The sequence below is a fragment of the Xenopus tropicalis genome, chromosome 10 (genome assembly GCF_000004195.4).
Source record: "Xenopus tropicalis strain Nigerian chromosome 10, UCB_Xtro_10.0, whole genome shotgun sequence".
Taxonomy (NCBI): Eukaryota; Metazoa; Chordata; class Amphibia; order Anura; family Pipidae; genus Xenopus; species Xenopus tropicalis.
The window spans coordinates 39,056,279-39,128,367 of NC_030686.2; the positions used below are offsets into that span (position 1 = coordinate 39,056,279).

Genomic DNA, 72,089 nt, shown 5'->3' on the forward strand with positions numbered 1-72,089 from the left:
CAGTGGTCCTGGTCTATTTTATAACATGGACACCTCTGATTATAGCTTACATTATCTTCTTGATAGCTATGTCCACTATGAATATTTTACTAGTCTTTAAGGTTAGTGCGTTTATGGTTCTCTTGAATAGCATTGCCTATACCAACAGCTGCCTAAACCCCATCATGTACGTGCTGATAGGCAAGCAAGCTCGAGATGTGTTGGCGGCTTCCATAAAGAGTTTAACAAACACCAGTACCCAGGGGAGAATGAGCAAGCGTGCAGAGAATACAGACAAATTAACACTGAGCAGTACTAGGACTAATAAGGGATCACACAATACAGAGTAAATATCATACCAAATCTACAATAAGTTTTCTCACACTCTAACTATTAACCGTCTAACTGCATATCGGTTTAAACTGCACTTTGCTTTGAATGTTTAACACATGTTGCAAAAATGGGCAAAGGTCCAAGCAGTGGTTTATTGATTGTATAGAAATCCATGTATCACATTAATATTTATATATCATTTTTATGAACAGTTGGAAGATAACAGGTTCCTTATTAAAAGACAACAACCTGGGAAGGAGATAAAATATTAAAACATATTAAATATAGTTAAATAAAGTATTTAGCGAACCCATCAGAGTAGAGGGAAGATCCCACTAGTGCAAATAATAAAGCTTCTTACTGCAAAAGTCAAAATCTAAACCCCCGTTAAAGGGATAAGGGATATTCTGAGTCAAAATGGAATTGGTCTTCGTTTTTAATTTTCTGCGGTTTTTCAAATTATTTTGCTTTCTGTTTAGTAGCTCCAGTTTGGAATTTCTGCAGGTATATAGTTGCTAGGGTTCATATTACCGTACCAACCAGGCAGTGGTTTTAATGAGAAATTGGATTACGAATGGGAGAGGGGCTGAATAGAGAGATAAATCATAAAAAGTAGGAATAACAATAAAACTGTAGCCTCACAGAGCAATAGCCCACTGAGAAGCCTCTATATAAACAAACCCCTCCCTTCCCCACGCTACAGCCTATTATATTTTGAAATAAACAACAGCTCATTATACATAGGACATATAATTACACAAAGTTATGGAGAGTCACTGAGGTCCAGGAACACGACCTGATGTTACAGTTTCAAATACTTTAAATCATTTCATTATCCATTTCCCCATGTCCATCCAGCTCCTTGTCTGCCATTCTTTCTTACTGATACTGTACATTTGCCCCAAACAGGAGGTAGTGCTGAAAAGATAAAATGTGACATCATGTAACAGTACAACAATAAAATAAGAATTATACTTATAGATATGACAATGAAGGCACAGAAACTTAGGGGCACCTTTACTAAGCAATTTTGAGATAAAGTCGGATTTTTTCTTATTTCTAGATAATTTTGAGATTTACGAATGGGTTTCCGCCAGAAACTCGATTTTTTCTTTATTGTTCCCCTATCAATTTTTTGAAAATAACTCCCATAATTCGTTCAATTTATTAATGTTTAGTTAACTTTGTTTGTCAAAAAAGTATTGGGCAGGTTTGATCTATCGAGTACCATTGAGTCCTATGGAGGCTTAGAATAGTAGAGGAATAGAATAGTCAGTGACAGCCTGTCCTGGAACTTTCAATGAGAAATTAATCTCCTAATTGTTTTCAGTTTCACCCAGCTTCAAGGGGAAGTTAATCCCATCATTGTTTTCAGTTTCACCCAGTTTCAAGGGGAAGTTAATCCCATCATTGTTTTCAGTTTCACCCATCGTCAAAGGAAGTTAATCCCCTCATTGTTTACTATTTCACACGTTGTCAAGGGGAAATAAATCCCATCATTGTTTTCAGTTTCACCCAGTTTCAAGGGGAAGTTAATCCCATCATTGTTTTCAGTTTCACCCAGTTTCAAGGGGAAGTTAATCCCATCATTGTTTTCAGTTTCACCCATCGTCAAAGGAAATTAATCCCCTCATTGTTTACTATTTCACACGTTGTCAAGGGGAAATAAATCCCATCATTGTTTTCTACTTCACCCAGTTTCAAGTGAAGCTTTAACACAAGAATGAGTGCCAATGCTCCTAAAATGGCTGCTGGAGCAATTCCTGTTTGTGAAAAATAAAGAGGATTCACGGAAACGAACGTCCGTTTAAACTCAAATTTTATAAACACAGCAATGAATGAGTTTAGTTCGAATTTATACCATGTCGAGTTGATTGAGCTGTACAAGTGATGGGTTTAACAGGAAGGGTATGTTACACTCCTCAGATTTACAGGTGTTGAACAATAACAAAACATGGATAGGGAATAAGAGTCTCTTTAGTATCCTTGGGACACTTCATACAGAACGCATACTCCTTTGGGGGTTCTAGTGTTGGGAGACAATATCTGTTTCCTGTAGCCACCAAGGTTTATTGGGCTCTTGGAGCAATCTTCTTATAGAGGGGAATACCTAGTCTGGCCGGTGTGGCGCTGGGTCTGGGTGCAGTCACACTCACTGCCCCTACGGTAGTTACCCCACTGGCTGAAAGGAGAATGTGTACTAACCTCATATGTTTTAATCACAATATCACTGAGCTGGATGTGCTCAATCAAGGGTAGTGGGAATCCATATTTCAGGTAGTCTGGAGGAATAAAAAGTTTGGCTAAATGAGGACCACCGATTAATATTATTTATATAAATATGACAATATTAGGAGTAATCAAGCATTCAATTAAAATGTACAGGCATGAAACCACAGGTCAAGTGCTCTTCTACAGGTCATGGAACTTTGAGGAGACCCATATTTTAAACACTGTTGCTTGCTCAACCAAACTTTTGCATACAACATTGCATCAATGCTTAAAGCATGCTGGGAGCTGTAGTCTTGCAAAATCAGGGCAGCAACCAATAATACGTTTCTCACGGGAACACAATTACATTGGCATTCGGGTTAAAACCCTGCATTGTGGGTAAAAAAAAAAAATAAGGATTCACATCAGAAATTTGCGCTTTGTATACCACACCCATTTATAAATGAGCCCTATTATCTTGCTACGTACCATTAATGTGAGGAAGGATCACTGGGACAAGTAAGTTCATGGCCATATTAATTTCCGAAACCTAGAGAGCAATAGAAACAGATTACATTCTCTACGATACATGCAACATGGTTCCTGCAGGTCTCTGAAATTTATTAGATGCTACTCAAATATAAACATTTGGCCTCTGAAAACAGACAAGTTCATATACAGCAGAAGTCAATGGAAGGTGTACTAGCAAGTTCAGCTCGAGTCGTTGCAAATGATTGGTAAAATGTGAGTCCGCTGCTTTGAGATTTGAGTATAATAATGAAATAAAGCCAAAAATGTATCGAAGTGTCAAATTAAAGCTCAGCAGAGTGAAATTCCGCCATTCTCTATTCATTCCTATGGAATTATAAGAGTGAACTTTAATGGTGAATTCTAACTTTCACCGATTCATAAATATTTTACTATGGTGAGTTCTAATGTCACATTTTGATACATTTGCCCCAAAGTGTATAATTTTTTTAAAAAAGTGTTTTCAAAATAGATTTATTAACCATCAACTACAGTTTTCTGGATTGACTATAGTAGTATAACAGTTTTCCTTTACTTATTGACAAGGCACATTTATACAGTTATAAAGTGCCGAACAGAAGGGCTGATTTGGTTCAACTGTCGCTTCTCTCTGTCAGCTGAAAAGTATGTAAAGATTAGTGAATATATTGATATTGTTGGGCAAATAATTCATGGCCCAGGACTCACTGAAAAAGGTCCAACATCAGAGTGAGACAGAGAAACTTCCACCCTAGAAACAACAGAAATCACATTAATATGTGAGAATATTTTATATAATTCTTATTAAACAAAAATATATATATATAAGATTAGAGGCCTTAGGGGCAATTCATTAAAGTGCGATAAAACGTGCGTTAAAAATTTTATCGCGTCTTAATTTTCGCGACTTTTCGCACGATTCACTATAAACATACTTACGCTATTTCACGCGCGATATTGCATGCGTTATTTAACTCGCGAAGACTATTTTCAAGCGGTATTTGCCGGTACATGCGCTAAATAACGCACGCGTATAGTTACCGGATATAAAGAGTAGCTTATAAATAGTGTATATAAATTGTCGCCGCATATAAATAGTGTAATAAATAGTAGCCACATATAAATGGTAGCATATAAATAGTATATATAAATAGTAGCCACATATAAATGGTAGCATATAAATAGTATATATAAATATTAGCCGTAGCCACATATAAATGGTAGCATTTAAATAGTATATATAAATATTAGCCACATATAAATGGTAGCATATAAATAGTATATATAAATAGTAGCCACATATAAATGGTAGCATATAAATAGTATATATAAATAGTAGCCACATATAAATGGTAGCATATAAATAGTATATATAAATATTAGCCGTAGCCACATATAAATGGTAGCATTTAAATAGTATATATAAATATTAGCCACATATAAATGGTAGCATATAAATAGTATATATAAATAGTAGCCACATATAAATGGTAGCATATAAATAGTATATATAAATAGTAGCCACATATAAATGGTAGCATATAAATAGTATATATAAATATTAGCCACATATAAATGGTAGCATATAATAGTAGATGCTTATAAATAGTAGCCACTATTGATGAGAAATGTGTTCTGGTTATCTTTGGTGAAAAATTAGCAAATCTTTCGAAAGATCCACGAAACGGCAAAAATGTTGTAATTGCAGGCGTCAAAAAATAATAGTCGCGGGCAACAATTTTTTTGCCCACGACTATTATTTTTTGACGCCTGTGTCAATTTTTGGACGTGCGGTGAATTTTTTCATGTGTTTTGCCATTGGCAGATTGTTTTGGAAACGCATGAAAAAATTCGCCGCGGAAAAATTCGCCGCACGTCCAAAAATTTCCTGCGAATCCATGCCTGGCGAAGCATTTCATCACTTGTAGCCGCATATAAATAGTCATGCGAATGAACGCACGCCATGTTATCCATCCACAATACTTGCGGAAAATTACTGTATTAAAAACGACCATTTCGCTGCAAACTGGCGGCTGCGTCACTCTAGGGGAAACACATACTTGAATAAATCCCACTGCAAAGTCCATATTTTATTGCCAAAAGCTCATTTACTGTACTTTTCTATAATTATCGCCTGCTTGAAGTAGGTGTTAATTTTCGCATAGCCTTATGCAATATTTAGCGCGCCTAAGTGATTGTGAATCATGCGATCGTATTCTTTTCATTGCGGAAATTAACGCATGCATTAAAACTAGCGCATGTGGTTGCATGAAAAATAACGCATGTGATATGGCGACTTAACGCACGCGATAATACTATGGTGAATCGCGCGCTAATTATCGTGTCTAATTTAACGCAAAAAAGCGTGCAATAAATTTTATCGCACTTTAGTGAATCAGGCCCATTATCTCTCATAATTGTATGGATTATATTTACATTTTACATTTAAATGTTAATTTTTAAATACTTACTTGCCATTCTCTAGGGTGCCTACTATTTTCCCAGAATTCACTGCCGCCTTTGCAAAGGCATTTGTTTTCTAGAGATGAAAATAAAAGTTCATTATAATCTACAGCTAAAAGGAGAAGGAAAGTCATTTTGGCATTCTACTGCCAATAGATTCGAGGGTATATAGGCAAAGCAAGCAAAACCCAACTCAGTTGTTTAATAAGCAGTAAATGATTGAAGAATCAAGTGCTTGATATCTGCCTAAATCTGTTGCTTACTTGGTAAATAAAAACATTCCAACACATTTTTCCATTTTAGAACAAGCAGAGGACTCACCACTTCAAGGAGAAAAAGTGGAGCCAGGGAGGAGTTGGGCAGAATGGCATAAGCCTGGAAGTTTCCAATTGGCGAAAGAGTCACACCTCCTGGGGTAATATTCAGAGCTGGCGTTGAGGCAGCTGATATCTTTAGCTTCATGGGCATATTGGGGTACATCTTGGAAACCTATAGATTCATATATATCATTTACTTAGGGGCACATTTACTAACCCACGAACGGGCCGAATGCGTCCGATTGCGTTTTTTTCGTAATGATCGGTATTTTGCGATTTTTTTCGGAAATTATCGTGACTTTTTCGTTACCAATACGATTTGTGCGAAAAAACGCGAGTTTTTCGTAGCCATTCCGAAAGTTGCGCAAAATCTGGCGATTTTTTTGTAGGGTTAAAACTTGCGCGAAACGTCGCGCTACGAAAAAGGCGCGACTTTTTCCGCAAGTTTTAACGCTATGAAAAAATCGCAAGATTTTGCGCAACTTTCGGAATGGCTACGAAAAACTCGCGTTTTTTCGCGCAAATTGTATTGGTAACGAAAAAGTCGCGATAATTTCCAAAAAGTCGTAAAGGCGCCGAAAAAATTGCAAAAAATACGAAAAAGTCGCAAAATGTTCGTTTTCCAATCGGAATTTTTCCAATTCGGATTCGAATTCGTGTCTTAGTAAATCAGCCCCTTAGACACCATTTCAAACAGAATAAGGATGACTGCATACAGTACCGCCGGTATTACTCTTTCCAATAAGTTAGTGTTCAGGTGAACGCCGAATTCCTTTGGAATCTGTAGCAACAAAAAGAAAAATATTATTGCATCTTATCGGAACATTTGAGTTAAATAGTTTAGGTGCATTCAAATGTTGATAAATCATGGAATTTACTACTGCCAACGGGTAGGGTGCAAAGTGCAAGAAACGGGCATAATCTGCCGTTTTTTTGGGGGGGGGTTGCATGGAAAAGAATTGATGCAGGTCTTTGAATTCTGTTTCGAAATACAGTGCTTCTGAGCACTGAATGGTTAGGGGAAGGGGGGGTTAGGGGAAGGGGGGGTTATGGGAAGACCCTAACCCCCTCTGGTACTGTTAAAGTGGACCTGTCACCCAGACATGAAAATCTGTCTAATAAAAGTCCTGTTCAAATTAAACAAGAAACCCAAATTAATTTTTACATTAACACATCCAAACCCATTATAAAGGCATTTAAAAATCCCAGCTGTCAATCATATATTGCTTGCCCCGCCTCTATGCCTTAGGCATAGAGGAGGGGCAGACAATAACTTTAGCTTTCCATTCAGCACTTCCTAGATGTCACTGCACATCTAACGTTTCCCCTCCCTCCTCCTCATCTAATTGTGTAGCCAGTGCATGGGCATCTGGTCCCCCATTCTGGTACATAAACAAGATTTTGGGGGGATACAAAGCTTGCCTTAATAACAGTGCCCACAAAATGGTGCCTGCCTGCTTGTTGTGATTGAGTAATTCCAAGACGGAAGGAAACAAGATTTATATTATTTATATAGAGTAAGTAATGTTTATTTTGCCCAACTAACAATATAGAAAATAATTTGGAGTTATTTTCTTAGGTTGACAGGTCCGCTTTAAGGGTTTTGGGGAAACTTGTAGTAAAGCAGAACAAAAGTGTTGAAAGGAACATCCCTTTTGTTTGTATGGGTGTAAAATGCAATGGGAAATTCTTATTCTTTACAATATAGATCTTTTTTAGTGAGTATTATACAAGGAAAAGGGAAAAATTACTAAAGGTAAGAACATTCACTGAAATAAATTATAAAACACAAATCTCACCCATGTGCAAAAACATTAATTAGAATATATTAACAAAAAGGCAGATCTGACAGGTGAATGCTATCTTTTTTACCATCTTATCAGTCAAAGTGAGGACAAGAGCCCTAGCACTCTGATAAGCGAGAAGAGCAGTGTTGAACACATAGTCAGAGACGGCAAAGTAAACCATGTGATCTTGTTCTGGAGGCAGCGACATCGCCGGGGGTGCGAAGGGCGGAGCAGTACGGTGTGACCTATAAAAAAATTCCCCCTTAAAGAGGAGACAATCATTAAAGATATATGTAGGTGGCTACACAATGAAAAAAGCAGGATTAACTTTAGGAATAATGAATAATAAATCTAACTAAACCAGAACCTTCCATATTTATAAAGCATAATTAAGTATACAAATAAGCTCAATGTTACCATATAAGTGTTTTTACCCATTTAGGAATGTCATTTCTTTCAAATTATACCTTTAAAAATACATCAACCCAATTTGCCATGACAGAAGGAGGTCCCATCAGAGAGTAATCAAGGGCAGATATGTGGTCAAGGTTTGTTTCCACTGTCAAACAGAAACATTAAAAACAATAATCAATTTGACTTTAATTAATTATACTATAGAATTTGGTCCCCCCCCCCCCTTTGTGCATAAGTGGTTGATCACCTGGTAGAGTTTGGAGAAGGGATGACAGTTTGGAATTAATAATGTCATTAATCTCTGGGCAGATCTAAAAAGAAAAAGATGAGTGGGTTTAACAGCCTGATTGGTTAAGGCCATTGCAATAACCCATAGCAAGCAATCATTCATCAACTTTGATCACTCTAACTCAGGGGTGGGCAAACTTTTTGGCTCACGGGCCACATTTACTCACCCCCAGGCCGGGCCAGGGCGGGCAGGGCCAGGCCAGCGTTACGCCCCCTTCGTCTCTTTAATTCCGGCACGCCAATGACACCAAGGGGCTGATTTACTAACCCACGAATTTGAATCCGAATTGGAAAAATTCTGATTGGAAAACGAACATTTTGCGACTTTTTCGTATTTTTTCGATTTTTTCGGCGCCTTTACGGAAATTATCGCGACTTTTTCGTTACCAATACGATTTGCGCGAAAAAACGCGAGTTTTTCGTAGCCATTCCGAAAGTTGCGCTTTTTTCGTAGCGTTAAAACTTGCGCGAAAAGTTGCGCTTTTTTCGTAGCGTTAAAACTTAAAAGGCGCGACGTTTTGCGCAAGTTTTAACACTACGAAAAAATCGCAACTTTTTGCGCAAGTTTTAACGCTACGAAAAAATCGCAACTTTCGGAATGGCTACGAAAAACTCGCGTTTTTCCGCAAAAATCGTATTGGTAACGAAAAAGTCGCGATAATTTTCCGAAAAAAATGCAAAATACCGATCATTACGAAAAAAACGCAATCGGACGCATTCGGCCCGTTCGTGAGTAAGTAAATGGGCCCCCAAGTCTCGCGTGATGAGACTTGGCGTCGTCTGCGAGCCGGATTAAAAAGGCCAAGGGGCCAGATGTGGCCCGCGGGCCGTAGTTTGCCCACCCCTGCTCTAACTGCACTAGATACAATCTTATTACTGATCCTATTGGTTTAGGACTTATTGGTTAATGGGCCATATCACACAAAAGCCCCCACCCCCAAAACATTCTTTTCTACTTTACATAAGTAGTCAACTGTAATTACATTGATGCCAATCTGCTTCAAAGGAACATTAACAACAAAATATGAGAGTGATCAAAAAATACTACTATTGTTTATATACATAAGCAGGGGGACAGCCATTCAATCTGTAAAAGGAGTAAAGACAGATAACAGATCAGCTCTATATAATACCATGGGGTATGTTCTTACACAGGAAGATCAAGAACGGTCAAATGCCATTTGCAAATGGTTCTCTACAGGGCTACAGACTGAAAACTCTTTTGTAGCCAAGAAATAGTCTATTTCTAGATGCTGGATTAACAGAAACAAACTTTAGATTTAAATGTAAAGAAAGTCCTCTCTGGGTCCAAGGGTATTCCAGATAAGGGGGCTTTCCGTAATTTGGATCTTCATACCTTAAGTCTACTGAAAAACCAATAAAACATTCATTAAACCCAATAGGATTGTTTTGCATCCAATAAGGGGTAATTATATCTTAGTTGGGATCAAGTACAGGTACTGTTTTATTATTACAGAGAAAAGGGAATCATTTAACCATTAAATAAACCCAATAGGGCTGTTCTGCCCCAATAAGGGGTAATTATATCTTAGTTGGTATCAAGTACAGGTACTGTTTTATTATTACAGAGAAAAGGGAATCATTTAACCATTAAATAAACCCAATAGGGCTGTTCTGCCCCCAATAAGGGGTAATTATATCTTAGTTGGGATCAAGTACAGGTACTGTTTTATTATTACAGAGAAAAGGGAATCATTTAACCATTAAATAAACCCAATAGGGCTGTTCTGCCCCCAATAAGGGGTAATTATATCTTAGTTGGGACCAAGTACAGGTACTGTTTTATTATTACAGAGAAAAGGGAATCATTTAACCATTAAATAAACCCAATAGGGCTGTTCTGCCCCAATAAGGGGTAATTATATCTTAGTTGGGATCAAATACAAGGTACAGTTTTATTTTTACAGAGAAAAAGGAAATCAATTTTAAAACTCTGAATTACTTGAGTAAAATGGAGTCTATGGGAGACAGGCTTTCCATAATTCGGAGCTTTCCGGATAATGGGTTTCCGGATAAGGGATCCGACACCTGTATAGTGGATGTCAGGCCTATGGCCATACTTGGCACTCATGTTCTGCACTCGGCACCCTGCCCTGTCATTAGTTAATGAGCCCTACACTGCTAGTTACAGCCTTGCTAGTTTATTTAAGCTTTGCACAAAAAGGATTGAATTCCAAATTTTGCCGTTTATCCGTTACAGGTACCTTGTCCTCCAATTCTTGTCTTATTTTTGATTCAACTGCGTCATGGAATAGTTTAACCAACCAACTGCAATGTAAGAAAAGATGCTGTTTGTTGACAGATATCACACCCCTTGCTTTATACTTGATGGCTCTCCACAAACACCAGAGTCCTGGGTTCGATGCCAAGGCTTCAAGGAGTTTGTATATTCTCGCTGTGTTTGCAAGGGGTTACTCCCACAACGACAGTAACTGGCTGCTAATTAAACTAACCATAGAGTATGTCAACATAGATGATTTCGATCGTAAGCTCTGCTGGGGCAAGGACTGATCATGTATAATCCTCATAAAGCAATACATTGGCTACATTGGGAGCTATAGATAAAGAATAATCATTTGATATATATGCCTATAACATTGGTTTAAGATAGATACAATCTAATTTAGTCCCTATCCAGTAGAAGTGATGCTGTACTTTAACCTATAATTAACTTACAGTATTAATTGCAATTATCTAACATGCAATTAGCACAGTTATATACTTGTGGAATTTCCCTAACAGATTGGATTCCCTGCCGTTCCCTGTAGTTACTGCTGTCTAACTACTCAGTTTGAACCTTGACAAACTAACAATCAGGAATACAGTTAAGAAAATATTTTAATAACTGTTAATCAGTTTAGTAGGAATCTCTGCAATTTATGACATAAAATGATCTAAATATGTAACACCATGGTTTGAATGGAATCTCAAGCCAAGTTTTACTCAGATCAATATATAAAGTGTATTGACCACCTTAGAAATATGACAGAGACTTACCCTATGGTTCCAGACATGTGCACCTCAACATTGGCAATATGGCAGCTGCAGTCTGCTACGGAAACTGTTGGTTTTCCATGTTCAATATTCCTCAAATTAAGTCCAACAGACATGCCGAGCCCCCCAACTTTGATATTAAAAGTGCCGTTTTCATGTCTGCCAATAAAGAACATGACTGAGAAGTGATCAGAAGTAGCCTGTACAAACCATGCATGAAAGTTTAGGTAGGTGCCCATTTGGTTGTGAGGTGGTCTAGTTTTATCTTATGGCAGGCCTTTATATTGTGTAACACCCCTAGCCTACAAAGACACGACAAAGTCGAATGTCAGATGGACCAAAAACAGTAGGTTATAAAGAGTAGGGACAAGTAAGATCTGTATAGGGTGGCATACACTGTAAGGAATAATAATTGAGGGATCAACAAACTTTTAATAATTTGTCTTTTTATAAACTAACTTCAGTGGTAAATGTCTGTAAGTATACTATAGCTTGGATCTACAGGAGTAATTGTGCTTCTAAATAACATAGGATTGCCCATAGGTGATACAGAACCAATCTCCGTGGTCCCATTCAATGTCAAGCCATATCTTTTTATAGTAGTACAGTTATGTCTTACACAAATGAATGCTGAACATCCCATCGTCCATTAACTTCGAAAAAACCTCCAGACGTCGACAGCTTCAGACCAACATTTGGAATGGGACTGACTTGGAAACCGGGCAACTGGAAATTTCCTAAATTCATGCTGCCAAAAAACAATGTTAAAAGAACAAGTAAGTATTTTCAAATCAGAAATACAAGTCCCTGCATGTAGCAATATGACTATAAACATGTAAGTGCGGCTCTATTCGGTGCTCCTGCTGCCCATAGAAGGAATGTATACCTCCAATAAACCATAATCCTAATGGCACTCACATAAACAGCAATGTGCGGTGGTTTTGACGCTTTTTATTAAGATCTCAGCAGACGTTCTTCAAGAGCACTTGAAAAAGGGGGGTTTCCCCCAAAACGTGAGATCTGAATAAAAAGCATCAATACCACTGCACCTTGCTGTTTATGTGAGTGCCAACTGGGTAATGGTTTATTGAACTAGTAACTAGTAGAGAACAATTCTCACTAAAGCCTGAAATAATGGTGAAGAGCTATGAAACTGGAATGTAAATAGCATTGGCCAATAACGCTAATTTAAAGACAGGATATACTGTGTGCATGGTTTTAATACTTGTAGATTGTAAGCTCTTTTGGGCAGGGCTCTCTTCGCCTCTTGTATCGTTTATTGATTGCTTTATATGTTACTCTGTATGTCCAATGTATGAAACCCACTTACTGTACAGCGCTGCGGAATATGTTGGCGCTTTATAAATAAGTGTTAATAATAATAATACATTGTCAAATCTGTCCAATATGCCCATTGCCCAAAAAGATGTGAAGAAGGAATGGAATGCATTTACTTTTAATTATATACTTGCATTCATGAGTGAATTAAACAGTTGGAGATAGGAAACCCTTCTACCATGTAAATGTTAAACGTAAGCAAGTTATATCTTATCTGACATCATTTCTGTACAACCGAAAGGAAAGTTGTTCCACATGTATTGCTTCTATGCATTGCTGCTTTGCTCTTTGTTGCCTTGGTCAAGCATGGAGTCCTGTTTGTTTTTTCTTACCCATGTAGGCTGGAGCCATTTTCAACTCACCTAAAAATGTTGTAATGCACTTTTCCAACAATCTCATGGTTATGGGTGCCTGGGATATCTTTCAGCTGAATGTGGGATAGTTGCTGCTGCAATGCAATCACACCTTCCTGAAGGGCTGTAGGAGAGATAATGCATTTATGATAATACTGAGCCATTTGTCATTATTCTACTGCTCACTTTACTGTGCAGTGAAATGTTGCCACTTGGTATTTATCTGCAACAATACATTCACATTATACATTCACATTGCTACCCTAAACTAGTGAGGTTACTATCCCAAACATTTTAGTCTAGTTAAACATGAAATGATAGGTTACTAGGCCTCCATATAATTACCCCTATACTCTTAGTTATAAAGCACTTTTAATGTTATAGAATAACTTATTTTAATAGTTTTTGAATTATTTGCCTTCTTCTTGTCTCTTTACAGCTTTCAAATGGGGGACCAGCAGCCAAAATACTATTACTCTGTTAGTCTACATTTTTATTGATAATTTGTATTACTTATCTCTCTCTTCAGCCCCTCTGCTATTCATATATCAGTCACTCTCTCAAATCACTCACTGGTTACTAAGGTAAACTGGACCCTAGCAACAAGATAACTGCTAAAATTCCAAACTGGAGAGCTGCGGAACAAAATGTAAAATAATTAAAAAAAACTGCCTATAATAAAAAATGAAGACCAATTGCAAATTGTTTCAGAATAGTATACTCTACATCATACTAAAAGTAAATTTAAAGGTAAACAACCTCTTTAACAGGCTATGGTAAATAGGAAACAAGAAAAACCATATGCTAAAGTAGGCAATATCCCAACAATGCAGCTCAGATGTGGGTAAGGAGCCTAAAGACCCTGAGGAGCAGCAATCTCTAGAACCAACTGTTCCAAACCAGATGACATAGTTGCTTAAAAAAAGATGGCTGGAAGCTCTATAAAGAAGGTCAAAAAGTCTATTGGGAGGCAACAAAATGAAAATAGAAAAACAGTACATATCGAAATGAAGAATTCCGAATGAGGGCTGAAGTCTATCTCACTCTCTTCTCCCAGAAAGTCAAAACTGTATGTAGAGTCAAATGCATTTTGTAAATGCAGATACAGGCACATTCATGAGGATGATGACCAGTGTTCTAGACCAGTCAACCATAGAAACTCTAGTTGGTATGAGTTACTACTTTGGAGTAAAAATTTACACCCATGTTATCAGCATGAAGGGCTGCTTAGTACTAAACTCCAATGTAAAGGCCTGGGATAGGAGCTAAGTCCTAATTTAAATCCAACCTGGAAGCTATGTTCCCCCCTTGTCTGTGTGGGTTTCCTCTGACCACTGTATCTACAATGAACCAACCATAGGGGTTTGCAGTGATAAAAACAACCAGCATTTAAAGTGAAGTCATAGCATAAGTAAAAGCAAAATAAAGCCTTCCAGACTGAAACACTATATATACCCTAAGTATTTAATAACAAGTCTCTGCATTATGTTGTTTCTATTAGGAGGAATATCAAACCTACCATAGTCCAGTCCTTTCTGTGTGACTCTCACCACCAACCCCGGGTTCTCGGCATCTGCAGTCCCCACAAAGGCAGCTATGGAAAACAATAAGGTTAATCTGTAGGCAAAGTCCATGTCTGCGGCGTGTAAAGCTCCTGGCACTGGAACAAATAAGATGAGTTCTCAGTGTGCCTAGAGCCCATTTTATATAATCAAGGGCAATTTGTAGGCCTAACAAGGAAGTAGAGCCATTCTGGGCTAACTGGTTTTGGTGCAGCTGATCAAGTACAGGTACTGTTTTATTATTAGAGAGAAAAGGGAATCATTTAACCATTAAATAAACTCAATAGGGCTGTTCTGCCCCAATAAGGGGTAATTATATCTTAGTTGGGATCAAGTACAGGTACAGTTTTATTATTACAGAGAAAAGGGAATCATTTAACCATTAAATAAACCCAATAGGGCTGTTCTGCCCCCAATAAGGGGTAATTATATCTTAGTTGGGATCAAGTACAGGTACAGTTTTATTATTACAGAGAAAAGGGAATCATTTAACCATTAAATAAACCCAATAGGGCTGTTCTGCCCCCAATAAGGGGTAATTATATCTTAGTTGGGATCAAGTACAGGTACTGTTTTATTATTACAGAGAAAAGGGAATCATTTAACCATTAAATAAACCCCATAGGGCTGTTCTGCCCCCAATAAGGGGTAATTATATCTTAGTTGGGATCAAGTACAGGTACTGTTTTATTATTACAGAGAAAAGGGAATCATTTAACCATTAAATAAACCCAATAGGGCTGTTCTGCCCCCAATAAGGGGTAATTATATCTTAGTTGGGATCAAGTACAGGTACTGTTTTATTATTACAGAGAAAAGGGAATCATTTAACCATTAAATAAACCCAATAGGGCTGTTCTGCCCCAATAAGGGGTAATTATATCTTAGTTGGGATCAAGTACAGGTACTGTTTTATTATTACAGAGAAAAGGGAATCATTTAACCATTAAATAAACCCAATAGGGCTGTTCTGCCCCCAATAAGGGGTAATTATATCTTAGTTGGGATCTATACAGGTACTGTTTTATTATTACAGAGAAAAAGGAACATTTTTATTTATTTTTTTTTTAAATTAGAATTATTTAAATGTTAAGGCCAATGAGCATGATCCCAATACAGAGCAATGATTCAAAATGATATAAACACTACTGAAAATAGAAGAAGCATTTTGTTCCGGTACCAAATAGACATACCTAATGGGAGTAAATTATACCTGGTCTAGTTACTACTAGCAACTAGAGACAGCTGACTTCTGTTTGATTACCACAACCGGGCTTTCCCTTGCAGGTTTCTAAACAATCTGATTACTTTTTAACACGTTGTTACCCTTTATGGTTTGGGATATTAGATAAATGGTGACTTTAGTCTTTATTCCAAAGATCTGCTACTGGGGAGAATATGGGTTTATGTAGGAGGGACAGAAACAATTTGGCTGCCATCCAAACTACTAAATAAATTAAAGTTGAGATTATGATTGTCTCTTATTCTCATTCCTTAGATGACTTTAAATGCCAAATTAAAGACATAGCATACCTAAGACCTGACCAAACCTCACAATTTACTTATTAGGTACTTATTACCTTTTCATCCACTGCCTACATTAAAAAAAATGGCAGCACAAAGGTACTTTCCAAATAGTGTCTTAAAGAAGATTATGCAAAACAAAATAAGGTCTAAATTAGGCTGATGGCTTAAGGGGCTTATTCTCCACCTGTGTCACAGGTGTTTTTGATTTAGGAAATACTAAAATGTGCATTTCCTGCCTGCAGCCCTCTCATGTGGAACGTTGGAGAATTGGCCATAGTCTCATTTATTACTTTAATGTAACTTCGGTCTGACTTGAACGTATTTCTAAAGACCAACAAGACCCTCGTTGACCAAAATTACACTGGCATTTGCTTCATAGGCTCACACCAACCAAATCCATTGTTTCCTTTGGAAAAATGAAAAATATATTGTCCTCAGTATATTCATTCCCACCTATCACATGGTCAGAATCATTGGCGTTTCCATTAGGCTTTCATTACTAAAAAAAAATGCACTCATCACTAGCCATAACCCATCTGTATCCCTAATATAATTAAGCTTTTATAGTAAAATAATGTTTTGGTGGGAAGCAGACCTAAGGGGTCTATTTCTAAACCTAAAATCTACTTATAATTAGGGGCACATTTACTAATCCACGAATTTGAATCCCGAACGGCAAAAATTCGCATTGGAAACGAAACTTTTTCGTCGCCGTCGCAACTTTTTTCGTATTTTTCACAACTTTTCATCGCCGTCGTGACTTTATCGTATCTTGCGCGACTATTTCGTCGCCGTCGCAAATTTTTCATATTGAATGATCGTAAACACATGATTTTGTAAGCCTCCCTGTAATGGTGTCTGCTGTCCACATGGGCTCGTTCAGTGCACTTGCGCACGAAAGAACGCGAAATCCTAAAATTTCGCTAAGGTGCCGAAAAGTCAGGGAAAATACGAAAAAGTCGCGACGGCGACGAAGAAGTCACGGAAAATACGAAAAAGTTGTGACGGCGACGAAAAAGTCGCAAAAATACCGATCATTATGAAAAAAACGCATTCGTGCATTAGTAAATGTGCCCCTTAGTGTATTAAAGATTCAACCCCCCATATGTAATAAAAGGCACTAAGTTTGCCCAGGTCCAATAACCCATAGCAACCAATAAGGTGATTACGTTTAAACAGGTGAATGTTTCCTGCTGATTGGTTACTGGGCAAACGTAGTACCTCTTATTACATAACCCCTTACATGTGTTGTTTTGTGTAATATTGTATGTAACAGGACCAGAGGCAATTTCATTGAAATTTGAATTTCTTTTGCAGATGTAGATTTTTCTTTACACATGCAGTTCTACCACCTGAGCCAAAATGGAGGTTTTCCCAAAGTTAGGACCATGCCCACACTGCATTAACTAGTGAGTACTTGAAAATCTCGGAGGTTCTGCTTTGGCAGCTGAATTTTTTTTTATCATGTTCTTTAAATAGAAATATGCAAAGCAAGGGGAAAACCCTGCCTGTAATAATGGGGAAATGGAATACTGTAATTAGGGAATACTTTGGATCGCAGCGGGACTAATAATTCAGGTAGGACCGGCATCCAGCCACGACATGTTCTATTGATTTTTAAAATACAGCTCATAACTTTAACTATAAGGTGACTTTACTGCTTACAATCTCCATGTTTGTATCACCCCTCATCACCTGGCTACATACATTCTCTAAAGCTGGCCATACACATGGCGATCTGACGATGTTTCGTGCGACCATCGGTCGCACGAAACATCGTCAGATCCGCCACACACAGTCAGGGCTGAAACAGCAGATAAGGAGGTAGAAACAATAAGATTTCTACCTCCTTCTGCCGATTCAGCCCTGACGGCAGATTTTGGTCAGGCACCTTCTATGGCACCCGATCAAAATTTTCTAACCTGGCCGATCGGCGAGTCGTCCGATATCAGCAGCTTCCTGCAATATCGGTCGACTCGCCGACATGCCATACACGCACCGAATATCGTATGAAACGAGGTTTCGTACGATAGTATCGGTGCGTGTATGGCCAGCTTTACTCGTCTTCCCTGCTCAGTCAGGCTCTCTGATTTGGCTGATCTGATCCCATTGTTCAGAACCTGCCTTTATCTACAAATTAGATTTTGTAAAATATTCTTTTTTATCAGATGAAGTTGACAATCCCCATTGGTAGGGGTACAGTGTTTTTTATTGGACTCTGTAAATCCTATTTATAAATAGGGCGAGGAGAGCTGCACTGTGTACAGATGTACTGATGCTCCTGCATGTATTGTATCAAGGAAATTATTCTCATTAAACATACCCTTTCTGTTTAATGTATCAGTCGTCTCAACAATGGATGTGTGATGGATGTGTTCTTTAGTAATGCTTAAATACAATGCAACATATATTATCATAAAAATAAATAACATAATGATAATAATGCAAGATCTTCTTGTAAAATATATTGTATCTAGACAACTTAAAAGGCAAAGTACAGTCAGAAGCTACACAGCCGGGATTAAATCACAATTTGCTTGATCTAAGGTTGATGGGAGTTGCTACAGGAGGTAAATAACGAGTTTAATACATGGAACCATTATATATTTGAAAATAATTATCATATCCCCTCTTAAGCGCTTCTTCTCCAAGATAAACAGACCCAACGTGGCCAGTCTTTCTTCATTACTGAGTCTTTCTATATCCTTTCCCAGCTTAGTTGAGCTTCTTTAAAATCTCTCTAATTCAATAATAGCCCATTTGAGCACTGGAGACCAAAACTGCATGGCATATTAAAGATTTCCCTCTCTTCCCGTAAACGTATGCCCCTTTTAATACAGAATACAACCTTGTTTGCCCTTGTAGTTGTTTGCACTCCTTGGTGCTCTTGCATTACATCTGGGGCACAAGTGAATGACCCCTAAAAAACATTGCATGCTGGGGGGCTTTTATGGGGAGTAGGGGAATCTCCTTTGGAGCCCAATGTCACTTTCCTTGTAAATGCTGGGATTTAGTTTGTGAGGTCACTGTCTGCCATTGCCAACATCTGCCATAGCATTTCTCTTTAAATGAAATAAGAAGAGATCTGAATTGGTTGAGTTTGTTTGTCTGTGATTGGTTTTGTGTTCTCTAACATTTAAAGGTAACCAAACCATCTACACAAACAGTACAAGGTGTTTTTGTTTTTTAATTTGTTCTCATTACATGAGGAACATAGATAGATATTCAGTGGATGGCTTATACCCTAAGGCTATACACAGAGACAGCACATAGGATCCCTGATAAGAATACCAGTGAACCCCTATACATAGAATCATGGCTGCCATCCGGGGTGGTATAAACATAGGACTCCAGTTAGGGGCCTTTTTAAAGCAGGGGATGCAGAATATAATGAAAGGTGGGGCAGGTATGGATCCAGATTAGAATTTAGGCAGATTGGGGTAAAACAGAGCCAGGAGCATTTATGAGACCCACAATTTCTTACAGGTTCTGCCTTGACAAACCGGTACATTGGCCCCAATGTCACAATAACCATAAATACAAAATTGGAATGACTAATATGTCAGATGATACAGTGCCCCCAGCATAGAATGCCACAGTTCCCTTATACGTAGTGGCCCGGGGTCCGCAGTGATGATTGAAATGATGATTTCTGTCACTAAACTGTCAAGCAGTAAGGCTAAGAGTCTAAGGGGCCGATTCACTAAAGGTCGTTAACGTATAACAAATAGTTTTATGCGTTAAAAAGTGTTCGATAATTAAGTACCGATTCATCAAACTCATTTCACATGTGTTACTACTCATATCGCATGTGCAAAAAATCCAATTATCGCAAGGCGTTATTTCCATCACATTGCGGTAATTAGCTAATAGAAATAATACTAACGCATCATTTACAAACATATATGAAGTAGAGTAGGCGTTACTCAAAAAACATTGTGGTGGGTGAGCGTTTGTGAAGACAAGATGGAGTTTGCAGTCGGATTTTTGTTGGATTGGGAAGAAGAGAATCAAGTTAGTGATCGCCCTAGAGTGATGCAGCCTGGAGTTTTCAGGGAAAAGATCAACTCTAGAGGGATTATCAGAGGGGGAAATAGTGAGGCGCTATAGGTTAAATAGAGCAGCAAACTATAGCCTGTATGGGGTACAGGAGCCTTATCTGCAGCCACTAACACGCAGAAGCCACGCTGTTCCCGGCACTGTCAAACTTCTGTGCTCCCTTCATTTTTTTGCCGCGGGAAGTTTTCAGAAAGTTGGAGGGATCTATGGTTGAGTGTCACAGCCCACATTTTCACGGTGCCTTGGCCAGGTCCTGGATGCCATTCGTTCAGTGTCTGCCAATTATAACAACTTTCCCACCAATAGAAATGAGTGGAACACCGTCAAAAGACAGTTCTATGGTGTGAGTGGCATCCCCAATGTGTTAGGTGCCATAGATTGCACCCATGTGGCATTAAATCCCCCTCTAAACAAGGAGCATATTTCCGCAACAGAAAAAGTTACCATTCCCTAAATATCCAAGTCGTCTGTGACGCTAGCATGAACATCAGGAGCATTGTGTCTCGATTTCCAGGCTCCTGACAAGATGCTTACATCCTGAAGCAGTCCGGACTTTATGCTGATTTTAAAAGCGGACAAATGCCTCGTGGCAATCGAGTACAGGAAGAAATCGTAAACAATTACTTTGCCTGTAAGTACCTACATACGCACACTTATCATTATCTGAGCTACATTAAAGTCTACTAAAAAATCAATAAACCCTTAATTAAACCAAGAGGATTGTTTTGCACCCACGGCCTATTTTGAAGCCCAGTCTGGACCTATCACAAAATGACCCCACTCTGCAATAGTTAATATTCAGATCTTGAAAATCTCTGGATTTCTGTTATATCTTACCAATTAAACCATGGGAATGTAGGTGCTGGATTATGGAGATCCCCTTGTCTCTATAGGTCTTTATGGACATATGTCTCCTTTGTGTCCATATGATCCCATAGACTTATTATGAGATATATCAGGTAGGAGGGTATTATCTGAAGTTAAGTTTAATTTTTATCTTTTGATCAACCCATTAAAGATCATGAAAGAGATAAAGAGTGTGTCAAAGATATATAAGGTTCTCAATTGTAGCCAGCTTAACCTAACAGACACAACCAGGGGGTGAACTATTAAGGAAGAAGCAATGCTATACACATTTATAAACAGTCCCAGACTTATTCCCAGAGTTTAGGGGGGTACAAAGATTCTTACCGTGGGGCCAAGAAACTTGCAGTTGCACTATGGGATAAAGCAGTGCACTGTTATAATATAGGTTTGATTACTTCATATAAGAAACATGGTTGAAATTTACCTTTGGCCATTATTTCTTACATCCAAAGAGCAATTACATGTGACTGGTTTAATCAGGCAATAAATAGACAGACCGGTGTCCTTTACTTGCACACTTTCTGTTATAGAACCTGAAACATCACCAAACGGAGGTTCAAGGCGAAGGAAGTAAAAGGACAATATTGACTGATATATAAATATGACAATTTGATAATGTTCTTTGTTTTTTTCTTTGGGACTATATCTGGTGATGACAGATTTTTAAGCAATATTTTAAACCATGCAATATATTTATGCCTCATTTCGTAGCACGCGAGATTAGCGCACGCTATTACGCACGTAACCATTACTTTCTGAAAACTAATGTTCTAAAGTTACCATTTCCCTGAAAACTGGAGGAAACCTTTAGTGAATCTGCCCCATATTGTTTTATAGTCTCTGTTGTGGTCATTGGATATTTTATCGCATTCTGTGTTATCCTGATCTCCAGTGGAGTCATTGTTTGTCAGGTATGGAGATCTCAGTCAACGAAGACCTCCAAATTATATCGAATCACGGTTTCAGTGGTCCTGGTCTATTTTAAAGCATGGACACCACTGATTATAGCTTACATTATCTTCTTGATAGCTATTTCCACTATGAATATTTTACTAGTCTTTAAGGTGAGTGCGTTTCTGGTTCTCTTGAATAGCATTGCCTATACCAACAGCTGCCTAAACCCCATCATGTACGTGCTGATAGGCAAGCAAGCTCGAGATGTGTTGGCGGCTTCCATAAAGAGTTTAACAAACACCAGTACCCAGGGGAGAATGAGCAAGCATGCAGAGAATACAGACAAATTAACACTGAGCAGTACTAGGACTAATAAGGGATCACACAATACAGAGTAAATATCATACCAAATCTACAATAAGTTTTCTCACACTCTAACTATTAACCGCATATCGGTTTAAACTGCACTTTCCTTTGAATGTTTAACACATTTGCCCAAAAATAGGCAAAGGTCCAAGCAGTGGTTTATTGATTGTTCATAAATCCATGTATCACATTAATATTTATATAGGATTTTTATTTATAGACATTAACAGTTGGAAGATAACAGGTTCCTTATTAAAAGACAACAATCTGGGAGAAGATAAAAAATATTAATTAGCGACCCCATCAGAGTAGAGGAAAGAACCCAAATAGTTTGTACTAGTGCAAATAATAAAGCTTCTTACTGCAAAAGTCAAAATCTAAACCCTCGTTAAAGGGATTGTTCACCTTATTCTGAGACAAATTGCAGTTGGTCTTCGTTTTTAATTTTCTGTGGTTTTTCGAATTATTTTGCTATCTGTTCAGTAGCTCCAGTTTGGAATTTCTGCAGGTATATAGTTGCTAGGGTTCAAATTACCCTACCAACCAGGCAGTGGTTTTAATGAGAAATTGGAATATGAATGGGAGAGGGGCTGAATAGAGATAAATCATAAAAAGTAGAAATAACAATAAAATGGTAGCCTCACAGAGCAGTAGTCTTTGGCTGCTGAGGGTCTGTGACCCCCCCCCCCCCGCCCTTTTTAAAAGCTGGAAACAGACAATGGCAAATAATTCAAAAACTATAGGAAATAAAAATGTAAGACCAAATGAAAAATTGCTAAGAATCGTTTCGTTCTATCATATACTAAAAGTAAACTTACATTTTGAAAACAACAGTAAAGTCCCATTCTACTTCCTGATCCCAAGCAGAAAAGTCAAACAAACCAGAAGCCCACTGAAAAGTCTCTATTTATAAACAAGCCCCTCCCTTCCCCAAGCTACAGCCTATTATATTTTGAGATAAAGAACAGCCCATTATACAGAGGACATATAATTACAAAAAGTTATGGAGAGTCACTGAGGTCCAGGAACACGACCTGATGTTTAAATCATTTCATTATCCATTTCCCCATGTCCATCCAGCTCCTTGACTCCCATTCTTTCTTAATGATAGTGAACATTTGCCCCAAACAGGAGGTAGTGCTGAAAAGATAAAATGTGACGTCATGTAATAGCTGAATAAAAAAATAAGAATTTTAGTTCTTATAGAGATATGAAAGTGAAAGCACAGAACTTAGGGGCACATTTACTAAGCAATTTTGAGATAAAGCCTTACTTTTAGATAATTTCAAGATTTACGAATGGGTTTTAGCCAGAGCGCTATTATTTTTTGTTATTGTTCCCCAAAAAATGAGAGTTTTTCGAAAACAATTCATGATTTATTAATGTTTAGTTAATTAATGTTAAATTAATCCCTTTATGGTAATCCATTTCACCCATCTTCAAGGGGAAGTTAATCCCCTCATTGTTATCCATTTCACCCAGCTTCAAGGGGAAGTTAATCCCCTCATTGTTATCCATTTCACCCAGCTTCAAGGGGAAGTTAATCCCCTCATTGTTATCCATTTCACCCAGCTTCAAGGGGAAGTTAATCCCCTCATTGTTATCCATTTCACCCAGCTTCAAGGGGAAGTTAATCCCCTCATTGTTTTAAGTTTCACCCATCTTCAAAGGATGTTGATTCCTTCATTGTTTTCTATTTCACACATTTTCAAAGGGAAGTTAATCCCATCATTGTTTTCTATTTCACCCAGTTTCAAGTGAAGCTTTAACACAAGAATGAGCGCCAATGCTTCTAGAATATGTTACACTCCTCAAATTTACAGGTGTTGAACAATAACAAAACATGGATAGGAAATAAGAGTCTTTTTAGTATCCTTGGGACACTTCATACAGAACACATACTCCTTAGGGGGTTCTAGTGTTGGGAGACAATATCTGTTTCCTGTAGCCACAAAGGTTTATTGGGTTCTTGGAGCAATCTTCTTGTAGAGGGGAATACCTAGTCTGGCCGGTGTGGCGCTGGGTCTGGGTGCAGTTGCACTCCCTGCCCCCACGGTAGTTACCCCACTGGCTGAAAGGAAAATGTGTACTGACCTCATATGTTTTAATCACAATATCCCCGAGCTGGATGTGCTCAATGAAAGTTAGTGGGAATCCATTCCTCAAGAAGTCTGAAGGAATAAAAAGTTTGGCTACATGAGGACCACCGATATGCTTTTACTAATATTTTATATATTGTCAGCAGTACAAAATGTCAGCTTGGTTGAACTTAGTATTATATGAAAACAATATACAGGTATCGGACCCCTTATCCAGAAACCCATTATCCAGAAAGTTCCGAATTACGGAAATGACATCTCCCGTAGACTCCATTTTATTAAATAATTCACATTTTTAAAAATGGTTTCCTTTTTCTCTGTAATAATAAAACAGTACCTGTACTTGATCCCAACTAAGATATAATTACCCCTTATTGGGGCAGAACAGCCCTATTGGGTTTATTTAATGGTTAAATGATTCCCTTTTCTCTGTAATAATAAAACAGTACCTGTACTTGATCCCAACTAAGATATAATTACCCCTTATTGGGGGCAGAACAGCCCTATTGGGTTTATTTAATGGTTAAATGATTCCCTTTTCTCTGTAATAATAAAACAGTACCTGTACTTGATCCCAACTAAGATATAATTACCCCTTATTGGGGGCAGAACAGCCCTATTGGGTTTATTTAATGGTTAAATGATTCCCTTTTCTCTGTAATAATAAAACAGTACCTGTACTTGATCCCAACTAAGATATAATTACCCCTTATTGGGGGCAGAACAGCCCTATTGGGTTTATTTAATGGTTAAATGATTCCCTTTTCTCTGTAATAATAAAACAGTACCTGTACTTGATCCCAACTAAGAAAGAATTCATCCTTTTTGGAGCCAAGACAATCCTAGTAGTTTAATTACTGTTTAAATAATTTTTTTTAGCAAACTTAAGGTAGGGGATGCGAATTACAGAAAGACCCCTTATCCGGAAAACCCCAGGTCCCGAGCATTCTGGATAACAGGTCCCATACCTGTATATATATATAATTATAATTAGGTTAATAGGAGTAACCAAGTGTTCCATAAAAATATAAAGACATGACACAACAGGTCGAGTGTTCTTCAACTGGTCATTAAACTTCTAATATCCTTATATTTTAAACTATGTTGTAAACACTGCTTGCTCAACCAAACTGTTTCATACAACACTGTATCAATGCTTTAAGCATGCTGGGAGCTGTAGTCTAGCAACATCAGGGCAGTATGCTCAGTGCAATAGAACTTTTCTCAAGGGCCCACAATTATACTGGGGTTCGGGTTAAAACCCTGCATTGTCGGTAAAAAAACATGGGAGTTTGCATTGAAAATTTGTACTTTGTATGCCACACCCATTCATAAATGAGCCCTATTATCTTGCTACGTACCATTAACATGAGGAAGGACCACTGGGACAAGTAAGTTCATGACCGAATTAATTTCCGAAACCTAGAGAGCAATAGAAACAGATTACAGTCTCTAAAATATGTTCCTGTAGGTCTCTTTACAGAGATAGAAATGTCTAGAAATGTCTTTCTCTTTCTTACTAACCTTGTAGTACATGGGGAATTATCTGAGTTCGGTGTTAAGTGTTTGAGGAGTTTATGGGCCTTATAATAAGTATATGGACATTTTGGTCTCAAATGTTTTCTATAGCTAGGCCTAAAGTCATACAGATAACAACTTAAATAAAATGTTTTTTAACAAGTTGATATTTCAATGTTGCACACTTATTGCATAAATATTAAGGGAGAAGGAAAGCTAAAAACTAAGTAAGCTTTATCAGAAAGGTCTATGTTAATACAGCCATAAGCATTCACAGAAACGCTGCACTGAGCCCTCTATCAAAAGAAACACAGGATTTCTTGTTTCCTTTTTTGTAAACATGTTCTTAGGGTATCTGACTTCCTCTCTCAGAAAAATACTTCATTCCAGGGGCCAGAGTCTGTGCAGTTCTCTCCTCTCCTGCTCTCATAAGAATTCATAAAACTCACTCCCCCTCCCTTAGGCATGTGTAATCTAAGCTATAACGGCTAGAGCTGCAGCAGGAAGCTACAAAGACCAAGCTAAGATGGCAGCTGCTGTCTTAAGCAAACAGAGGGGGCTTCTAGGTCCCTTTACTCAGGTATGGTAATGCTTTCTGCTGAATAAATATAGTGTTCTAGGTGGCACTAATGTGGCAAAGCTTTCCTTCTCCTTTAAAGTAATTTTACATATTAAGTATAATTTTGCATCTCCTTGGAAGTGTAGTGGAGAGGAAAAGCAAAGTGTCTTTTGTTTCACATCATAATAACAAACTGAATGGGTCATAGAGCTCAGCACATTAAAATTCCACCATTCTCTATTCATTCCTATAGGATTTTTACAGGCATATATATCAAATGGTGAATTCTAACATTCACCAATTAATAAATATACCTCTAAAAATCCCATAGGAATGAAACGGATTTTACTATGGTGAGTTCTAATGTCAAACTTTGATAAATCTGCCCAAAAGTGTATGGTTTTTTTAAAAAGTGTTTGTGAAATAGAGTTATTAACTACAGTTTAGTGGATTGTCTATAGTAGCAACAGTTTTCCTTTACTTATTGACAAGGCACAATTATACAGTTATAAAGTGCCCAACAGAAGGGCTGATTTGGTTCAACTGTCGCTTCTCTCTGTCAGCTGAAAAGTATGTAAAGATTAGTGAATATGTTGATATTGTTGGGCAAATAATTCATGGTCCAGGACTCACTGAAAAAGGTCCAACGTCAGAGTGAGACAGAGAAACTTCCACGCTAGAAACAACAGAAATCACATTAATGTGAGAACATTTTATATAATACGTATTCTAAATATATATATATTTATGAGATTAAAGACATTATCTATTATAATTGTATAGATTAAATTGCTAATTTTAAAATACTTACTTGCCATGCTCTAGAGAGAGTACTATGTTCCCAGAATTCACTGCCACCTTTGCAAAAGCATTTGTTTTCTAGAGAGGAAACACGGCGGTGTTAGTGAAGGTTTAGAAACAATGAAAGCTTATTACAGGTATCGGACCCCTTATCCGGAAACCCGTTATAAAGAAAGCTCCGAATTACGGAATGCCCGTCTCCCATAGACTCCATTTTAATCAAATAATTCAGAATTTTAAAACTGATTTCCTTTTTCTATGTAGAAATAAAACAGAACCTTGTAATTGATTCCAACTAAGATATAATTAATCCTTATTGGATGGAAAACAATCCTATTGGGTTTAATTAATGTTTTATTGATTTTTTAGTAGACTTAAGGTATTGAGATCCAAATTACGGAAAGACCCCTTATCTGGAATACCCTTGGTCCCGAGCATTCTGGATAATGGGTCCTATACCTGTATTATCTACAGCAGGGGTAGCCACACTTTTCCATTCCGCGGTCAACTGATGACCTCGGAATGCGAAAGTGCAGCGTGAATGCATACGTACGCGACACGGCGTACGTACACATTCACGCAGCACTTCCGCATCTTTGGCTTGATCGCGGCCCACTAGTGATCCCCTGGGGATGGACTGGAGGACCGCGATCGACGTATTGGCCACCCCTGATTTACAGCTTAAGGCTAAGGGAGCACAGAGCCAAACGATTGAATTAGCCCCATCTCGCTTACCCGTAGGTGGGGATATCGGGAGAAGACGCCCTTACTTGGCAACCTCGCCAAACGAGCACATCTTACTGTGTATGGCCTCCTTTAGTGATACCTGCTCTCATTAGGACCCTCTTTATTTTCTGATGTTACTAATTCACTGCTCTATATCAAAATTCATTTGTGAAATTTCATATTTTTTTCTACTTTTTAAAAAACCTGAATGTTAGCTTATTTATTCAAAAATCCAAATAAGAAAAACACAAGCGAATAAAACCATTAAAAAAACAAATCTGAATATCTTGGATTCGTATTTTGCTCATAATTTTTGAAAGAAAGTTAAAAAAAGAGTCAAATTCAATAAGTGTTTTACATTTTGCCTACAACTTCCATTGACTTTGTGACCTCGCAAGCATGCTACATAGATATTCAACTGTTTTAAACCATGATTCAAATTTCTGATTTTTGGTGCAAAATGAAAATGTATAGGGATATTCACCCCAACCATACATCCTCTACAACTAACTAAATATTACTGATCACTGAACTGTTACTAAATCAATTACAGGGTAATACCCAGCCACCAACTGAATGAGCTAAATAGATTATTGTAATACTAGAAGCGTAAGATCTTGAATCTCATTCAAAAGGCACCTCTGAGCCATACCTTTGAAGTGCACCCTGTTTTGCCAACCTATTATATATATTATATAAAGCTTTTTAGTAAAAAATATTTAAGGATTTTCATTAGGAATTAGGTTTTTGTTAACACTTTTATGTTATATAACTAAGACCGAGGGGCTGATTTATCAAAGTACGACAGGTACGAAATACAAAAAATTCGTATTTTTTCATACTGTGCGTATTTTCTTCGACAAAATCGTATTGTCGCGCTGAGTACAAAGGTTTCGGATTCAATCAAGCTTCGGTATTGTGACTTTCCTTGGGCCAGGTTGGAGCTGCAGAGGCTTTCAAAATCATGCACAGGAGGATCAAAGTCGGAAACGTTTTCCCACCGTTTACGATCGTTTGGATATGAAAATTTTGTGACTTTCAGATCACCAATACGATATTATCGTGACTAATACGATTTTAAAACGTAAGTATTTTCGTGATTTTTGCTATCATCAGAAATTGTATCTAATCCGAATTTTACCCATTTTGGGATTGGAACACATGAATGTGCCCCTGAGTGTATAAGAGGCAAAGCAAGCAAAACTTAACTAAATTTACAGGCACATTTACTTAAATTCGTTTTATTTCTCCCAAACAGGAATTGCTCCAGCCGCCATTTTTGGAGCATTGGAGAACAATAATGGGTTTAAATTTCACTTGAAACTGGATGAAACTGAAAACAATCATGGGATTAACTATGCCTTAAAAATGTGTGAAACTGAAAACAATGAGGGGATTAAGTTCCCCTTGAAGCTGGGTGAAACTGAAAACAATGAGGGGATTCATTTGCCCTTGAAAATATGACAGGCTGTCGCTGACTATTTTATTCCTCTACTATTCTAAGCCTCCACAGGACTCAATGGTACTCGAGAGGTCAAACGAGTCAAATTTTTACAAAGTAAACATTAAGCAATCACAAATTATGAGAGTTATTTTCGGGGAAACTTTTTCGAGGGACAATAACGCAAAAACCGAGTTCTGGCAATAACACATTTATAAATCTCGAAATTATCTAGAAGTAAAATTGCTTAGTATAGGTGAGCCCTAGGGTCTATACCTGCCTAACTCTGTTGCTTACTCGGTGTAAAACATTTCAACACATTTTTACATTTTAGAAAGTGCAGACCCACCGCTTGGAGGAGAAAAAGTGGAGCCGGGGAGGAGTTGGGCAGAATGGCATAAGCCTGGATGTTTCCCACTGGCGAAAGGGTCAGACCTCCTGGGTTAATATTCAGAGCTGGCGTTGAGGCAGCTGATATCTTCAGCATCATGGGCATATTGGGGTACATCTTGGAAACCTGTAGATACATATATATCATTTACTTAAGAGTCAGGAAACAGACACCATTTCAAACAGAAAACAGATGACTGCATACAGTACCGACGGTATTACTCTTTCCAATAAGTTCGTGTTCAGGTGAATGCCGAATTCCCTTGGGATCTATAGCAACAAAAAAAAAAATGTAAAAAATGCATTTTAGTTTGTTAGTTTTTTGTCAAACTGTAGACCAAAAGTAATGCTGTTTAATAGAATAATATGATAATATAATTATACAACTTCAAGGAGAAGGAAAGGAAGGAAATGTATTTTGGCATTTTACTGCCAAATTTACTGCCATTTTACTACTACAGATTCGCCACATTAGTGCCACCTAGAACAATATATTTATTATGCAGAAAGCATTACTATACAGAAGTAAAGAGCCCTAGAAGCTTTCTCCATTAGCTTAAGACAGCAACTGCCATTCTAAGTAGCTTCCTGCTGTAGCTCTAGCCATTGTAGCTCAGATCACACATTCCTAAGGGAGGGGGGAGGGAGTTCTTAGCATTCTTATGGGAGGGGGAGCAAGAGAGAGGGGAGAGATGCTTAGTTGAAAGGAACATCCCCTTTATTTGTATGGGTGTAAAATGCAATGGGAAATTCTTATTCTTTACAATATATGTCTATAGTGAGTGCTGTTCAGAGAAGGGAAAAAGTGCTAATGGTAAAAACGATCAGAGACTGAAAACAATCATGGAACACAATACTCACCCATGCACAAAAATATTAATTTAAATATATTTACAAAATGGCAGATTTGAGCTGAATGTTATCTTTTTTTACCATATCATCTCTCAAATCAAAGACAAGAGCCCCAGCCCTCTGATAAGTGAGAAAAGCAGTGTTGAACACATAGTCAGAGACGGCAAAGTAAACCATGTGATCCTGTTCTGGAGGCAGCGACATCACCGGGGGTGCGAAGGGCGGAGCAGTATGCGGGTTTTCACCATTCTTGTAGAATTCCCCCTGGAAGAGGAAACAGTCATTAAAGATATATGTTGGTGGTTACACAGTGGATCAAGCAGAATTCAATTCGGGATTAACGAGTAATAAATCTTACCAAACAAGAAGCTTCCATATTTATAAAGCATAATTAACTATAGAAATAGGATGAATGTTACCACGAGTATTTTTTAACCTTTTAGGCATTGCCATTTCTTTCAAACTATACCTTTAAAAATACATCAAGCCAATTTCCCATCACAGATGGAGGCCCAGTCAGGGAGTAATCAAGGCCAGATATTGGGTTAATATTTCTGTTCACTGTAAAACATAAATGTTAAAAAAAAAAAAATCAATAATTTGACCTTAAAAAATAGATTCCACATTGCTGACAATTTTTCTTATATTTTTTCTAATAATAGTTTTTTATATTGATATTTATTACTGTGTATACTCGAGTATAAGCCTAGTTTTTCAGCACCCAAAATGTGCTGAAAAAGTCACCCTCGGCTTATACTCGAGTCGGGTGCCATGGGTCCCTCCAGACTAGCAACCTCTGTCCTTTGTGTGCAAATTAGCCACCCGCAACCAGACCCTCCAGTGCCCTGGCCCGCTTCCATACTTATTTCCCCTTACGTGTCCTCTGCTGCCAGTTTGCCAATGCACAATGAGCATGGGGTAGTACTCATATTGTTTTTGTTGACCCTCTTCTCCACTTACAGAGCTAGTTTAACTGTTTTTCTTATATTTGAAAACATATACCCCACCGATGCCTCAATTAATGTTATTCTGTTGGTATTTATTTTGATTTGAAACTTAACAGTAGCTGCAGCATTTCCCACCCTAGGCTTATACTCGAGATAATAAGTTTTTCCAGTTTTCTTAGGTAAAATTAGGTACCTCGGCTTATATTCGGATCGGCTTATACTCGAGTATATACGGTATATACCATAAGGAAATAAACAGGAACTGATTCAGCCTTTACCCAAAGCTTTAATCATATTTTCAATAAGTATGGAATTTGGTCCCATCATTGTGTGCAGGTGGGTGATTACCTGGTTGATTGCGGAGAAAGGGTGACACGTCAGAATTAATATATTTATGAATCTCTGGGCAGATCTAAAAAGAAAAAGATGAGTGGGTTTAACAGCCTGATTGGTGGTTACTAAGGCCATTGCAATAACCCATAGCAAGCAATCATGCGTCAGCTTTGATCACTCTAACTACTCTAGATACAATCTTGTAACTGATAACTAATTGGTTCTATTGATTTAGGGCTTACTGGTTACTGGGTCAGTTCACACGACCTACCCCCAAGATTATTTTCTAAATTAGCAGTCAACAATAAGTACACTGATGCCAATCATGCTATAAATAAACATTAACAAAAAAAATAAGAGTTTTAGAAAGTGGTTAAAAAATGTTTCAAAAACACTACTATAGTTTTTATACATAAGCAGGGGACATTCAATCTGTAAAAGGAGTAAAGACAAATAACAGATAAGCTCTGTATAATACCATGGTGTAAACTCAGGAAGATAAAGGATCAAATGCCATTAGAATGAAAACTTTTCTCATATAAAATAGAAAAGTATTTTTTCATTTTTTTTTCAAGTTACTAATCCTTTAACATAGACTGCCACACCACTGTCCTTATTTTGAGTAAACCGTGAAGATGTGAACTAAAAAGTAATAAGGTTTTAGGATAAATAACCAAAGGTGATAGCCTTTCCTTCACTTTCCTTTTATAGCTGCCGTTATCGCTCTAAGGGACCGATATCGGCAGCTAATCGGCCCGTGTATGGGCACTACCGACGGGCCTGCCTGACTGACATCTGGCCTGAAATCATTCAGATATCGATCGGGAAGGTTAAAAAATCTAGTCGGATTGGGGACCGCATCGGCTCGTTGATGCGGTCCCCGTACCGATTGCCCCATTGCCGCCAACATAATTCAATTGTTTGGCCCCAGGGCCAAACGATCGAATAAGCCTACACATTCCCCGATATCGCCCTGTTTGGGTCGGATCTTCTGCCGCCAGACTTAACTTTCTTCTTATATAGTGGATGTCAGGCCTACGTCCATACTTGGCACTCGTGTTCTGCACTCGGCACCCTGCCCTGTCATTAGTTAATGAGCCCTACAATGCTAGTTACAGCCTTATTAGTTCACTTAACCTTTGCACAGAAAATGATCAAATTCCAAATTTTGACGTTTATACATTACAGGTACCTTGTCCTCCAATTCTTTTCTTATTTTCGATTCAACTGCGCCGTGGAAAAGTTCAACCAACCAACTGCAATGAAAGGAAACATGCTGTTTGTTGACAGATATCATACACTTGCTTTGTACTTATAACCTAAATAAGATGGCTTTCAACAAACACCAGGGTCCTAGATTCAAAGCCAGAGTAGTCACTGCAAGGAGTTTGTATGTTCTCCCTGTGTTATCCCTACAATAATTGGCTGATAATGAAACTAAAGGTGCCCATACACTATAAGATCCGCTCGCTTGGCGATGTCGCCAAGCAAGCGGATCTTCACCCGATTTTCCACCTACGGGTGGGCGATATCGGGTAGCAAGGGACTTAAAAAAAAAATAATCTGATCGTTTGGCCCTGGGGCCAAACGATCGGATTACATTTGAGCTTATGGGGCAGTCGGTTCGGGGATCGCATTAACGAGCCGATCCGACCGGATTTTCTAACCTGGCCGATCAAGATCTGGCCAATTTCAGGCCAGATATCGGTCGGCCAGGCAGCTCTGTTCTGCCCATACACGGGCCGATTAGCTGCCGAATCGGTCCAAGGGACCAATATCGGCAGCTATAGTCGGCCCGTGTATGGGGACCTTAACCATAGAGTGTGTCAATGTAGATGGCTTTGATAGTAAGTTCTCCTGGGGCAAGGCCTGATGTAAATAATGTATAATCTTTGTAAAGCACTAATAGATTGGAGCTACAGAAGAATAAAGAATAATCATTTCATTGTCTGTGTATAAGTTGATAACATTGGTTTAAGATAAATAAAATATAATTAGTCCCCTTCCAGTAGAAGTGATGCTTTACCTTAACTTATGATCAACTTACAATAGTAATTCCAGTCTTCCACCCATATAAATACTTCAACCATGCTGTCTCTGTTCCAAGTCGCTAGTTATTTGTGGAATATCCCTAACCAGATTGAATTCCTTGACCTATTTCCTGCTGTCTAATTCTAATACTCAATTTGAACCCCTTTAGAAACTAACACAGTAATCCAGGAATACAGTTATGGAAATATATTAACAACTACTAATCAGTTTTGTAGGAATCTGCAGTTTGTGACATAAAAATGATCTAAAAATTTAACACCACAGTTTGAATGGACTCACACCCCAGTTCTACGCAGATCAATGTATAAAGTGGCTGACAACCTTAGAAACATGACAGAGACTTACCCTATGGTTCCAGACATGTGCACCTCAACATTGGCAATATGGCAGCTGCAGTCTGCTACAGAAACTGTTGGTTTTCCATTTTCAATATTCCTCAAATTAAGTCCAACAGACATGCCGAGCCCCCCAACTTTGATATTAAAAGTGCCGTCTTCATGTCTACCAATAAAGAACATGACTGAGAAGTGATCACAAGTAGCCTCTACAAACCATGCATGAAAGTTTAGGTGGGTGCCCATTCGATTGATGTTAATGAGGTGGTCTAGTTTTATCCTATGTCAGGCCTTTATAGTAGGTACCACCCCTAGCCTACAAAGGCATAACAAAGTCGAATATCAGATGGACCAAAAACAGTAGGTTATAAAGAGTAGGGGCAAGTAGGATCTGTATAGGGTGGCATACACTGTAAGGAATAATAATTAAGGGATCAACAAACTTTTAATAACTTGTCTTATTATAAAATAACTTTGATTAAAGTCTGTGTTTATAGCATAACTTGGATCTACAGCCATAACCCTGCATCTAAATAAAACAGTATTGGCCTCAGGGGATACAGAACAATTTTAAGAGCTCCCATTCAATTTGCCAAGCCATATCTACAAGGTTTCTAGCAAGCTTTCTCTATTGTATCTGCTTTAAAAGCCATATAACATGCAGATTTATACTAGTACAGTTATGTCTTACATAAATGAATAGCGAACATCCCATCGTCCATTAACTTCGAAAAAACCTCCAGACGTAGACAGCTTCAGACCCACATTTGGAATGGGACTGACTTGGAAACCGGGCAACTGGACATTTCCTAAATTCATGCTGCCAAGAAACAATGTTAAAAGAACAAGTAACTATCTTCAATTCAGAAATACAATTCCCTTCATGTAGCAATATGACTGTATAAACATGTAAGTGCTGCTCTATTCGGTGCTCCTGCTGCCCATAGAAGGAATGTATACCTCCAATAAACCATAATCCCAATGATACTCACATAAACAGCAACGTGCGGAGATTTTGATGTCCTTTATTCAGATCTAAGCAGACGTTCTATAAAAGAAGGGGAGGTTTGCCCCCAAAATCCACTGCACGTTGCTATGAAACTGTAAATAGTGTTGGCCAATAACCCTAACTTATAGGAGAAGGAAAGGCTAACTATGAGAGCTAGCGAACCTTCTTCCTGCAGGAAGATCACTCGCATATACCCCGGGTTAGTGCTGTTTTTTTCTAACAGGAGCACCGGCCAGGGGTAACACTCAGTGTAACGCGGTTACACTCACTGGGGGCACCTAACATTTGCCCCCCCAGTGATTTATCCATTCCTTCTCCTTTAAGGAAAGGTTATACTGTATGCATGGCTGCTATAAAACATGGGTAAAGGTGGTATTTGGACAGTGCCCAACAGGACACCAACTTAATGTGTAACACATTTTAATATAGCAACCCACACACACACTAAAAGATGGAAAAGAGCTGTCTTTTATTTTTATAACTTGAACTTTCTTTAAAAAAATCCCATCGCTGTTTATTTCATCTGGGCCAACCACTGCTTTAAAGTAGTGTTTTACCCACTAAGGGACGTTTATTGTCCATGCTTAATCTCCTCCACGGAGGATGAGAAAACACCCAAGTTTACCTTCCTACCAGAATGAATGTAATTTGTCAGTGGTAGAACATATGTATAATGAAATTAGGAAACCCTTCTACCATGTAGATGTTAAACGTAGGTAAGTTAAATCTTATCTGACATCATTTCTGCACAACTGTAAGGAAAGTTGCTCCACATCTATGTATTACTGCTTTGCGCTTTGTTGCCTTGGTCACACATGGAGTCCTATTTGGTTTTTTTTATTTACCCATGTAGGCGAGAACCGTCTGCCACTCACCCAAAAATTTTGTAACGTGCTTTTCCTAAGAAGAACCCAAGGCTATGGGTGTCCGATATTTCTCCCAGCTGAATGTGGGATAGTTGCTGCTGCAAAGCAATCACACCTTCATGAAGGGCTGTAGGGGAGATATTGCATTTATTATATTAGTGAGCCATTTGTCATTATTCTACTGCTCACTTTACTGTGCAGTGAAATGTTACATTATACATAGCCTGTTTGATCAAAATACACTAAACTAGTGAGGTTACTATCCCAAACATTTTAGTCTAGTTAAATATGAAATGATAGGTTACTAGGCCTCCATATAATTATGTTGGGTTGAGAAACCCAACAGACTGTTCTTCGACTTCAGCTTATTCTTTGGCTTTTTCTTGTTCACGCTCCCCCATTTTCTAAACGCTACTCCTCCTATAGTTATTAGGAGAACAACACCCAAACTCTCCACACTTCTTCACCCTATAGCGGAGCAGGTTGTCTTTTTGTGGCGCCGCTCCGAACACCCCAATTTTCCCATTGACTATGACAGGGAAGATTTTCAAACTGCTGCAACTCTTACAGCTTTGAAGCTACACCCCACACACTTGAACATAATCATGGGGTTACCCCTAATGAAACAGCAACATTTGTTGGGGAGGGACCAACAACAGCCAATCAGATGTCACCTATTGACTTTAATGGGGAAATTGAAACTGCTGCCAATCTTACAGCTTTGAGGCTACACTCCCCAAACTTGAATCACATAGAAAAAAACAATACCAAGATCAACCAGGTCAAAAAATCTATTAAGCGGCACCAAAACAAAGGATAAATGGGAAAAAAGTAGAAAAGTAGTGCCTTAAAAAATGAAGAATTTAAAAACGGGGCTCTTACTTAGACTTACTCTCTGCTCCCAGAAAGTCAAAACTGCAAGTACATTTTGAAAGAAACAAGAGGATTCATAAGAATGATGAACAGTGATCTAAACAAGTGAACCGTAGAAAAACTCTGGTTGGGTTGGTATGGGTTACTACTCTGGCGTTAAAATTTACACCTGTGTTATCAGCATGAAGGGCTGCTTAGTACTAAACTCCAATGTAAAGGCCTGGAATAGGAGCTAAGTCCTAATTTAAATCCAACCCGGGAGCTATGTTCTCTGTGTGGGTTTCCTCCAAAATAAATGTATCTGCAATAAACCAACCATAGGGGGTTGCAGTGATAAAAACAAAGTCATAGCATAAGTAAAAGCAAAATAAAGCCTTCCAGACTGAAACACTATATATGCCCTAAGCATTTAATAACAAGTCTCTGTATTATCTTGTTTCTATTGGGAGGGAATATCAAACCTACCATAGTCAAGTCCTTTCTGTGTGACTCTCACCACCAACCCCGGGTTCTCGGCATCTGCAGTCCCCACAAAGGCAGCTATGGAAAACAAAAAGGTTAATCTGTAGGCAAAGTCCATGCCTGCGCCGTGTAAAGCTCCTGGCACTGGAACAAATAAGATGAGTTCTCAGTGTGCCTAGAGCCCATTTTATATAGTTGAATCCAGGGCAATTTGTAGGCCTAACAAGGAAGTACAGCCATTCTGGGCTGACTGGTTTTGGTGCAGCTGATTTGCTTACATGGGTAAACCCACTGCTTGGTGCTACAGTTTATGAGCCAGATTTTTTTTTTCATTTTAATAATTAAGGGCTGATTTATTAATGTTTGAATTCAGATTTTCTCCATAATTCAAATTTTTTTAGGGCAAATATTCCCAAATTCGAACAATGGTTTTGAATGTTTGTGATGAGTGAAGCGGAACGGGTCAGATTCGCTCATCACTAGTCTTGAATGTAAAAATTTCGAAAAAATCACATTATTGAGTTTGTAGACCCACTGAAAATGATGAGAAGACTATGAATTCAATGCAGTTGAGTTTTTTTCACAGTATAATTCAATATCAAGTTTTTCATATTCAAACTCTTTAATAAATAAGCACTTTACGTTTACAAACATTTAAGTTTAGTAAACGTTTGAGTTTTTTCGGGTTGTAAAAAAAACTTAATATTAATTTGAATAAGGATTAATTATATCTTAATTGGGCTCAAATACAGGTACTGTTTTATTATTACAGAGAAAAGGGCATCATTTAACCATTAAATAAACCCAATAGGGCTGTTCTGCCCCCAATAAGGGGTAATTATATCTTAGTTGGGATCAAGTACAGGTACTGTTTTATTATTACAGAGAAAAAGGAAACCATTTAACCATTAAATAAACCCAATAGGGCTGTTCTGCCCCAATAAGGGGTAATTATATCTTAGTTGGGATCAAGTACAGGTACTGTTTTATTATTACAGAGAAAAGGGAATCATTTAACCATTAAATAAACCCAATAGGGCTGTTCTGCCCCCAATAAGGGGTAATTATATCTTAGTTGGGATCAAGTACAGGTACTGTTTTATTATTACAGAGAAAAGGGAATCATTTAACCATTAAATAAACCCAATAGGGCTGTTCTGCCCCCAATAAGGGGTAATTATATCTTAGTTGGGATCAAGTACAGGTACTGTTTTATTATTACAGAGAAAAGAGAATCATTTAACCCTTAAATAAACCCAATAGGGCTGTTCTGCCCCCAATAAGGGGTAATTATATCTTAGTTGGGATCAAGTCCTGCCAAATCTTGGCCAAATCCCGAACCTAATCCTGGATTAAGTGCATCCCTAGTTAATAATAATGCAGATATGCGACCTGAAAATTTGCATTGGCTTCCTTTTAAGCTACAAATTAAACCTCAGTAAAAATTATATCACAAAGAATCTGCATGGCATACGTTAGTAATAATGCAGAAATGTCACCTGTTAAACAACACTGGCTGCCATCCAAACTAATAAATAAATTAAAGTTGAGATTATGATTGTCTCTTATTCTCATTCCTTAGATGCCAAATTAAAGACATAGCATACCTAAGACCTGACCAAAGCTCACAATTTTACTATATACACATATATTTATATTTATTTAAGTAAGATTTAGGAATAGTTATACCGTATATACTCGAGTATAAGCCGAGTTTTCCAGCACTCAAAATGTGCTAAAAAAGAAATCCTCGGCTTATACTCGAGTCAACTAACTTTGTTAAATAAAAATGAAAAAATGATCATACCATGTAGCAATCAGGTACACACGCATGTCGCACCCCCCCGCACGTCACACGTAGCGCCGCCCGGACCCTGCAGGACTAGTCGTCACAGCTGCTGATCTGCTGATTCGGCGCCCGAGTCGTGCGCTGCCACTCCCCCCCCCGGCCTGTGTGCATCTGTGGGCGTCTTGTTGGTATGATGCACGAGGGTGCGCGCGGCGCGCTCAAGCGCCGAATTCGCCGCTGCGACGAGTAGTTCTGCGGCGCTACGTGGGACGTGCGGCGGTGGTGCGACAGCATGCATGTAATGTGTTTACCTGCCTGTTACATGGGGATCGGGGATGCATACGTGCGCTTAAAATCACTAGGCTACACCAATTGTCAACTTTAAGGGCCTGTGAGTCTGGGTAAATAAGACCCAGCCCACTGTACAGCTGCACAGATTTGCAGGATCAAGTTACCAGGTATATTCATATGGATCAGGTTCTATTGCTTCCCTGAGGTAGTACATTGCTCTCTAAGTTGACAGTACAAAAAGTTTATCACTTCTGGTTAATGAATTTTGTTAGTTCATAATTCCATGACACAATGGCAAAACAGAGAAAGCTAAATGATACCCTGTAGGGTGTAAGAAACTTTTCCAACATAAATGGAGGTAAAAGTGAGCATACAGTAGGTGTTTGTGTGTGTTGAGGTCTCCTTATCTAAACAAACATTGCCATAATTGTTCTTTGTCAACAGGATCGGAGAAACATTTTCCCATTGTGCCTGTAACATTTATGTCTTATCTTAGTGCAATTATTAAAGCTGGGAATATTTTAGGATTTAGGGCTGTGCTCGGGTGCTGGATCCGCCGCAGTGACAAGTAGTCCTGCAGTGCCCAACATGGTATGATCATTTTTATTTAACAAAATTAAAAACTAGGATTATTTAATTATTCAGTTAACTCAAATTGTTATACTGTGGGCTATACTGTGGGTTATATTGTGGGTTATACTGTGGGCTATACTGTGGGCTATACTGTGGCTATACTGTGGGTTATAGTGTGGGCTATACTGTGGTTTATACTGTGGGTTATACCGGGTGCCTGTAGTTGTGTGTGTGTGTGGTGCCGGGTGCCTGTGTGCAAAAATGTAGCAATTAAATTGAGATATTAACCTGTACAACCTTACATGTGGTTATCTTATGTTGGATGCGCCTCATTTTCCAGTCCATACCTTGTGTTTATTAATATGGTAGTCATGTAAGGACTTGTGAGTGTCCTTTTATTAAATAATTTGATTATTGAAACTTAGCAGTAGCGGCTGCATTTCCCACCCTAGGCTTATACTCGAGTCAATAAGTTTTTCCAGTTTTCTTAGGTAAAATTAGGTACCTCGGCTTATATTCGGATCGGATTATACTCGAGTATATACGGTACTTATTACCTACATTAAAAAAAATGGCAGCAAAAAGATACTTTCCAACTAGTGGCTATTTTGCAAAACAAAATAAGATCTAAATTAGGCTGATGGCTTAAGGGGCTTATTCTCCACCTGTGTCACAGGTGTTTTTTGATTTAGGAAATACTAAAATGTGCATTTCCTGCCTGCAGCCCTCTCATGTGGAACGTTGGAGAATTGGCCATAGTCTCATTTATTACTTTACTGTAATTTCGGTCTGACTTGAACCTTTTTATAAAGACCAACAAGACCCTGGTTGACCAAAATAACACTGGCATTTGCTTCATAGGCTCACACCAACCAGATCCATTGTTTCCTTTGGAAAGATGAAAAATATATTGTCTTCAGTATATTCATTCCCACCGATCACATGGTCAGAATCATTGGCGTTTCCATTAGGCTTTCATTACTACTTTCATGATGAATTCAACATCCCACCAGTTTCGCTAGAAACATTATTTTTACTTTATAACTATTCAAGGAACTATGGGAAAGACTTATCAATGTTCAAATTCAAATTTTCTCCAGATTTTGCTCAAAAACTCCCAGACTGAAATTAATTTGTCCAAAACACGAATGTTCCATATTTATTGAAGGGGACTAGTGATGAGCAAATTTTTTTGGCAGGCGTGGATTCGTAAAAAATCGCAGTGGAAAAATTTGCTGCGGGTCAAAAAAAGTCGCAATCGCGTCAAATCAGGTGCAGTCATGTCAAAATTGGCACAGTCGCAACAAAAAAGTCACGCAACTAATGCGTTTAGTGGATTTTCTTGCCGTTTCGTTCATTTTTGGGTGAAATGGGATGGATTCGCTCATCACTAAAGGGGACTTGTCAGACAGATATAAAATGCTGTATAATAAAAGTCCTTTTTAAATTAAACAGATATTCCAACTTCCTTTGTTAATAACACACCCATACCCATTATAAAGGCATTTAAAAATCCCAGCTGTCAATCATATATTGCCTGCCCCGCCTCTATGCCTGAGGCCTTTCCATTTGGCAATTCCTAAATGCCACTGCCCTCCTCTTATTCCCCCTCCCTCCTCACCATCTATTTGTGTATCCAGTGCATAGACATGTACATCAGGTCCCCTATTCTGGCACATAAACAAGATTTTGGGGTGATACAAAGCCGCCTTAATAACAGTGTCCACAAAATGGCGCCTTCCTGCTTGCTGGGATTGTGAATTCCAGGACTGAAGAAATCAAGATTTAAATAACTAATATAGAGTAAGTGAAGTTTATTTTGCTTAACAAACACAATAGAAAAGAATTTGGAATCATTTCTTATGGTGACAGGTCTGAAATGTAAAACTTTGACATCTAAAAGCTGGCGAGTTCCTGTAGAAGCCAATGGGATTTGTCCCAGGCAAAATGTATGGGTTGCTTTTACAATCTTGAGTGTTCAGTGTTCTCTAAAGTTTTTGAAAGTTTGAAACCCCACTAAAAACGACGAGAACACGAATTTGATGAACTCAAGTTTTTTTTTCCCAAGGTTTCATTCGATCAAGTTTTCATATTAACATTTTTGAATAAATAAGCAAACAGTCAAGTTCAGTAACATTTTGCGTTTAATAGAATTGAATAAAACAAATGAAAATCGATAAATAAGCCTCTAACTCCTTACAAATAGTGATGAGCGGATCTGTCCCGTTACGATTCGCCGGAAAAATTACGAAACAACAGAAAAATTCGCAAAACGACCAAAAATCCGTAAAACACAGTTGTCTTCTTTTGAAGCGACCGCAACTTTTTTTGACGAGTGATAAAGTTTTCCTTGCCACATTTTCGTGAAACAATTCGCCAATGTCAAAATGCGGAAATTCGCTGCGAATCCATGCCTGGCGAAAAGACTCGCTCATCGCTAGCCATAACCCTTCTGTATCCCTAATAAAATTAGGATTCTCTAGTGGAAGAATTGTTTTGTTGGGAGCAGACCTAAGGGGCCTATTGCTAAGCCTAAAACCTACTTATAATTAGTGTATTAAAAAGATTCTACCCCCCATATGTAATAAAAGGCACTACGTTTGCCCAGGTCCAATAACCCATAGCAACCAATAAGGTGATTACGTTTAAAAAGGTGACCTGTGAATGCTTCCTGCTGATTGGTTACTGTACCTGGGCAAACGTAGTGCCTTTTATTACATAACCCCTTACATGTGTTGCTTTGTGTAATATTGTATGTAACAGGACCAGAGGCAATTTTAATGAAATCTGAATTTATTTTGCACCAATTTTTCATAGAGGTCACCCCTTTAGATTAGAGGAACGGAGCTTCCATTTGAAGCAGCGTAGGGGGTTCCTCACGGTGAGGGCAGTGAGGGGGTTGGGGAATGCCCTTCCTAGTGATGGGGTAATGGCAGATTCTGTTAATGCCTATAAGAGGGGCCTGGATGAGTTCTTGAACAAGCAGAATATCCAAGGCTATTGTGATACTAATATCTACAGTTAGTATTAGTGGTTGTATTTATAGTTTATGTATGTGAGTGTATAGATTGGTAGGTGTGGGTTGTGTGTGCTGGATGGGTTGAACTTGATGGACACTGGTCTTTTTTCAACCCTATGCAACTATATAACTATTTACACATGCAGTTCTACCACCTGAGCCAAAATGGAGGTTTTCCCAAAGTTAGGACCATGCCCACACTGCATTAACTATTGAGTACTCCAAAATGGTTGAGGTTCTGCTTTGGCAGCTGAATTTTTTTTATGATGTTCTTTAAATAGAAATATGCAAAGCAAGGGGAAAACCCTGCCTGTAATAATGGGGAAATGGAATACGTGTTATTAGGGAATACTTTGGATCGCAGCGGGACTAATAATTCAGGTAGGACCGGCATCCAGCCACGACATGTTCTATTGATTTTTAAAATACAGCTCATAACTTTAACTATAAGATGACTTTACTGCTTACAATCTCCATGTTTGTATCACCCCTCATCACCTGGCTACATACATTCTCTAACTCGTCTTCCCTGCTCAGTCAGGCTCTCTGATTAGGCTGATCTGATCCCATTGTTCAGAACCTGCCTTTATCTATGATTACTTTTTAATTTCAGCATATTAGATTTTTTTCATCAGATGAAGTTGACAATCCCCATTGGTAGGGGTGCAGTGTTACTTATTGGACTCTGTAAATCCTATTTATAAATAGGGCCAGGAGAGCTGCACTGTGTACAGATGTACTGATGCTCCTGCATGTATTGTATCAAGGAAATTATTCTCATTAAACATACCCTTTCTGTTTAATGTATCAGTCGTCTCAACAATGGATGTGTGATGGACGTCCCCATCGACAGTGTTCTTTAGTCATAGCCGTAGTACATGGATATTGGTCAGGATTTGCAGGATGCCATAAACACCCAGATAATTGTACTAAATGGTGGCCCCTGTCATTTTAATTAAAAAAAAAAGGTTGTAGTATCTAGTGTACATTAGCTATACCAAAAACGATGATTTAAGTCAATAAACTGTCAAGCAGTATGGCTAAGAGTCTAACTATATTGAGACTTTAAACCACAGCTAAACAGAAGCTGCCCAAACACCGGAGGTCACAGCCGCACAAATGATTTTGGTTTATCGGCTAATGACATAAAGCAGTGGGGGCTGTGCATAGCTGCCTATTATACCTTCATTGTCAGTATTATTAAAGCACATCCCTATATGTACAGTGATACCATGGGTTGAATTAGCACACGGTTAAACATGTGAGCAGTAACGCCACGTCAAGGCTTCAACCCTTGTTACTGTCCATTCACACCTATTTCCCTAACACAATCACACACCAATCACTCATTTTTAGTGTTTTACTCTTGTATGTCCTGCCTAATTATTGGTTGATCTAGAGGAAGGCGAAAACCCCAATCTGTAGCCATGGCCAATTTGCTTCAGAGGGGAAAAATTCCTTCCTGACTCCTTAACGGCAATCGGACCAGTCCCTGGATCAACCTGGCACTAACAGTTTATAGCAGTAACCCTGTATTCACTTGCTAAAGGGCGTGCATACTGATCTCCCTGCATGTGTGACCGGAGCCTGACATGTATGGAAGCAACCCTTTTAGGTTAAGGTTAGGTGTTACTAAACAATTCTCAAGCACATTCAATTCTCATTCACACCATGTACTCTTCATTCACACTCCTTTCATTTCTATACAATCAATCAACATTCACTGTTTTTAGGGGAGTTATTAATTTGTTCTCTGTTTTGGGGGGGTATTTACTTTTCATTCATACTACTCATTCATTCCTATTATCCATAACCATAACAATTCACTCATTCAATTTTTATGGGGGGGAGAACTTTTTTGGTTAAACTGGGGGTGGGATATTAACTGAGGTGAAGGAAGGATATTGTATATTACCTGGGAGAGTGGGGATATTGGTGAATGCTGAGAGGTGGTATATTTAGTGAGGGGGAGATGGCATATTCATTGGCAAATATTAAAAGTGGCATTTAAAATTGGGGAAATGTAAAGATGGCAAATGGGCTTTTAGAGGTAATCTATTAATGGAGGAAAGGTGGCTATTTAAGTGGCAGTGGGGAAGCAGAGTGTAGATTTTCTGGGGAGTTGGTGAGAGGCATATTGATGGGGAAGGGGAGATCTGCTATTATAAATGGATAAGAGGGGAGTGATGGCATATTATGGAGTAGAGGAAGGGGCATAATAATTGGGGGTAAGATGTGTTATTAATAGGATAGGAAAGGTGGCATTATATCTGGGAAGAGAGGAGGTAAAACTGGGGAGAGATGGGAAACTAACTAGGGATAGTCTAAAGAAATATAAATTTAAGATGTTATGCATAGCATTTTTTAAATTGTGGCCTCTCAGGTGCAGATGACAGGAGCAGATGGTATGGCCATGACAGATGGTACACATGCTATGTTTAGGCAAACTAGATGTTATGAGCTGCCAATGTCAGCACTAAATGCTGATTGGTTGAAGGAGCCGATAGTTTGGGCAGAGGAAGCAGGTGACAGGTGGAGACTGGCGGTGCAGTAAATGGCTATTGGAAGCGGTGGTATGGGCAGATTAGGCCTGCTTTAGGGGACAGATGGTAAATCCCTGTGGTGATGGTATAGGCAGAAGGTACACTTGGGTGGAGTAGATGCCAAGACAACCAGAAGTAGGTGGTTGAGAAAGATAAAGTTGGTCGGTGTTACATAAGGCAACCCCAAACCCCAGGGAAGTAACTGGATTCTAGTCTGGACATGCTGCTCTGCCAATAACAGCCACCTTTGGCTTTGGGCCTAGCCCTCAGCTACTCGGGTGCCTCCAGGTCTTACTACCCGAGAATCCAGAGACTCCCACTGGGGCGAGCAAGGAAGCCCAATGTAAAACTCAGGGAATGAGGAAATCATATCCCTATCAGCCCCTGGCTAGGCTCAGCTTCTACTCCATCCAGCTGGGACTTTTGTAGGAAAACCCTTCAATAAGATTTTCCTCTGATGGCTCTTCTAGGTCCCCTATGAACGATGGTGTCATCTTCTGTAAATCCTCAGATGATTCCTGAAAACCAGAACTTTTGATTTTAGCATTAACTTTTCCAATAAATAGTGACTGTCTATGGCATCTTACAGCAGCCCCTCTGGCATTTGCCTGAACCCACAGATTGCCAGTCTGGGCCTGGGTCCTGGCATTCCAAGTACCCAGAGGCCCAAACAGCCCCCCCAGCCCAATAAATAGTGACTGTCTATGGCATCTTACAGCAGCCCCTCTGGCATTTGCCTGAACCCACAGTCTAAATATATTTATCTAAAATATCAAACATCTGTAACCGTCTGAATGTTTAGTGACCTGTACATCACTATACAATATGGTTTCCCACTGTATGTGTTATGGCCCATGGAAGTAGAGACCAAAGCAGTACTATTACTTAGTATACTATTCTAATACTGCTCTATCCTAATAGCTAAAAATCTCCCCTCATTTAAAGGGTTAACTTTATTTGAGTCATAATAATAATTAAGTTGCCATCTACCTCGTTTGCTGCTTTAACTTATGTGGTACCCAGAGACTGGGTAGGAAGTAATCAAGTATTCCATAAGGTCACGCTACCAGTTAGAAAATAAAAGCAAAGATCTAATTGTTTGTGTTGGGGAGCTACACTGGTGCCAATTAGCACCTCTTTTAGTAAATCAGCCCCTTTGGAACTTGGGTGAATAGCGAGTCTTCACATAAAGAAGTGGTTTCCTGTTGTACAGATATGGGACCTGATATCCAGAATACTTGGGATTTGGGGTTTTCTGGATAATTGGTCTGTATATTGGATCTTCAAGGTCTTCAGGTCTGGACTGGGATTTAAAATAGGCCTTGGCATTACTTGTGCACTGAGGCCCAAACATCCCCCCCGTCTATGGCATCTTACAGCAGCCCCTCTGGCATTTGCCTGAACCCACAGATTGCCAGTCTGGGCCTGGGTCCTGGCATTCCAAGTACCCAGAGGCCCAAACAGCCCCCCAGCCCAATAAATAGTGACTGTCTATGGCATCTTACAGCAGCCCCTCTGGCATTTGCCTGAACCCACAGATTGCCAGTCTGGGCCTGGGTCCTGGCATTCCAAGTACCCAGAGGCCCAAACAGCTCCCCCAGCCCAATAAATAGTGACTGTCTATGGCATCTTACAGCAGCCCCTCTGGCATTTGCCTGAACCCACAGATTGCCAGTCTGGGCCTGGGTCCTGGCATTCCAAGTACCCAGAGGCCCAAACAGCCCCCCCCAGCCCAATAAATAGTGACTGTCTATGGCATCTTACAGCAGCCCCTCTGGCATTTGCCTGAACCCACAGATTGCCAGTCTGGGCCTGGGTCCTGGCATTCCAAGTACCCAGAGGCCCAAACAGCCCCCCCCAGCCCAATAAATAGTGACTGTCTATGGCATCTTACAGCAGCCCCTCTGGCATTTGCCTGAACCCACAGATTGCCAGTCTGGGCCTGGGCCCTGGCATTCCAAGTACCCAGAGGCCCAAACAGCCCCCCCAGCCCAATAAATAGTGAGTGTCTATGGCATCTTACAGCAGCCCCTCTGGCATTTGCCTGAACCCACAGATTGCCAGTCTGGGCCTGGGTCCTGGCATTCCAAGTACCCAGAGGCCCAAACAGCCCCCCAGCCCAATAAATAGTGACTGTCTATGGCATCTTACAGCAGCCCCTCTGGCATTTGCCTGAACCCACAGATTGCCAGTCTGGGCCTGGGTCCTGCCATTCCAAGTACCCAGAGGCCCAAACAGCCCCCCCAGCCCAATAAATAGTGACTGTCTGTGGCATCTTACAGCAGCCCCTCTGGCATTCCGCAAAACCTAAAGATTGCCAGTCTGGGCCTCATATTTGAATGCTAAATTAATATTAAACATTATATGAAACCAATAGGATTGTTTTGCCTTCAATAAGGATTCATTATATCCAAGCTGGGATCAAACAAAAGGTTCTGTTTTATTACTACAAAGAAAATTGAATTGTATTAGTTGATTAAAATCGAGTCTTTGGGAGATGGCCTTCCCGTAATTTGAAGCTTTCTGGATAATGGGTTTTCTATATAATGGATCTCATCAGGGGGGTATTTAGGTCCGGTGCCGCCCTAGAACTAAATAGGCCCTACACCGTACATGTGAAGTCATGTGCACATACATCAATCCCTAGCACCCCAACCCCTTACCTCCCAGGTCAGCAGTGTAAGATTACTTATTATTGACAATATTAATATCCATAAAAATATTAGCCTTTAAAAATATAACCATAGGATCTAAAACTTACAGTAGCCATATTTCTTATGGAAATCTAGGAGCATATATTATTTTATTTTGTTTAATGAATATGTAGGCTGCCCTAGTGAAAGGCCCTCGGGTGCCTTAATATAAATACGGCCCTGGACCCCATACCTGTATTGTGTACTCATGTACTTACAGGGCCTGGCTGGAAAGGTGGTGGGATCCTCATGTTCTCCAGTTCTTCCCAGTCGATGGAAGCATAAAACCGATGTTGCCGGATATTTCCATTAAGACCAAGGCGTCTGTGGGCCTTCTTTTTCAGAAGCTAAAGATAGAATAGAGCAATTGTTTAAACTCATACAAAAATTCGCCCGGCGCATTTAAGTAAAATAGGGATTCATTTAACCCCCTGTTATAAAATATGTGGATATCAGAAGTCCCCAATTGGTCATCCCTAGTGCGCATAAAATCAGCATATAGGGTTCAGATCTTTCCCCAGAACTAATCATTACTCTCAGCTACAATTAACTGCTAAGAAGTTACTGTCAATTATACATTACAGGAATTGAAAAGCCAAGGTATTTTTTTATTATATGCCATAAATTACAATGCTTATTGGGTAATTAACTCAGTAACATTGTGTTTAATAGCTGTGAGTTATCTATTCTCTGATGTGTAAGAGCCCGGGTACCCTGTATAAGTAATGACTTCTAAAAGCTCATATACATTATCAGAAGAGATGGAAACCCCGTTGCTATGGGGAGAGGCTGACAAAATAGCTGCTCAGACCCACCTCCCTCAGAATATCCCGTAATTCTGAGCGGATCCGCCTTGGAATGTTCGGCTTATCCTCGAGGATCGATCTTTCCACACTGGCCTGGTCACGTCCATCCTGGAATGGGGATTTTCTGGTGGCCATTTTGCATAGGGTAATGCCGAATGACCACCAGTCCACAGCTGCAGTGTACTGCTGGTCCAGTAGCACCTTCATAATAAACATCAGTTTAGTTACAAACATGTAAACAACTCCTTTTTCAGATTTCCCCCAAAATATGTATGCACCACCCTCTGAGCAGATGTTAAAGGGGTGCTTCACCATTAAGCTATCCATCTTAATTATCCCTTTTACATTTAGAGAAAGATTAAAAAATCTTGTCAGCCCTAAAATACATGTTATAAGTTCACTGAAATGAGTTTCTCACCTCGGGTGCCATGTAGGTGTATGTTCCTGCGTAGCCACGGGTTGTATTATGGCCGAACACCCCTTCTGCCACCGCACCGAAGTCAGCGAGCTTGATGTGTCCCTCGCTGCTCAGTAAGACATTTCCTGGTTTGATGTCTCTGCAAGATTGAATTGAGGTAGAAATTGCAAATATATACAGCTATTGTGTTACAAGAGAATAGGAAAGACTAACCTGGGCCAATATTAGGGTTGGAATGGGCCAGCGGGACACTGTACAAAACCTGGAGGGTCCCACCGGCCCAGACCTGATCTCTGCTTGCCATCCCCAATTTCTCCCCGATGCCCTCCCCCATTGTGCCAAAGTAAGTATTAGGTGGGTGCGGGGGGGGGGAGGGGCTGACGGTGGGTGAGTGGGCAGGGAGCCCTAGAAGGGGTTTGGGGGCCCCTGGGGTAGCAGCCTCAGTTGGCATCTCACACCCCCGTCCAACCCTGGACAAAATCCCTTCACGGTAAGTAACATACAGTAAAATACATATAATGGATCAGATGTGATCCATATACACTGACAGATCACTGGAAGGGAATCCTATAAGAACCCAATCTGAGTTAAGGGAACAGGGAAATACATAGCAATTGGGGAAAAGAAAATGAAGACCTTATATAGATGAGAGGCCGATGTCACTTACCGATGTATAATCCCACGAGAATGTAGGTACTGCAGGCTGCAAACCATCTCCGCCGAGTAGAAGCTTTTCCAAAAAGGACATTTTAGTCATCTTTATGCTAAATACATATCATACCCCTATATCCCTGTGTTATTCAAAATATAATAAATGATTTAGTCCTTGTTTTTAAATGACAGCACCCGCACCAGTCACACACGTCACAAACACATTTATTTAGTGACATCCCGTGATGTGAAATAGAAAGTTCCCCCTTTTATTAAATGTATTGGTTTATGAGGCCGTTCATGTACAAGATCATACAGCTCTGTTAGACAGGTCCCAAATTACTTCTACCTAACCCTAATACTGGTACTTATACTGTATTCTACCCCTGCACTGGGCACATGAAATGGTTCTTTTATAAAACACCAATTTGTGCTCTTCTGGGTACAGATATTTTGGGTTATTCCCTATAGGGTGCCAGTATATTATACTATTACATTTTTATATTGACATTAACCCTTTTGTTTAAGTACTAAGTGCAATAAATATTTTGTCCCTTACATCACTTCTCTCTGTTTCATGGGTCTGTCCATGAGAATATCATGAAGGCTTCCACCGCTGGCATATTCCATTACGAAGAAGGCATGGAACTGGTTATAGAGACAGAGAGGAAGAGGTTTAGCCAGATATACGGGCAGCGCAACACTGAACAGCAGAGAACAGGTTTATAAATAATTGTTTCACAGATAAAGAGAGTTATACAATGATATACAAAACAGTATACAGGTATGGGATCCCTTATCCGGAAACCCGTTATCAAGAAAGCTCCGAATTACGAAAAGCCTGTCTCCCATAGACTCGATTTTAGTCAAATGATTCAGAATTTTTTTCTTTGCAATAATAAAACGGTACCTTGTACTTGATCCCAACTAAGATATAAATAATCCATATTGGATGCAAATCAATCCTATTGGGTTTAATAAATATTTTATTGATTTTTTAGTAGACTTAAGGTATGGAGATCCAAATTACAGAAAGACCCCTTATCCGGAATACCATTGGTCCCGAGCATTCTGGATAATGGGTCCTATACCTGTATATATATCTTAGGAAATATAAATGGCTTTTCAGATGCCCAATCTGCTACATATATTCAGCAGTTATGTAAGGACTTTTATAATGGAGACATGATTCATGACACTGAATACTTGTACATGGCTCCTGGTTGTTAATATAAAATGATGTGGCTGTGACTTCATCCCAAACATTAAACTAATAAGCTAATAATGACTGGGGGAAGCTCTTTAGAACATGTACAGTATGGGAATGCTTTGGGCCTAGATCTTTCTGGATAAGGGATCTCTCTGTAATTTAAATACCTACATCATAGTGATATAAAACACATAGCAGGTACAAAAAAGCAATATTGTTTTGCCAGCAATGGGATTTATGCAGCTGAGTAACCATAATGTTTTATTATTTCAAAGATAAAGGAAATTATTTTTACAAAACATGGAAAAAAATGAAATTTACAGAGCTTTCTGGATAAGGGACTTCTAGATAATGGATACTATATCTGTAGTCAAATAAATAGTATGACATGACTGACATGATTTCATACCTGGCTCTGGAATGTTGCATGAGCGTGGCACAAGAGCTGATGCCCTGCAGCCACCCTCAGTAACCGCGCCTCCTTCTGGATGGAATCCATGTTGCCTGGCTCCTTCTTGATGATCTTAATGGCCACAAGTTGTTTGGCCGTCGGGGTGGAAGCCAACATGACCTAAGAAAGGCAGGGGCATTAGAAAATATTGCAAGATTTAATTTACAGTCACTACTGTGTCTCAATGTCAGTGGCAGGAATAATGAGCCGAAGGGTCAGTATAATATAAGAATATGTTTATTCACACTTGTGGCTTTAGCAAATGGTAAGTACCAGGGCCCAACTCCATCCCCTGGTGCCCCCTCCCTGCTCTGGGAGAATGATGTGCAAGGAAAGGAACTGGAATGGGCCCCCCCTCTCCATAAGGGAGTGCAGGTTGCATTATAAGGAAAATTATGCCAATGTTGTTGCCCCTGTGTCTCTTATATCATCTAATAAATAAAAAAAGCATCTTCCCATCACTTACATTTCCAAATCCACCTTCTCCAAGTTGGTAATGGAAGGTAAACTTGGTGATGTCCACAGAGAGAGGCCTCCTACCTTCAATACAAGATCTCACCTGGCTGCTTCCTTCTGCTGGGAAAGGGAAAATTATCTTAATTGCACATACTGAAAAGTACACTGGGGTCATTTATCAACACTGAGCAATATTGCCTATGGACAGTAAGCCATGGCAACCGATCAAACTGTTGCATTCATTGTTCAACCTGCAGCTGGCTGAAAAAAAACAATCACTGATTGGTTGCTATGGATTACTGCCCACATGCAAATTTGTCCAGTGTTGTTAAATTAGCCCCTAATCTTTAAAAGCAATGTTCCACTTAAAAATGTTTACTATAATATAGATATTATTGTAATGGTTGTGGTACTTTAGCTCAACTGCAAACGGTCCCAGAATATCAACATGTATATCATTCATAAAGTTCAGCCCAAGATATTAATTTGCTACATCATTGGATCTAACAGTCAATATAGGGCTTAATAATAAGAATGATTTGTGTTGCCTGATGCACAGGGAGATAAAGGGCTTGGTTCTTTTATTCCATAACAAGTTGATCCTCTGTTGGGAGGAGACAGTTAAGATTCACTAGAGTAGAAAGATGGCTGTTTGTCTATGTGTGAGTATGGGGGGGGGGGGGGGGGGTGATCCAGCTGACTATTTTGTAGTCTAGAAAAGTATAATTAACTTGAATTAAAAAATAATAAAGACAATTGTGAAGCCTATTTTGTCAGTTACCAGTGCTGAATACACTCTCTTCAAGGCTCCTGCTGCTTTTTTCCTCCATGAAGGTGTTGGTCTCCTTCCTTCTCTTCCTCTCTCTCCCTTCTTCATCTTCAGAGGTGATGATGCGCCTTTTGATGTTCCTCCGAACTCGCTTTTCCTCCACAAAGCTGCCGGATGTGTTCTTCTGCTCTCCTCCTTCTCCATCAGAGCTGTCAACACATCTCTTTAGGCGCCTCCATTCTCTCTTCTCCTCAATGCCGCTGCATTTCCTCTTCTTCTCTTCTTTTTCTTCTTCCTCGTCGCTCTCGATCTTCCTTTTCAGCTTCTTCCTTCTTCTCATTTCCTCCAACTCGATTGAAATGCTCCTCAAAGACATTTTGCTTTGAAATCACTGTCAAAAATTCACAGCCAAAAATCGCACTCAGACTCTCGAAAGACCTAAGCAAAGTGGAGACAGTTGGGCCAACTGTCACTCTGCTGTGCTTGTCACAAGACCTTTGCAGCCTAGACCAACTGACACTATAGCTGGAGTCTATCGAGAGATGCTAGAATATGTAGTTCAGCCACGTGGCTGTAAGCGGGACATTCCTAGCACTGGCCATGATGGCATTTTGAGTTTTTCTACGAGACAGTACCTTTAGAGGCTCATGAATATATGTTGAAAGAGAAATGAGAGAAATTAAATAGAAAGAATCAACCCCATATCAGCCCAGCGGAGGTTATTATTTAAGGCTGCTATCACTGTCTCTGTATTATATGAACCCGTCCAGTGATATAAATCCCTATTTCCATAGTGGAAATGGGAGCAGAGCTGACTCTTACATTTGGTACAGACAAAGACTACATACAAGAATAAACCAGGAGAACATGACTGTTACTCTATCCCTTTTAGCTTCCATTCTAGAACCAGAATAGAAAAGACTGTACCTGTGCCCGTGCCAGATAATGTCAATTATTAAGGAGCAAAAAAATATCGAACCAGAGACAAGGAGACAGACCCTGCACCCTGTGTCAGAGTTTAACAGTGTCAGCTATGGGGAGACAGTGTGTTGGTCACACAAAAATACATATATCCAACGTTAAACATTATCAATTAGGTACTATCAAGAGTACCACAAGCCAATGGAAAAGCTTGTTATTGACCGCACCACCTAACAAATCACTATCTGGGTACCCAGGAGATGCCAACATCAAAACGTAACTTTTATATTAATTAACACATATTTTGGGGTCAGAAATTGAGATTCAAATCCATATAAATTTACTCCAGCGAGCTTCACATAGTTGAAAATACCAATTAGGCAAAAAAAATATCCCAGGAAAAAAATAGGCATTATACCAGCAAAATCAAAGTAAAGTTATGGGTCACTGGTGACTGTAGTTGGAATCTGATCAGCTATTATCCTGGCTTCTGCTTTAAACACAGTGGGTGAGCTGTAGCCTATAGGATAAACCCCGTGTAAATGGATTTTTTTTAAGAGTTTGGAATTCATTCCCAAAATTCCTTTTGTTGGCGACAGTGAGGAAACCCATACTGCAACTTAAGAGAACCCTGCCTAACTACCGTCACAGCCCCCAGATTAGAGCCTAGGAAAGGGGGTGTCAGTGCAGTGTAGCCATAGCGTATGCGCCCATAAACCTGAGTAATAACCTGCTGGTAATATCACATGCCCCTGAGAATATTGGTGCCCAAAAGAAAATAAAATCAAGTTCAATCACACGTTTTGCCTTATTATGTCGGGCTTTATCAAAGCAGCCTTCCAGCTACATAGGATTTGGCACTGCTGGGCAGGTCCGGACTGGCAATCTGTGGCAAATGCCAGAGGGGCTGCTGTAAGGTGCCATAGACACTCACTATTTATTGGGCTGGGGGGGGCTGTTTGGGCCTCTGGGTACTTGGAATGCCAGGACCCAGGCCCAGACTGGCAATCTGTGGGTTCAGGCAAATGCCAGAGGGGCTGCTGTAAGATGCCATAGACGGTCACTATTTATTGGGCTGGGGGGGCTGTTTGGGCCTCTGGGTACTTGGAATGCCAGGACCCAGGCCCAGACTGGCAATCTGTGGGTTCAGGCAAATGCCAGAGGGGCTGCTGTAAGATGCCATAGACACTCACTATTTATTGGGCTGGGGGGGCTGTTTGGGCCTCTGTGTACTTGAAATGCCAGGGCCTGTTTTGATCTAATTCCAGGTCTGGTGCTTAGACTCCATTCTCCATCACTTGCTATAGACTAATGCTCAATATTGTTTAGAGTAAAGATTGAAGAGACCCAGTGGCTGCTCCTAGTAGGGATCCAAACTCAAGATGAATTTTTAAATATGTTTTGCCATAGACTCCAAAAAAGTGCAGTATGGAAAAAGTCGCAGATATAAAACGCCCATTGACTTCAATGTGTTTCCTGAATATTTGCCATTCCGCATATTTTTAAGGCAAAGCAAATTCTCTCCCCAATATTGTACAGGCAGACTTACTGAAATTAAAAATGTCTTTTTTTTTTTTTTAAATTTCGGGAAAACCTTGAACTTGAATGCAGTTTTTCTAAATAGCCAGCGTATTTACAAAAGTTTCAAATTGTAAATGTTCATGTGAAAATTAATATACTGCAAACACTGTCATTTTTCCGTTGACTTCTACGGAAGCTCATCCCCTTTTATCTAACAAGTTTTTCATTTTAGTTATTGACTTTGTGTTAGGCAAGTCTGAGCCGGCTGGGCGCTAAGAACCCCTAGGATTAGGGGAGTGGGTAGTGCTGTACAACCTTCCTTTGCATTTATTGGAATACAATGCAATGAAAGTGGGTGCAGTAAGGGAGCAGCCTGCAATCGACCTTTGTTGGTGCAGAGAGAAGTGCTCCCAGGCCCAATGGAGCACAGTATTTCATTACTACTTTAGTGATGGGATCCGGATGCACCATGTACCCACTGGCTCTTTTGCCTGTAAACTGGAACACATGTAACCTGCCCTTTTTATGAAGTACAAATCTTAACAGCAGGAAATACGGGGTGCACTGTATACAAAAAATGGGGCTTTGCACCTCTGCACCCCATTAAGTAAAAAAAAAAAACATATACCACCACTGTCCCTTAAGGTCCAAATTATAATAAATGTAAAATGTTGTTTACAGACATTAGTAAAACCTTAGTCAGGCGGGGGCCACACAACTCTTTGACAGAACCACTTATAGTTGGACAGTGTTGGAATAGTATATTAAGACTAAAGGCATAATATAATAAAATTTGCACCGTTTGCCTCTAGAACCCAACAGAACAATGCTTGTTTTCAGAGACAGTTAATGGCAGCTGCTTATTGGTTGCTATAAACATCTAAACCTAATGAAAAGCTTTAATTGTATCCCCACTGACTTCCTTCAACCTTTGGTATCAGAAGAGTAAGAGCGGAGAAGGACTTCTATAGAACAAGCCTCTCAGTTTTCCTAGACCCAAGGCGACATTTGTTATCTTCTATTGTTTGTTTATATTACTTTCTGCTTAATTATCGCTCTTGCAAAATTATAATTACTAATTATAACATACATGAACTCTCTTCGACAGTCCTATTCCTATGACTCCTCCCTATGTCTCAAAATTATCTGACTAAAATTGAGTCTATGGAAGATGGCTTTTCCGTAATTAGGAACTTTCTGGATAATAGGTTTCCAGATATGCGGTCCCATATTTGTATTAAAGAAACTGTGGTTTTGCAAGGAAGTTGTTGGGGGCAACAGTTTTTTCCTTTGCAATGGGAACTCCAATTATTTGCGAATAGTATGGAAAAGTATTGAGAAAAATGCTACAGCTCCTTGAAAATGAAAACCTAACAGATAATATGAATTAGGATGTATAGGCAGAAGCCGAAAGGCAGATTCAACGTCTATTTTAGCCAAAAATGAGCCTCGACCACTTAAATGCTCTAATTTAATCGCCTTATAAAAAGAAGTTTACTCTACTGAGCATAGCTCTGGGGAAATACCGTAATTCATAGAGAGACCTTTGGGATAGGATAAATGATGAATAAAGCGAAATGCACCCAATTCTCTTTTGGGAACTACCCCTAACTGGAAATGGACCAGCGATCCTATTTGACAATTCTTTCTCTAACTTATTTGAAACTATATCTGGATGCAAACCAGCTGACAGATTATTCACAGGAGCCCAAAGGAAAATCAAAATTCAATTATTTCTCCTGTCTGTTTGTCTGGGTAAATTTTTAGGTAGAGTAACATTTAGCCGATTCTCGTCGGAGTTATCAACTCTAGCTCCGGGTTCTTTGGCATTTGCTTTGTTAATGACATTGAGGAACCTTTTGGCGAAGCGAAAGGCAGTATGTGCGCCGCGACAAATGGAACATTCATGCTTGTAACGACAGCTATTCTGCCATTTACAAAAATTCTCATTGAAAGCCCAACAAGCGTTGGGCTTCCCTGTAGCATTCTTGTTAGCAGGGTTAATTGTTTGTGGTCTAGGTGTAAGCATACCCATCCACACATCTATATTCTTGGATCCCCAAGTCATAGATTTGTGTACAGACATCTTTTGACGGAATCTGTCCTCACATATAAACCAAGCCACTCCCTCGTAGCTTCTAAAATTATGTCCAGATGTTTAAACAAACCTGAACCAAATTGTGGGTATTTTTCACATAATATATTGGCATATCTGAAAAATGCCTGTAGCCAATTTGAAAAAGTTCTACCCACAGGACGTCACCTATCCTCTTCCCTTTCACCTTTTTCTCTATTTTATAGATTCTATAAATTCTATAGAATGTAGACAGATTGGGGTTAAACAGAGCTGTTTGGGACATGAGCAGCAGCTAATTCTAATTATATTGAGACAGCTAAACAGAAGCTGCCCAAACACCGGAGGTTACAGCCGCACAAATGATTTTGGTTTATCGGCTAACGACATAAAGCAGTGGGGGCTGTGCATAGCTGCCTATTATGCCTTCATTATGAGTATTAAGAAAGCACATCCCTATATGTACAGTGATACCATGGGTTGAATTAGCACACGTTTAAACATGTGAGCAGTAACGCCACGTCAAGGCTTCAACCCTTGTTACTGTCCATTCACACCTATTTCCCTAACACAATCACACACCAATCACTCATTTTTAGTGTTTTACTCTTGTATGTCCTGCCTAATTATTGGTTGATCTAGAGGAAGGCGAAAACCCCAATCTGTAGCCATGGCCAATTTGCTTCAGAGGGGAAAAATTCCTTCCTGACTCCTTAACGGCAATCGGACCAGTCCCTGGATCAACCTGGCACTAAGAGTTTATAGCAGTAACCCTGTATTCACTTGCTAAAGGGCGTGCATACTGATCTCCCTGCATGTGTGACCGGAGCCTGACATGTATGGAAGCAACCCTTTTAGGTTAAGGTTAGGTGTTACTAAACAATTCTCAAGCACATTCAATTCTCATTCACACCATGTACTCTTCATTCACACTCCTTTCATTTCTATACAATCAATCAACATTCACTGTTTTTAGGGGAGTTATTAATTTGTTCTCTGTTTTGGGGGGTATTTACTTTTCATTCACACACCTTTCATTAATACTACTCATTCATTCCTATTATCCATAACCATAACAATTCACTCATTCAATTTTTATGGGGGGGAGAACTTTTTTGGTTAAACTGGGGGTGGGATATTAACTGAGGTGAAGGAAGGATATTGTATATTACCTGGGAGAGTGGGGATATTGGTGAATGCTGAGAGGTGGTATATTTAGTGAGGGGGAGATGGCATATTCATTGGCAAATATTAAAAGTGGCATTTAAAATTGGGGGAATGTAAAGATGGCAAATGGGCTTTTAGAGGTAATCTATTAATGGAGGAAAGGTGGCTATTTAAGTGACAGTGGGGAAGCAGAGTGTAGATTTTCTGGGGAGTTGGTGAGGGGCATATTGATGGGGAAGGGGAGATCTGCTATTATAAATGGATAAGAGGGGAGTGATGGCATATTAAGGAGTAGAGGAAGGGGCATAATAATTGGGGGTAAGATGTGTTATTAATAGGATAGGAAAGGTGGCATTATATCTGGGAAGAGAGGAGGTAAAACTGGGGAGAGATGGGAAACTAACTAGGGATGGGCAAAAGAAATATAAATTTAAGATGTTATGCATAGCATTTTTTTAATTGTGGCCTCTCAGGTGCAGATGATAGGAGCAGATGGTATGGCCATGACAGATGGTACACATGCTATAACTAGATGTTATGAGCTGCCAATGTCAGCACTAAATGCTGATTGGTTGAAGGAGCCCATAGTTTGGGCAGAGGAAGCAGGTGACAGGTGGAGACTGGCGGTGCAGTAAATGGCTATTGGAAGCGGTGGTATGGGCAGATTAGGCCTGCTTTAGGGGACAGATGGTAAATCCCTGTGGTGGTGATGGTATAGGCAGAAGGTACACTTGGGTGGAGTAGATGCCAAGACAACCAGAAGTAGGTGGCTGAGAAAGATAAAGTTGGTCGGTGTTACATAAGGCAACCCCAAACCCCAGGGAAGTAACTGGATTCTGGTCTCGACATGCTGCTCTGCCAATAACAGCCACCTTTGGCTTTGGGCCTAGCCCTCAGCTACTCGGGTGCCTCCAGGTCTTACTACCCGAGAATCCAGAGACTCCCACTGGGGCGAGCAAGGAAGCCCAATGTAAAACTCAGGGAATGAGGAAATCATATCCCTATCAGCCCCTGGCTAGGCTCAGCTTCTACTCCATCCAGCTGGGACTTTTGTAGGAAAACCCTTCAATAAGATTTTCCTCTGATGGCTCTTCTAGGTCCCCTATGAACGATGGTGTCATCTTCTGTAAATCCTCAGATGATTCCTGAAAACCAGAACTTTTGATTTTAGCATTAACTTTTCCAATAAATAGTGACTGTCTATGGCATCTTACAGCAGCCCCTCTGGCATTTGCCTGAACCCACAGATTGCCAGTCTGGGCCTGGGTCCTGGCATTCCAAGTACCCAGAGGCCAAAACAGCCCCCCCAGCCCAATAAATAGTGACTGTCTATGGCACCTTACAGCAGCCCCTCTGGCATTTGCCTGAACCCACAGATTGCCAGTCTGGGCCTGGGTCCTGGCATTCCAAGTACCCAGAGGCCCAAACAGCCCCCCAGCCCAATAAATAGTGAGTGTCTGTGGCATCTTACAGCAGCCCCTCTGGCATTTGCCTGAACCCACAGATTGCCAGTCTGGGCCTGGGTCCTGGCATTCCAAGTACCCAGAGACCCAAACAGCCCCCAGCCCAATAAATAGTGACTGTCTATGGCACCTTACAGCAGCCCCTCTGGCATTTGCCTGAACCCACAGATTGCCAGTCTGGGCCTGGGTCCTGGCATTCCAAGTACCCAGAGGCCCAAACAGCCCCCCAGCCCAATAAATAGTGAGTGTCTGTGGCATCTTACAGCAGCCCCTCTGGCATTTGCCTGAACCCACAGATTGCCAGTCTGGGCCTGGGTCCTGGCATTCCAAGTACCCAGAGACCCAAACAGCCCCCCCAGCCCAATAAATAGTGAGTGTCTATGGCATCTTACAGCAGCCCCTCTGGCATTTGCCTGAACCCACAGATTGCCAGTCTGGGCCTGGGTCCTGGCATTCCAAGTACCCAGAGGCCAAAACAGCCCCCCCGGCCCAATAAATAGTGACTGTCTATGGCACCTTACAGCAGCCCCTCTGGCATTTGCCTGAACCCACAGATTGCCAGTCTGGGCCTGGGTCCTGGCATTCCAAGTACCCAGAGACCCAAACAGCCCCCCCAGCCCAATAAATAGTGAGTGTCTATGGCATCTTACAGCAGCCCCTCTGGCATTTGCCTGAACCCACAGATTGCCAGTCTGGGCCTGGGTCCTGGCATTCCAAGTACCCAGAGGCCCAAACAGCCCCCCCAGCCCAATAAATAGTGACTGTCTATGGCACCTTACAGCAGCCCCTCTGGCATTTGCCTGAACCCACAGATTGCCAGTCTGGGCCTGGGTCCTGGCATTCCAAGTACCCAGAGGCCCAAACAGCCCCCCAGCCCAATAAATAGTGAGTGTCTGTGGCATCTTACAGCAGCCCCTCTGGCATTTGCCTGAACCCACAGATTGCCAGTCTGGGCCTGGGTCCTGGCATTCCAAGTACCCAGAGACCCAAACAGCCCCCCCAGCCCAATAAATAGTGAGTGTCTATGGCATCTTACAGCAGCCCCTCTAGCATTCGCCAAAACCTAAAGATTGCCAGTCTGGGCCTCTAATGCTAATTAAAAATTAAACATTATATGAACCCAATAGGATTGTTTTGCCTACAATAAGGATTCATTATATCCAAGCTGGGATCAAATAAAAGGTTCTGTTTTATTACTACAAAGAAAATTGAATTGTATTATTTGATTAAAATCGAGTCTATGGGAGATGGCCTTCCCATAATTTGAAGCTTACTGGATAATGGGTTTTCTAGATAATGGATCTCATCAGGGGGGTATTTAGGTCCGGTGCCGCCCTAGACCTAAATACGCCCTACACCGTGCATGTGAAGTCATGTGCACATACATCAATCCCTAGCACCCCAACCCCTTACCTCCCAGGTCAGCAGTGTAAGATTATTATTATTGACAATAGTAATATAAATATAAATATTAGCCTATAATGATATAACCATAGGATCTAAAACTTACTGTAGCCATATTTCTTATGGAAATCTGGGGGCATATATTATTTTTTTTTCTTTAATGAATATGTAGGCTGCCCTAGTGAAAGGCCCTCGGGTGCCTTAATATAAATACGGCCCTGGACCCCATACCTGTATTGTGTACTCATGTACTTACAGGGCCTGGCTGGAAAGGTGGTGGGATCCTCATGTTCTCCAGTTCTTCCCAGTCGATGGAAGCATAAAACCGATGTTGCCGGATATTTCCATTCAGACCAAGGCGTCTGTGGGCCTTCTTTTTCAGAAGCTAAAGATAGAATAGAGCAATTGTTTAAACCCATAGAAAAATTAACCCGGCGCATTTCAGTAAAAATAGGGATTCATTTAACCCCCTGTTATAAAATACGTGGATATCAGAAGTCCCCAATTGGTCATCCCTAGTGCGCATAAAATCAGCATATAGGGTTCAGATCTTTCCCCAGAACTAATCATTACTCTCAGCTACAATTAACTACTAAGAAGTTACTGTCAGTTATACATTACAGGAATTGAAAAGCCAAGTTATTTTTTATTATATGCCATAAATTACAATGCTTATTGGGTAATTAACTCAGTAACATTGTGTTTAATAGCTGTGAGTTATCTATTCTCTGATTCTCTGCCCGGGTACCCTGTATAAGTAATGACTTCTAAAAGCTCATATACATTATCAGAAGAGATGGAAACCCCGTTGCTATGGGGAGAGGCTGACAAAATAGCTGCTCAGACCCACCTCCCTCAGAATATCCCGTAATTCTGAGCGGATCCGCCTTGGAATGTTCGGCTTATCCTCGAGGATCGATCTTTCCACACTGGCCTGGTCACGTCCATCCTGGAATGGGGATTTTCTGGTGGCCATTTTGCATAGGGTAATGCCGAATGACCACCAGTCCACAGCTGCAGTGTACTGCTGGTCCAGTAGCACCTTAATAATAAACATCAGTTTAGTTACAAACATGTAAACAACTCCTTTTTCAGATTTCCCCCAAAATATGTATGCACCACCCTCTGAGCAGATGTTAAAGGGGTGCTTCACCATTAAGCTATCCATCTTAATTATCCCTTTTACATTTAGAGAAAGATTAAAAAATCTTGTCAGCCCTAAAATACATGTTATAAGTTCACTGAAATGAGTTACTCACCTCGGGTGCCATGTAGGTGTATGTTCCTGCGTAGCCACGGGTTGTATTATGGCCGAACACCCCTTCTGCCACCGCACCGAAGTCAGCGAGCTTGATGTGTCCCTCGCTGCTCAGTAAGACATTTCCCGGTTTGATGTCTCTGCAAGATTGAATTGAGGTAGAAATTGCAAATATATACGGCTATTGTGTTACAAGAGAATAGGAAAGACTAACCTGGGCCAATATTAGGGTTGGAATGGGCCAGCGGGACACTGTACAAAACCTGGAGGGTCCCACCGGCCCAGACCTGATCTCTGCTTGCCATCCCCAATTTCTCCCCGATGCCCTCCCTCCCCCATTGTGCCAAAGTAAGTATTAGGTGGGTGCGGGGGGGGGAGGGGCTGACGGTGGGTGAGTGGGCAGGGAGCCCTAGAAGGGGTTTGGGGGCCCCTGGGGTAGCAGCCTCAGTTGGCATCTCACACCCCAGTCCAACCCTGGACAAAATCCCTTCACGGTAAGTAACATACAGTAAAATACATATAATGGATCAGATGTGATCCATATACATTGACAGATCACTGGAAGGGAATCCTATAAGAACCCAATCTGAGTTAAGGGAACAGGGAAATACATAGCAATTGGGGAAAAGAAAATGAAGACCTTATATAGATGAGAGGCCGATGTCACTTACCGATGTATAATCCCACGAGAATGTAGGTACTGCAGGCCGCAAACCATCTCCGCCGAGTAGAAGCTTTTCCAAAAAGGACATTTTAGTCATCTTTATGCTAAATACATATCATACCCCTATATCCCTGTGTTATTCAAAATATAATAAATGATTTAGTCCTTGTTTTTAAATGACAGCACCCGCACCAGTCACACACGTCACAAACACATTTATTTAGTGACATCCCGTGATGTGAAATAGAAAGTTCCCCCTTTTATTAAATGTATTGGTTTATGAGGCCGTTCATGTACAAGATCATACAGCTCTGTTAGACAGGTCCCAAATTACTTCTACCTAACCCTAATACTGGTACTTATACTGTATTCTACCCCTGCACTGGGCACATGAAATGGTTCTTATATAAAACACCAATTTGTGCTCTTCTGGGTACAGATATTTTGGGTTATTCCCTATAGGGTGCCAGTATATTATACTATTACATTTTTATATTGACATTAACCCTTTTGTTTAAGTACTAAGTGCAATAAATATTTTGTCCCTTACATCACTTCTCTCTGTTTCATGGGTCTGTCCATGAGAATATCATGAAGGCTTCCACCGCTGGCATATTCCATTACGAAGAAGGCATGGAACTGGTTATAGAGACAGAGAGGAAGAGGTTTAGCCAGATATACGGGCAGCGCAACACTGAACAGCAGAGAACAGGTTTATAAATAATTATTTCACAGATAAAGAGAGTTATACAATGATATACAAAACAGTATACAGGTATGGGATCCCTTATCCGGAAACCCGTTATCAAGAAAGCTCCGAATTACGAAAAGCCTGTCTCCCATAGACTCGATTTTAGTCAAATGATTCAGAATTTTTTTCTTTGCAATAATAAAACGGTACCTTGTACTTGATCCCAACTAAGATATAAATAATCCATATTGGATGCAAATCAATCCTATTGGGTTTAATAAATATTTTATTGATTTTTTAGTAGACTTAAGGTATGGAGATCCAAATTACAGAAAGACCCCTTATCCGGAATACCATTGGTCCCGAGCATTCTGGACAATGGGTCCTATACCTGTATATATATATTAGGAAATATAAATGGCTTTTCAGATGCCCAATCTGCTACATATATTCAGCAGTTATGTAAGGACTTTTATAATGGAGACATGATTCATGACACTGAATACTTGTACATGGCTCCTGGTTGTTAATATAAAATGATGTGGCTGTGACTTCATCCCAAACATTAAACTAATTAGCTAATAATGACTGGGGGAAGCTCTTTAGAACATGTACAGTATGGGAATGCTTTGGGCCTAGATCTTTCTGGATAAGGGATCTCTCTGTAATTTAAATACCTACATCATAGTGATATAAAACACATAGCAGGTACAAAAAAGCAATATTGTTTTGCCAGCAATGGGATTTATGCAGCTGAGTAACCATAATGTTTTATTATTTCAAAGATAAAGGAAATTATTTTTACAAAACATGGAAAAAAATGAAATTTACAGAGCTTTCTGGATAAGGGACTTCTAGATAATGGATACTATATCTGTAGTCAAATAAATAGTATGACATGACTGACATGATTTCATACCTGGCTCTGGAATGTTGCATGAGCGTGGCACAAGAGCTGATGCCCTGCAGCCACCCTCAGTAACCGCGCCTCCTTCTGGATGGAATCCATGTTGCCTGGCTCCTTCTTGATGATCTTAATGGCCACAAGTTGTTTGGCCGTCGGGGTGGAAGCCAACATGACCTAAGAAAGGCAGGGGCATTAGAAAATATTGCAAGATTTAATTTACAGTCACTACTGTGTCTCAATGTCAGTGGCAGGAATAATGAGCCGAAGGGTCAGTATAATATAAGAATATGTTTATTCACACTTGTGGCTTTAGCAAATGGTAAGTACCAGGGCCCAACTCCATCCCCTGGTGCCCCCTCCCTGCTCTGGGAGAATGATGTGCAAGGAAAGGAACTGGAATGGGCCCCCCCTCTCCATAAGGGAGTGCAGGTTGCATTATAAGGAAAATTGTGCCAATTTTGTTGCCCCTGTGTCTCTTATATCATCTAATAAATAAAAAAAGCATCTTCCCATCACTTACATTTCCAAATCCACCTTCTCCAAGTTGGTAATGGAAGGTAAACTTGGTGATGTCCACAGAGAGAGGCCTCCTACCTTCAATACAAGATCTCACCTGGCTGCTTCCTTCTGCTGGGAAAGGGAAAATTATCTTAATTGCACATACTGAAAAGTACACTGGGGTCATTTATCAACACTGAGCAATATTGCCTATGGACAGTAAGCCATGGCAACCGATCAAACTGTTGCATTCATTGTTCAACCTGCAGCTGGCTGAAAAAAAACAATCACTGATTGGTTGCTATGGATTACTGCCCACATGCAAATTTGTCCAGTGTTGTTAAATTAGCCCCTAATCTTTAAAAGCAATGTTCCACTTAAAAATGTTTACTATAATATAGATATTATTGTAATGGTTGTGGTACTTTAGCTCAACTGCAAACGGTCCCAGAATATCAACATGTATATCATTCATAAAGTTCAGCCCAAGATATTAATTTGCTACATCATTGGATCTAACAGTCAATATAGGGCTTAATAATAAGAATGATTTGTGTTGCCTGATGCACAGGGAGATAAAGGGCTTGGTTCTTTTATTCCATAACAAGTTGATCCTCTGTTGGGAGGAGACAGTTAAGATTCACTAGAGTAGAAAGATGGCTGTTTGTCTATGTGTGAGTATGGGGGGGGGGGGGGGGTGATCCAGCTGACTATTTTGTAGTCTAGAAAAGTATAATTAACTTGAATTAAAAAATAATAAAGACAATTGTGAAGCCTATTTTGTCAGTTACCAGTGCTGAATACACTCTCTTCAAGGCTCCTGCTGCTTTTTTCCTCCATGAAGGTGTTGGTCTCCTTCCTTCTCTTCCTCTCTCTCCCTTCTTCATCTTCAGAGGTGATGATGCGCCTTTTGATGTTCCTCCGAACTCGCTTTTCCTCCACAAAGCTGCCGGATGTGTTCTTCTGCTCTCCTCCTTCTCCATCAGAGCTGTCAACACATCTCTTTAGGCGCCTCCATTCTCTCTTCTCCTCAATGCCGCTGCATTTCCTCTTCTTCTCTTCTTTTTCTTCTTCCTCGTCGCTCTCGATCTTCCTTTTCAGCTTCTTCCTTCTTCTCATTTCCTCCAACTCGATTGAAATGCTCCTCAAAGACATTTTGCTTTGAAATCACTGTCAAAAATTCACAGCCAAAAATCGCACTCAGACTCTCGAAAGACCTAAGCAAAGTGGAGACAGTTGGGCCAACTGTCACTCTGCTGTGCTTGTCACAAGACCTTTGCAGCCTAGACCAACTGACACTATAGCTGGAGTCTATCGAGAGATGCTAGAATATGTAGTTCAGCCACGTGGCTGTAAGCGGGACATTCCTAGCACTGGCCATGATGGCATTTTGAGTTTTTCTACGAGACAGTACCTTTAGAGGCTCATGAATATATGTTGAAAGAGAAATGAGAGAAATTAAATAGAAAGAATCAACCCCATATCAGCCCAGCGGAGGTTATTATTTAAGGCTGCTGTCACTGTCTCTGTATTATATGAACCCGTCCAGTGATATAAATCCCTATTTCCATAGTGGAAATGGGAGCAGAGCTGACTCTTACATTTGGTACAGACAATGACTACATACAAGAATAAACCAGGAGAACATGACTGTTACTCTATCCCTTTTAGCTTCCATTCTAGAACCAGAATAGAAAAGACTGTACCTGTGCCCGTGCCAGATAATGTCAATTATTAAGGAGCAAAAAAATATCGAACCAGAGACAAGGAGACAGACCCTGCACCCTGTGTCAGAGTTTAACAGTGTCAGCTATGGGGAGACAGTGTGTTGGTCACACAAAAATACATATATCCAACGTTAAACATTATCAATTAGGTACTATCAAGAGTACCACAAGCCAATGGAAAAGCTTGTTATTGACCGCACCACCTAACAAATCACTATCTGGGTACCCAGGAGATGCCAACATCAAAACGTAACTTTTATATTAATTAACACATATTTTGGGGTCAGAAATTGAGATTCAAATCCATATAAATTTACTCCAGCGAGCTTCACATAGTTGAAAATACCAATTAGGCAAAAAAAATATCCCAGGAAAAAATAGGCATTATACCAGCAAAATCAAAGTAAAGTTATGGGTCACTGGCGACTGTAGTTGGAATCTGATCAGCTATTATCCTGGCTTCTGCTTTAAACACAGTGGGTGAGCTGTAGCCTATAGGATAAACCCCGTGTAAATGGATTTTTTTTAAGAGTTTGGAATTCATTCCCAAAATTCCTTTTGTTGGCGACAGTGAGGAAACCCATACTGCAACTTATGAGAACCCTGCCTAACTACCGTCACAGCCCCCAGATTAGAGCCTAGGAAAGGGGGTGTCAGTGCAGTGTAGCCATAGCGTATGCGCCCATAAACCTGAGTAATAACCTGCTGGTAATATCACATGCCCCTGAGAATATTGGTGCCCAAAAGAAAATAAAATCAAGTTCAATCACACGTTTTGCCTTATTATGTCGGGCTTTATCAAAGCAGCCTTCCAGCTACATAGGATTTGGCACTGCTGGGCAGGTCCGGACTGGCAATCTGTGGCAAATGCCAGAAGGGCTGCTGTAAGGTGCCATAGACACTCACTATTTATTGGGCTGGGGGGCTGTTTGGGCCTCTGGGTACTTGGAATGCCAGGACCCAGGCCCAGACTGGCAATCTGTGGGTTCAGGCAAATGCCAGAGGGGCTGCTGTAAGATGCCATAGACAGTCACTATTTATTGGGCTGGGGAGGGGGCTGTTTGGGCCTCTGGGTACTTGGAATGCCAGGACCCAGGCCCAGACTGGCAATCTGTGGGTTCAGGCAAATGCCAGAGGGGTTGCTGTAAGATGCCATAGACAGTCACTATTTATTAGGCTGGGGGGGGTGTTTGGGCCTCTGGGTACTTGGAATGCCAGGACCCAGGCCCAGACTGGCAATCTGTGGGTTCAGGCAAATGCCAGAGGGGCTGCTGTAAGATGCCATAGACAGTCACTATTTATTGGGCTGGGGGGGCTGTTTGGGCCTCTGGGTACTTGAAATGCCAGGGCCTGTTTTGATCTAATTCCAGGTCTGGTGCTTAGACTCCATTCTCCATCACTTGCTATAGACTAATGCTCAATATTGTTTAGAGTAAAGATTGAAGAGACCCAGTGGCTGCTCCTAGTAGGGATCCAAACTCAAGATGAATTTTTAAATATGTTTTGCCATAGACTCCAAAAAAGTGCAGTATGGAAAAAGTCGCAGATATAAAACGCCCATTGACTTCAATGTGTTTCCTGAATATTTGCCATTCCGCATATTTTTAAGGCAAAGCAAATTCTCTCCCCAATATTGTACAGGCAGACTTACTGAAATTAAAAATGTCATTATTTTTTTTTTAAATTTCGGGAAAACCTTGAACTTGAATGCAGTTTTTCTAAATAGCCAGCGTATCTACAAAAGTTTCAAATTGTAAATGTTCATGTGAAAATTAATATACTGCAAACACTGTCATTTTTCCGTTGACTTCTACGGAAGCTCATCCCCTTTTATCTACCAAGTTTTTCATTTTAGTTATTGACTTTGTGTTAGGCAAGTCTGAGCCGGCTGGGCGCTAAGAACCCCTAGGATTAGGGGAGTGGGTAGTGCTGTACAACCTTCCTTTGCATTTATTGGAATACAATGCAATGAAAGTGGGTGCAGTAAGGGTGCAGTAAGGGAGCAGCCTGCAATCGACCTTTGTTGGTGCAGAGAGAAGTGCTCCCAGGCCCAATGGAGCACAGTATTTCATTACTACTTTAGTGATGGGATCCGGATGCACCATGTACCCACTGGCTCTTTTGCCTGTAAACTGGAACACATGTAACCTGCCCTTTTTATGAAGTACAGGAAATACGGGGTGCACTGTATACAAAAAATGGGGCTTTGCACCTCTGCACCCCATTAAGTAAAAAAAAAAAACCATATACCACCACTGTCCCTTAAGGTCCAAATTATAATAAATGTAAAATGTTGTTTACAGACATTAGTAAAACCTTAGTCAGGCGGGGGCCACACAACTCTTTGACAGAACCACTTATAGTTGGACAGTGTTGGAATAGTATATTAAGACTAAAGGCATAATATAATAAAATTTGCACCGTTTGCCTCTAGAACCCAACAGAACAATGCTTGTTTTCAGAGACAGTTAATGGCAGCTGCTTATTGGTTGCTATAAACATCTAAACCTAATGAAAAGCTTTAATTGTATCCCCACTGACTTCCTTCAACCTTTGGTATCAGAAGAGTAAGAGCGGAGAAGGACTTCTATAGAACAAGCCTCTCAGTTTTCCTAGACCCAAGGCGACATTTGTTATCTTCTATTGTTTGTTTATATTACTTTCTGCTTAATTATCGCTCTTGCAAAATTATAATTACTAATTATAACATACACGGACTCTCTTCGACAGTCCTATTCCTATGACTCCTCCCTATGTCTCAAAATTATCTGACTAAAATTGAGTCTATGGAAGATGGCTTTTCCGTAATTAGGAACTTTCTGGATAATAGGTTTCCAGATATGCGGTCCCATATTTGTATTAAAGAAACTGTGGTTTTGCAAGGAAGTTGTTGGGGGCAACAGTTTTTTCCTTTGCAATGGGAACTCCAATTATTTGCGAATAGTATGGAAAAGTATTGAGAAAAATGCTACAGCTCCTTGAAAATGAAAACCTAACAGATAATATGAATTAGGATGTATAGGCAGAAGCCGAAAGGCAGATTCAACGTCTATTTTAGCCAAAAATGAGCCTCGACCACTTAAATGCTCTAATTTAATCGCCTTATAAAAAGAAGTTTACTCTACTGAGCATAGCTCTGGGGAAATACCGTAATTCATAGAGAGACCTTTGGGATAGGATAAATGATGAATAAAGCGAAATGCACCCAATTCTCTTTTGGGAACTACCCCTAACTGGAAATGGACCAGCGATCCTATTTGAAAATTCTTTCTCTAACTTATTTGAAACTATATCTGGATGCAAACCAGCTGACAGATTATTCAGAGGAGCCCAAAGGAAAATCAAAATTCAATTATTTCTCCTGTCTGTTTGTCTGGGTAAATTTTTAGGTAGAGTAACATTTAGCCGATTCTCGTCGGAGTTATCAACTCTAGCTCCGGGTTCTTTGGCATTTGCTTTGTTAGTGACATTGAGGAACCTTTTGGCGAAGCGAAAGGCAGTATGTGCGCCGCGACAAATGGAACATTCATGCTTGTAACGACAGCTATTCTGCCATTTACAAAAATTCTCATTGAAAGCCCAACAAGCGTTGGGCTTCCCTGTAGCATTCTTGTTAGCAGGGTTAATTGTTTGTGGTCTAGGTGTAAGCATACCCATCCACACATCTATATTCTTGGATCCCCAAGTCATAGATTTGTGTACAGACATCTTTTGACGGAATCTGTCCTCACATATAAACCAAGCCACTCCCTCGTAGCTTCTAAAATTATGTCCAGATGTTTAAACAAACCTGAACCAAATTGTGGGTATTTTTCACATAATATATTGGCATATCTGAAAAATGCCTGTAGCCAATTTGAAAAAGTTCTACCCACAGGACGTCGCCTATCCTCTTCCCTTTCACCTTTTTCTCTATTTTATAGATTCTATAAATTCTATAGAATGTAGACAGATTGGGGTTAAACAGAGCTGTTTGGGACATGAGCAGCAGCATTTACGGGACCCAAAATTCCTTACAGGTACATTAACTGCCTGCACAGACACATTGGCCCCATAGAATGTCCCAATAATCATAAATACAAAATGTGTCACCCTGCAGTGTCTAATATGTCAGATGACACAGTTCCCTTACACGTATTGGCCCGGGGTCCACAGTACAGTGTCCAAAACCGTATGATAGCCATAGTACATGGATATTGGTCAGGATTTGCAGGATGCCATACACACACAGATAATTGTACTAAATGGTGGCCCCTGTCATTTTAATTGTAAAAACAAGTTGTAGTATCTAGTGTACATTAGCTATGCCAAAAATGACGATATCTGTCACTAAACTGTCAAGCAGTATGGCTAAGATTCTAATTATATTGAGACAGCTAAACAGAAGCTGCCCAAACACCGGAGGTCACAGCCGCACAAATGATTTTGGTTTATCGGCTATCGACATAAAGCAGTGGGGGCTGTGCATAGCTGCCTATTATGCCTTCATTATGAGTATTAAGAAAGCACATCCCTATATGTACAGTGATACCATGGGTTGAATTAGCACACGTTTAAACATGTGAGCAGTAACGCCACGTCA

At 39.9% G+C, this 72,089-nt stretch overlaps 1 protein-coding gene across 2 annotated transcripts; it reads right to left on the reverse strand.

The window, feature by feature from the left end:
• Window positions 1-998: 998 nt before the first annotated feature.
• Window positions 999-37,675, reverse strand: LOC100494799 (bactericidal permeability-increasing protein). Of its 2 annotated transcripts, none has more exons than XM_031894844.1 (15): window positions 37,547-37,675; window positions 36,218-36,335; window positions 35,025-35,153; window positions 34,344-34,499; window positions 33,139-33,202; window positions 31,962-32,025; window positions 31,136-31,227; window positions 30,748-30,930; window positions 30,025-30,084; window positions 29,774-29,941; window positions 27,268-27,335; window positions 27,090-27,132; window positions 25,741-25,801; window positions 24,375-24,451; window positions 999-1,230 (listed from the first exon to the last, which is right to left on the reverse strand). In XM_031894844.1, the coding sequence occupies exons 1-15, from the start codon at window positions 37,659-37,661 to the stop codon at window positions 1,192-1,194; spliced, it is 1,437 nt and encodes a 478-aa protein (XP_031750704.1). In that variant the 5' UTR covers window positions 37,662-37,675; the 3' UTR covers window positions 999-1,191. The 2 variants fall into 2 exon arrangements, with proteins under 2 accessions (XP_031750704.1, XP_002932907.3); XM_002932861.5 differs by lacking the exons at window positions 24,375-24,451; window positions 25,741-25,801; window positions 27,090-27,132; ... (9 more) ...; window positions 36,218-36,335; window positions 37,547-37,675 and adding exons at window positions 2,518-2,594; window positions 3,013-3,073; window positions 3,739-3,781; ... (9 more) ...; window positions 13,015-13,129; window positions 14,525-14,699.
• Between the last annotated feature and the right edge of the window lie 34,414 nt (window positions 37,676-72,089).

Bases quoted from the DNA above. Each gene is read 5' to 3' on its own strand.
- LOC100494799 (XM_031894844.1), bottom strand. From the start codon at position 37,661: ATGGACTTTGCCTACAGATTAACCTTTTTGTTTTCCATAGCTGCCTTT. The intron at 34,500-35,024 runs GTAAGACATAAC...CTTTATTGGTAG, and splicing joins GATGTTCGCTATTCATTTAT to ACATGAAGACGGCACTTTTA. The intron at 25,802-27,089 runs GTGAGTCCTGGA...ATTGCTCTCTAG, and splicing joins CTGACGTTGGACCTTTTTCA to GTTTCGGAAATTAATTCGGT.